This window comes from Lactuca virosa, chromosome 5 (assembly GCF_052849685.1).
Source record: "Lactuca virosa cultivar CGN04683 chromosome 5, Lactuca_virosa_CGN04683_v6, whole genome shotgun sequence".
NCBI classification, from domain to species: Eukaryota; Viridiplantae; Streptophyta; class Magnoliopsida; order Asterales; family Asteraceae; genus Lactuca; species Lactuca virosa.
Window position 1 is genome coordinate 400,735,527 of NC_136430.1, and position 72,089 is coordinate 400,807,615.

General features: G+C 35.6%; 2 protein-coding genes across 3 annotated transcripts; one reads left to right on the forward strand and one right to left on the reverse strand.

The window, feature by feature from the left end:
* Positions 1-22,793: 22,793 nt before the first annotated feature.
* On the forward strand, positions 22,794-24,813 carry LOC145111061 (ABSCISIC ACID-INSENSITIVE 5-like protein 2). 2 transcript variants are annotated; one of them, XM_079047363.1, is made up of 4 exons: positions 22,794-22,958; positions 23,118-24,032; positions 24,112-24,183; positions 24,553-24,813. In XM_079047363.1, exons 2-4 carry the CDS (start codon positions 23,235-23,237, stop codon positions 24,631-24,633), a joined length of 951 nt encoding a protein of 316 aa, XP_078903489.1. In that variant the 5' UTR covers positions 22,794-22,958; positions 23,118-23,234; the 3' UTR covers positions 24,634-24,813. The 2 variants fall into 2 exon arrangements, with proteins under 2 accessions (XP_078903489.1, XP_078903490.1); XM_079047364.1 differs by having other exon boundaries at positions 22,794-24,032.
* A 132-nt stretch (positions 24,814-24,945) lies between these two features.
* LOC145111060 (putative nucleobase-ascorbate transporter 10) lies at positions 24,946-27,688 on the reverse strand. The gene is made up of 14 exons (XM_079047362.1): positions 27,637-27,688; positions 27,432-27,529; positions 27,160-27,336; positions 26,965-27,065; positions 26,808-26,883; positions 26,639-26,698; positions 26,357-26,538; positions 26,181-26,277; positions 25,995-26,081; positions 25,846-25,904; positions 25,659-25,750; positions 25,506-25,583; positions 25,250-25,407; positions 24,946-25,152 (listed from the first exon to the last, which is right to left on the reverse strand). Exons 1-14 carry the CDS (start codon positions 27,686-27,688, stop codon positions 24,946-24,948), a joined length of 1,524 nt encoding a protein of 507 aa, XP_078903488.1.
* Between the last annotated feature and the right edge of the window lie 44,401 nt (positions 27,689-72,089).

Genomic DNA, 72,089 nt, shown 5'->3' on the forward strand with positions numbered 1-72,089 from the left:
AGCAGTGGTACTCTGTCAGTGAGAGCTATAGCAGTTGAGCATTTTTTGTGAGGTGAGTCTTCTCGCCACACTAGTGGGTCGAAGGCACCAATGCCGACCCACTGTTTCGTATGTGTAGGATGTATGTGACAGTGTGACTATTACTGATATTATTGTATGATATATGCATGGAGCCAATCTGGGCTCAGAGTCATTATGGACTCATGGTTGATATGAACCCGGGGGTTGATACGGACCCGACACAACTACTTGTTGTTATATAGGGTTGATACAGACCCGAGGGTTGATATGGACCCGACACAGCCACGTGCTGTTGTAACTTCCCAAAAATCACAACAAATTTAAACTTTTAAAAACAACCCATAGTCAAAAAAGGTTTACATAATCATTGTTTCCAAATTGTTTATCCATATTAGAGTATCCTAAAATCATAAGTCATAAACAAAGGATGTGTACGGTCACACCTTCACCTTCCCACGATCATCCGAAGTACCTGAAACAACAACTACAAAACATAAGTCAAAGCTTAGTGAGTTTCCCTCAAAGTACCAACACACAAACAGATAGCATATACAACAACATGTCGGGTCCAATCAACCATCAGGATGGAATTGTTGGATTAATGTCTAAGTCCATAACTATATTTGGTATGTACTTGACCCGACCCGGCATGGTCCATTTGGGTTGCACTTCACCGGCAGAATTTATATGTATAGTCTTTTGAGAATAGTATATTTATGATTTATATTAATATATTATAAGTTCTAATATATTAATATGGAATCATATTATTTAATTAGTATTGATCAAGAATTAATTTAGAATTAATTAAGTGATCAAAAAGAACTAATTAAATATGGACTCTTATATATATGGAATGGGCCAAGTTCATTTAGGTTGGGCTAAGCTTTCATGGATGGTCCATGGAGCTTTTAACCCATGGATCCTATGTAAATGAAAGGTCATGGGTATTAGGGTTTACATGGATGTAACCCTAATCCACCATAATATATAAAGGGGTCCTTGGCTCACAAAATTGGCACAAGTGTGTGAAAATAAGAGTGGGCCGATTTTAGTGTGCATACATATTCTCTCAAGTTCTTCCAAGGTGTTTTGGTGATTTGTGATTCCATTTGAGGCTTCCACACTATTGGGGCTAAGCTCTTAAAGCTTGAAGACATCAAGCTACATCAAAAGGTATGTCATCTAACTAGAACTTTGTAGTATAGGTGCTTCATAATATGCTAGTTAGGATGAAACCTTGGAATAGTTAATATTTACATGTAAAATAGAGAAAACATAGATCCAAAGTTTATAGGGTTGCATGTACACCATAGGAGTGTTAGAATGCTCAAAACCCAACAGTGATATCAGAGCCAGGTTGTTTTCTGTTATATTGATGCAAATATTTTATTTTCAAGTTGGAAAAAAAAGGAAAAAAAAACATGACGTTTGTCAAATTTTAAGATAATTACTTGCTTTGTCAAAAACGAATTATTTGTAAAATTTGAATCATTTGTTATATGAGTTGAATTAGGTCAAATTTAGTAAAAGATAAAATGATATGATTATTTTATTAGTTTTAAAAGTTTGATCTAAATGTTTTAAGGAGTTACATATTTTGTCATAAAATTTTGGAGCTCAAAAGTTTTTTTTAAAGTTGTAATCTTAAGGGTTTTTGAAACTTCCATAAGTTATGGATATGAAAGTTTTTTTTTTAAAAAAAAAATTGATTCAAAGTTTTTATGGAGTTACAAAATTTGGTGTTAATGTTTTAAAGAATTCCATAACTTGTTCTTAAGTTATGGAACATGGAAAGTTTCATCATAAAACACCATTAATTCCATAAGTTATGGAATCCAAAGGTTTTCAAGAATTACAAAACTTGCCCTCAAGTTTTGGAATTTGAGAAAAGTTTTTTATGAAAAAAAGAATTGAATTCTAAAACTCTTGGGTTCATAACTTAAACAATTAATTAAATGGTTTTAATTTTGAGTTTAATAATTGGAATTATGATGTTTTTTGAATAGTTCAAATTAACTCTTATGGACTTTATTAATAGTTAATTAAAGCGTTTAATTAAAAGAGTATTATTAAATCCATAAATATATGGTTTGAGTTTAATTAAATTAAAAGTCTAGTTTAATTAATAGATTAAACCATCAAGTATTTTAAATGTCTAAAATACACCCTTATACTATTAATATATTATATGTATAAGAGCAAGTCGTCTTACCATTAGTAGGCCTCATTCACAAAGCCGGTCTATAAGGGGGGTATAAGGTTGTTGCCTATAAAATGGCAGCTTAATGGGTGTCCACTCTCACCCACCGCTTCCTTGGACCGAAAATTGGAATCATGCAAGTTGAATAGTATGATGAATGAGAACTTTCAAGCATTGGAAAATCAAGACTAATTACTTGTTCACATGGATGTGTGAGTCAAGTGAAGGACTAAAGGGATCGAGTATACATTCTTGTGCACTAGTCATGTCCACCACAAAGCTCGTTAAGACTATTTGATTTACTAAAGTTTAGTAAATATGGTTATACTTACAAGTTTAAGTATAATTCTGAAACATTGGAAAAGTCTCAATGTATGGCAGAACGAATGGGAAGAATCAAATTAGGCAGAAAGATAAAAGTTTCTCAAATCTGAAAAGATGGGAAAGTACTTTAGTATCATGTTTGTGATCATCTTAATGATTTAGAAATCATATCACAATTAGTCCTCCAAAAGGTCTTCTTAGTGCATTCTTATGACTAAGAAGAGGAGTCATGAATTGTTGAAATGGTTAGATCAGGAAGATGAGTCATACTTCGTTCCAAAACAATTCTTAGAGTCATACTCCAAGATTGTAACTTGAGTGACATATCTTAAAGAATGGTTTAAAACACTTGTCAAATGTAAGAGTAAAAGTGTCCTACTCTTGTACATTTGAAATTGGTAAGTTGTGATGTTTTGGATAAAACAAAGACTAACTAAGGCCAATTGTGTGAAGTGTTTGTCTTGATAAAGAATCCACACTATCTCTTGAATATTTGGCAAGACAGTCTTATATGTCAAGAGGATAGTGGGAGTCTTAAAGATCCTAAAAAGAATTTCAAGAACTAATCAAGAATAAAACCTGAGGTTCTTCACTAGCACACGACTTGAGGTTTATAACCTATCGTGTTGACATATTCTGTGCCCATTCCAGTTAAAGTTGGCTTTGCATAGGAGTTCTGAAAGTTCTCAATTGGTTGCATAACAACTTGGAAGCAATGGCTGGCCCTGTACTGCCAGGTGGCAAGAAGTTAAGATTGCATAAGTTCAGTCCATATGAGTTTGGATTTGTCATTATCCTTGTTTTATAACTATGGTTTTGACGATTCACATGGATAAGAACACATACACCATAAAAGCTAAGGGTCATAAGGTTTCTCTCCGATTCATGAAAATGATGGTGAGGAAACACTTCCACCAAGTAGATTTGAAGCAGATGGCAAAAGGTCTAAACAATTGAGACTATGATTACGGCATCCCTTTTCATAGTTCTGAAATTGTTTAGACACACATGCATGTTATCTAAGGAAAGGTGTATGATTTTGATAAAGTTTTATCAAAGCATCTCGTATCAGAAATCTGAACTTTGGTAAGAAAGTCAATAAAGTATTGTTTTCTAGAAGTCCAGCTGATTTCGGAGTACATGTCAAAGCTAGTGGGAGCATAAGTGTTATGCTAATAATCATCATGTAAGTGGGAGCATGATAATTATTGTTAGTGTTGCAAGTTAGCAATGTTAATTATAGAAAACAAAAGTTTCAATTCGTGAGGCTACAGGGATTGAAAAAGTTGTTTTTGCTATAATTAAGGGAGAGGATATACTTCATTTCAGTTCTAAAGGCTTAGATTGAGACCTTAATCATCTTTAGTCAAGAATATATATATATATATATATATATATATATATATATATATATATATATATGAATTTCATGTTGGATTGGTTCAACTTAAGGAAATTCTATATATTGCGTTCTCAAAATTCGATTATGATTACGGCATCCCTCTTCATAGTCAAATTTTGAAAACTTGGCAAATAAAAATATTGTAGAAAAAGTCTGGTCTAGAATCATGTCTTTATGTGAGACATCATGAATCGTGTACCATTTGCTTTGGGTACAGGATCGATTGCATGTGCTATAATATTTGTCATTTCTAAATTTTTCCAAATGCCCAGAGGCATTAAGAAGGGAAAAGGTCTAGAATTAGACATGACTAAAATGATTAAGCAATTGTCGAGGACAATCTGAGGTTTACCAAAGATTGGTTGCTCAGGGACAGTTGGAAGTATAATGCTAATTTTGGAAGGACCATATTGACATATTCTGAAAAGAGGCATCTCTTATTCAGAAGTGATAGTCAAAATGAGAATATGGAGTTGTCTCCATAGGTGGAAGTTATCTGTGTAAGATTAGAAAACTTAATGCAAGAAGCATGTCCAAAGCAATGTACTTTGAATATGAGACTTAGTTTCCATGGAGTTGATCTCCATTGGAATACCTTATAATGACTGTTGACAAGTCTTTGTGACTTTGTACATATTCATTACAGGAGGGTCAGTGCATATAAGTTTAAAATCTAAACAGATTTCGATAAATGATAGGAATTTGAAATTCTCACATTTTTCGATAAGGATTTGGGAGTGTGAAATTAGAATCATTGAAATTATGTTCAATTGGTTTATTTCACAAAGTAAGGATCATAGACAAACATAGAGTGCATACTTGGTGTATGGCAAAGCTATTGTTTAAGAAAAACATAGTGTACATGCTTGGAGCATGGGACAACTAGTGTTTTTAATTCAAGTATAAATTTGATAAAACCGAAACAATGAATAATGAGTAATCAGTATGGTGATAAATAAAAGTGTTTATTTATATTCATAGGGTTTGATACCATATTTGATTCATTTATTCTTGTGTTTCATTTTGCATGTTTTGACTTCCAGAATAACTAAGTCGCTCTTCCTGAATGATTAAGTTATTCAAAACATCCACAGTCGGTCATATGTTGGAAGTAGATATGAATCAAGACTGTCATGGGTTGGTTTGTAGAGGTCCAAGTCGGTGGACAAAGTGGTGCTACAACACTCATGAGTGCTCATAAGTTCTGAGTATTGGATTCAACCCATGCTCATTTGAATCACTTCATGGATTTTATCACGAGTGATCATGAGACGATAATATCTTATATTCTTAAAACCTAGAGATATGAGTTGTTACTATGAGTTGGTTATACATTGATTGCACGAAAACGCATTGGTAACTCGATGTTATAAACCGTGCCTTTGTGTATGATTCAACAAGTAGTAGAACAAGCCATATGAGTCGAAGTTTATCCATTCCTTTTACCTTCGGGATAAAAGCGATATCTGTGGGCCCCTCGATGATTTAGCGATGACACACGTGAGTGCTTGGCCAAGCCAGGACTGATTTGATTTGTTCAATCAGTCAGTCATCATAAATCGAAAATCAGGAAACAACAAATGGACAGATAGAATGATTATAATCCATGTCTCAGTCCATATGATATCTAGAATGGAGGAATATATGATCCCTTATCTAATGGACAAGTCATTGACAAGGTCAGAGTTCGACAACGGCTTTAAGAGCTACTATTGCCAGTTAGGTTTTAAAGTCATACTCAATAATAGTTTTAGACTTATCCAAGTGGGAGACTGTTGGATTAATGTCTAAGTCCATAACTATATTTGGTATGTACTTGACCCGACCCGGCATGGTCCATTTGGGTTGCACTTCACCGGCACAATTTATATGGATAGTCTTTTGAGAATAGTATATTTATGATTTATATAAATATATTATAAGTTCTAATATATTAATATGGAATCATTTTTATTTAATTAGTATTGATCAAGAATTAATTTAGAATTAATTAAGTGATCAAAAAGAACTAATTAAATATGGACTCTTATATATATGGAATAGGCCAAGTTCATTTAGGTTGGTCTAAGCTTTCATGGATGGTCCATGGAGCTTTTAACCCATGGATCCTATGTAAATGAAAGGTCATGGGTATTAGGGTTTACATGGATGTAACCCTAATCCTCCATAATATATAAAGGGGTCCTTGGCTCACAAAATTGGCACAAGTGTGTGAAAATAAGAGTGGGCCGATTTTAGTGTGCATACATATTCTCTCAAGTTCTTCCAAGGTGTTTTGGTGATTTGTGATTCCATTTGAGGCTTCCACACTATTGGGGCTAAGCTCTTAAAGCTTGAAGACATCAAGCTACATCAAAAGGTATGTCATCTAACTAGAACTTTGTAGTATAGGTGCTTCATAATATGCTAGGTAGGATGAAACCTTGGAATAGTTAATATTTGCATGTATAATAGAGAAACCATAGATCCAAGGTTTATAGGGTTGCATGTACACCATAGGAGTGTTAGAATGCTCAAAACATAAGAAACATACAGATGATCATGCAGATATAATCATAAGTAGTCCTACAGATCTACCAGTCTAAGCATATCGACAACTTGCATATAATCATGTAGATCTATCCCATACTCAGCATATCAATGTATAGCAGGATATCAATCTAATGGGCCGGCCTTGGTACCTTCGACCCGTAAGTACAGTGAGGAAAACTCACCTCACAGTTTGAACAATCGCTGATAAGGTCCTAACTCCGAATCTCAGCTCTAACCATCACCTATTCATCTCAATGACAAATTCTCAAACACCATTCAAAATACCCCTTGGTCAAAGTCAAAGTCAAACTGGTCAAAATCAACAAGTCAACTAAGTCAACTCAACCGAGTCAACCCAGCTGAGTCAACTCAGCCGAGTCAACACAGAACACGTACGCAGGGAGTACTCCAAATGTACACGGGGCGTACTCAAGCATTGACCACTATCGGGGAGGTTGACCACGTACGCGCTGCATACTCATATTACGCAGGGTGTATGCCCAATCTTCCCAAACTCTCATTAAGAGCTTAATGCCTTAAGCTCTTGCGTCCAACTTTCAGATCCAAGGCTAAATCATCCTCAAGAGTCATAAAGTTTCCAACTTTATGACTTTGCATGTCCATTAAGTGTATAACTCAACATCTTAATACATTAAGACACTCTAAAGAATGCATGGAGGCAAACCAACCATTAAGACCCCACTTTTATGACTCAAGACCCTTCCTAAGGTCTGAAAGGACGAATTAATGGGTCAAGAATAAGCCATGCTCAAGAATCACCATTTTGGGACCAAAAAGTGACTTAAAATAGCAAAAACCTAGATCTACAAGATGAAGTGGAAACGTTGCAAGCTTTATACCCTATGGAGGTTGCAAGCAAGGTAGAAATCACAAATCCAAGGTGCTTCCCAACTCCAAGCTCTTCACACTTCACTCTTCACCTTTAAGAACTCCTTTAAAACACTCCAATGGCTCCAAAAAGGCACTCTTTCACTTAGGGTTGCTTGGGGGTCATTCTCACAGAGAGTGGCTAAAGAAGGAAGGGGACATGAGGTTATATGGATGATTATATGGCGCCAAAACCCTAAAAATTAGGGTTTGCATGATCTTCACGTACGTCCTGCGTACGAGGTGTACGTCCAACGTACTAAGGTGAGCCCTAGTACGCTTAGCGTACACACGTACGCTCAGCGTACTCAAAAATCCCGAAATTACCAAAATGCCACTATGGGCCCTTTTTTGATTTGAAATTATCTTGGTATATGAGTTGAATTACATCAAATTGGTAAATGATAAAAATATGTGATTATTTTACTTGTTTAAAATTTGATCTAAATGGCTTTGAAGAGTTACAAAACTTGCCATCAAGTTTTGGAACTCAAAAGTTTTTTAAGGAGTTACAAAACTTGCCATCAAGTTTGGAATCCAAAAGTCTTGAAGAGTTTCATAACATGCCCTCAAGTTATGGAATTTGAAAAGTCTCATTCATGAAACATTAACTCCTTAAGTTATGGAATTCAAAAGGTTTTGAATAGTTACAAAACTTGTCCTCAAGTTTTGGAACTTGAAAAGTCTCACTTATGAAACTTTAATTCTACACTTTAGAATTTTAAAAGTCTAAAATTCAACTCTTATGGCTTTATTAAATTAAGTAAGTGTTTAATTAAAAGAGAGAATTAATAAATCCATAATGACATGGTTTAAGTTTAATTAAGTTAAAAGTCTAATTTATTAATAGATTAAACCACTTAGTATTTTTAAATGTGTAAAATACACCCTTATACTATATAAAATTAAAAGTTTAATATATTATATATGTATAAGTTAAAAGTTAGTCTTACTGTTAGTAGGACTCATTCACGAAGCTGGTCTATAAGGGGTGTTTAAGGAAGCGGCCTGTAAAATGACCGCCATTGGGTATACACTCTTACCCATCGCACCCTTGACCAGTGGAGGGTCGTTAACCAAACGGGTTTGACAAGACATTTAAATCCTCATTAAAAGAATAATGAAATATAAAGTAACTAAACATTTTATAAATTCCCAATCTTAGTTACTTTAGGAAAAATGTGAATTTGGTGCTAATCCATGAAATTACACATTGCACCTTATTAGTCGTTAGTGGAGCGTGTGTGGTTAACCGGCACACTAATATGGGACTAATGTAGGATGGCAATGGGTAGCTCGGAGATTATCATAGATCAATGGAGCATGTGTGGTTAACCGGCACATTGATTAGGTGATAGATGTCTTCGAGGGTACCAAGCTAATTTGCATGGTTATTCGCACCTTGTTTGTGATCCTCGGTATCCCAGTCACAAACTTGAAGGGCATAATCGAGATTAAACATGCCATTGAAAAGTTCAATGAATCTCAAAGAATCTAGGAATGTCAATTCATTTAAAACCTAATGTTCATTTTCGTTTTTCATGGTGGAAATTGGTAAATCATCATTTACCTACCGACAAATAGTTTACAATTGGATTACGACATCCCTCTTCCGAATTGTAAATTATTGTGTCGGGTCCTAGCCTTAATATTTCATTTGGGTGTTATATTAAGGACTTAAATCAACTAAATTGAATTTCTCCCTTGTAGATGTCTAGTTCTGACAACTATGATCTTCCTGAATCTTTTGGAAATAGCTTTCCTCATGAAGATGATGTTCCACGCTTCGATCATGAAAATGGAAATCATTCTTCACTTCCTCCACCTCCTTCAATTATTCTCCCTGACCCACATGTTCGTCGACTTGAAAAGTTCAAGATCACTCAAGCCCTATTGGCAAGCAGACATGAAGATTGAAAGTCTGGGAATGTTGGGTGTCGTGTTCCCAAGGAAGCTGGCTGTTGACTTGGTTCTTCATTCACTTCCTAAGTTATATAGTGAGTTTGTTAAATACTACTATGTGACAGACCACGACGTGACCCTTATCGATCTTACTTATTTGCTTATTGTTGTTGAATCAGCAATGATTTGGCGCACTGGTAAAACAAACTTGATTGGAAGATCTACTTCCCAAACTTCCATGGACATTGACAATGGCGACATTGGAACTCCAGAAAAGATTTCTCTTCCCAATGGAAAGGGATTGGCCAAGGTCAAACCGTTTGACCAAATGGTAAAGAGAAAGGCTAAGTATGTGATTGTCCCGTGTACCATTCCGAGAGAGTCTGTTTGTTTCTATTTCCAAGAGAAGGGGCATTGGTTGCGAAGCTGCCCTGACTACCTGAGAGATCTAAGAGATGGTAAATCAAATTGTATGGTTCTACTTCAGGTAAGTTCACTATCTAACTCTATTAAGTTCCTACTTATAGATTCTTAATACATGATGTGATAAGATTTCATTTTGATGTTTTGTAGGATCAAAGAAGATAAAGGAAGCTTGAAAGAAGAGTGAGCTGATTCTGATCGCGAAGAGATGGATTTCGATCGCATGGTTCGATGATCATATTTTTTTGAGCTGCTACTTTGGAGTTATGATAGATTGCTTAGGAATAGATAGCAACATAGTTTTTATTTGTATTTGCATTGTAAGGACAAGTTTTCCGCACCTTTTATAAATAAAGAAAAATTTTGTTTTTATTGACATTTGTGAAAATTGTTGTTTATATGTGTTTCCATTAATAGCAATGTTGAAAATGGTTTGATTCTTAGCTATATCAATTGTGGTATTGTCGTAATTTTCTAAGTAAGGAAAGATTCTCATCGCCCAAGTTTCAATTAGATAGAAACTTGGAATCATATGATGTATGAAAATCTTGGTATTTGGGAAATTAAGACTAATTCCTTATTTACATATGTATGCAAGTCAAGTGAAAGATGAAAGGATCTAGTACACATTGATGTGTACTGGTCAGGTCCACCACAAAGGACGATAAAGTATATTCGTCATGATTTACTGAAAGTTTAGTAAATATGGTTATGCTTACAAGTTTAAGTGTAATTCTAATACCTTGAAAAGTTTCAATGTATAGCAGAACGAATAAGAAGAATCAATTAGGCAGAAAGATAAAAGTTTCTCCAATCTGAAAGGAAATGAAAGAACTTTAGTATCGCGTTTTATGATCATCCTAATGATTATGGAACCATATCTCAATTGATGCTCTAAGGACACCTTAGTGCACTTGCATGACTAAGAAGAGGAATCAAGAATTGTTGAAATGGTTAAATAAAAAAAAGTGAGTCATACTTTGTTCCAAAATCGAGTCTTAGAGTCATACTCCAAGATTGTGCCTTGAGTGACATAATCTTAAGTAGGTTTATAACACATCATGATATGTGGAGTAGAAATGTTTTACTCTTGCACATTTGAGATTGGTAAGTTGTGATGTCTTGGATAAGACAAAGACCAACTAAGACCAATTACATGAAGTGTTTATCTTGATAAGAACGCGCACTAACTGTTGAATATTTGATTGTCGAGAAATGTTCCTTGACGGAGAATCTTATATGTCAAGAGGTCAGTAGGAGTCTTAATGGTCCTGAATAGGTTCAGGAACTAATCAAGAATAAACCTATTGTTTATCACTAGCACACGACTTAAGGTTTATAACCTATCGTGTTGACATATTCTTGTTTCTGTGCCTATTCCAGTTAGTTTGACTATGCATGTGAGTTCTATGAGTTCTTATTTGAATGCATAAGGCAAATCACCTTGATCAATGGAAAGTACATTGATTTGTATAGGTGAGCTGCTCAACAACATGGAAGCAATGGTAGGACCCTTGTGTTGGCAGTTGGCAACAAATAAGATTAAACAAGTTCAGTCCATATGAGTTTGGATTTGTCATAAACATTGTCTTATGATAGTGGTTGGTAATGACAGATTTATATGGATAGGAACACATACACCATTAATCTAAGTGACAAAGGTTTCTCTCCGCTTCATGAAAATGATTGTGAGGAAACGCTTCACTAAGTAGATTTTAAAGAGATTACAGTTGTGTTAATTGCATTCTCAGATTCGATTATGATTACGACATCCCTCTTCATAGTTCGAATTGTGAGATATGGCAATATAGTTTGAACGTTCGGGACTTACTGCTGTAAGTTCTGAAATTGTTTAGACACACATATGAGCTATCTAATGAAGGGTGTATGAGCTCGTGAAGTCTAGATAAAGATTTTTCAAAGCACCACGTATCAGGAATCTGAACTTTGGTAGGAAAATCAATAAGTATTGATTTCTAGAAGACCACCTGATTTCTGAGTATATGTCAAAGCTAGTGGGAGCATAAGTGTTATGCTTGTAAGAATGTAATTATTATGCTAGTGGGAGCACAATTATTACATTAAGTATTGCGAGTTAGCATGCTAATCATAGAAAACAAAAGTTTGCAAAGTTGCACAGTTTGAAAAAAATTGTTTTGCTATAATTAAGGGAGAGGAACTCATACTTCATTTCAAATCTAAAAGCTTAGATTGAGATTTTAATAGAATTTAGTCATGAACATATATGAATGTTACGATGAAATGATTCAACATAAGGAAATTCTATATGTGGAAATATTATAGCGAGAGACTGGTAAAGTATCATGTCTTTATGTGAGACATTATGAATCGTATCCCATATGCTTCAGATATAGGATCGATTACATATGCTATAATATTAATCTGTTTGAATTTTCCAAATGCCTAGGGCATTAAGAAGGAAAATGGACCAGAACCGTATATGACCAAAGTTGTTAAACAACTGTTAAGGACAATCCAAGGTTCGCCAAAGATTGGTTGCTTATGGACAGTTAGAAGTATAGTAATGGATGGACCTTATTGACATGATTATGAATAGATAGGATTGTCACATGGCAAATATGGAAATGTTTCCATAATGGGAGTTAGATATTAAGAATCTATGTGTAAGTTAGAAACTTTCATGCATGAAGGATGTTTAAAGGAATGTACTTTGAATATGAGACTTCGTATATGTGGAATTGTCCTGTAACAATCTCCATTGGAATACTTTGTAATATCTTTTGCCAAAGTCTCTGTGAATTTTGTGCATAGTCATTACAAAAGGATCATTGAATTTAAGTTTAGAATCTAACAAAATACAGTAAATGGAAAGAATTTGGTATTCTTACACTTATGATAAGGATTTGGAATTGTGAAATGAATATCATTGGAAATGTTTACAATTGATCTATTTCACAAAGTAAGGACCATAGGTAAACATAGTGTACATGCTTGGAGCATGGGATGACTATTGTTTTAATTCAAGTGTTAAGTTGATTAGTCGAAACATTATACAGTGAATAATGTGTAATCAATATGGTGATTAAATAATAAGTGTTTTATTTATATTCAAAAGTTTTGAAACCATATTGGATTCGATTATTCTTGTGTTTCACTTTGCATGTTTTACTTCCCAAATAACTAGGTTATTTAAACATCCACAGTCAATCATAATTTGGAAGTAAGTAATGAGGTAAGACTGTCATGGATCTTACTGTAGATTGTCTAAGTGTTTAGACATAGCACAAGTTTGCTGCAGTGTTCATGAGAACTCCAGTAATATGATTTGAGTATTGGATTAAACCCAAACTCATGTGAATCACTTCATGGATTTATCACGAGTGATTGTGAGACGATAATATCTTATATTTTTGAAACCAAGACATGTGAGTTGTAGTTTACAAATCGGTTGCACATTGATGATACGTAAACGCATCAGTAACGTGATGTTATAAAACGTATTGTTGTGTGTGATTTGATGAGTAAATAGTACAAGCATATGAGTCGAAGTTTATCCGTTCCTTTTACCCTAAGAGGGATAAAAGCGATATATGTGGGCCCCTCGATGATTTAGTGATGACACCCTAAGCGCTTGGCCAAGCCTGTACTGGTTTGATTTGTTCAATTAGTCAGTCGTCATAAATAGGAAATCGGGAAACAACACATGAACATAGAGAATGATTATAATCCATGTCTCAGTTCATACGATATCTTGTAGAATGGAGGAATATATGATCCCTTATCAATGGACGCGTCAGAGTTCGACAGCGGCTTTTGAGAGCTACGATTGCTAGTCGGTTTTTGGAGTCGTACTTGCAGTTATAGTTATTAGACTTATCCAAGTGGGAGACTGTTGGATTAGGTGTCTAATCCCATAACCATAATTGGTATGTACTTGACCCGATAGTAGCATGGTCCTTTTGGGTTGTCTTCACCGGAGCAATTTGATAGGATGGATATTTGAGAAAGAGGTTATTTGTGATTTATTAATATATTATAAGAATAATATATTAATTGAGAAATCATATTATTTAATTGGTATTGGTCAAAAATTAATTTAGTGATGAAAGGAGACTGATTAAATTAACGGGGACTGATTAAGTAAATCAGTAATACATATAGTTTGGGCTAATGATCCATGTTGATTAGGATGGACTAATTTTATGTGGGAGTCCATGAAGAGCTAGTCCAAAGGGCTTATCATATGGATTATTGCACTAAAGGCCCAAGGAAGTGAATTAGGATTTACTAGTGAAACCCTAGGAATTCCAAACTATAAATGTAACCCCTAGCATCACCAAAAAGGCCCCTAAGAGTTCCAAGAAGAACCCTAGCCGTTTTTGTGTGCCTCCTAGCCTCTCTCTCATTATCCTCCATTTGCTTATGGTGTTTGTGACTTATTAGAGGCATCACATTTAAGGTGCTAAGCTCTTGAAAGGTCAAGTTTTACAAGCTACAACAAAGAGGTAATTTTCTAACTTGTTTTTATCTTTCAATTATCAATGTTGTATGCTAGTTAGGCTTCATGCTTTGGAAAAATGAAAATTGCATGTATAACTAGAGAAAACTTAGATCCAAAGCATTAGGGTTGTATGTGCACCATAGGGATGTTATAGTGCTCAAAACCCATCAGGTATACCTTTAGATCTATGACCTTGAGGGGCTCACATGGCATAAAGGTGCAAACTTTATGGCTATGGCAGCCCCATGCAAGCTATAAGTTGCCTTTTTAGCCTTTTAAGCTTCAAAAGGCCATGCATGGGAAGAAATTTATGAACTTTACGTGTTCAAATGATGTCTAAGGCCTAGATCTATGTTAGTATGCTTTAGTTTGGAGTATGGATGACTTGTGGACCAAGATCTAAGTCCTAAAGATTTAGGGTTTGAGCTAAACTCGTCAAATGAGGGTATTAGTGGGTAAAGTTGGAAACTTTACCCTTAAAAAGACATTTCCAGTGTATATGAGAAGCATGAAGCTTAGATCTGAAGAGTAGGGGATTAATCCTTTAAGATGGCCCAAACAGACTGAGGAACTCGGTGAGTCCAGAGAGGGACTCGACGAGTCGAGTCGTTTTGTCCCGATTTTGTACAAGGTAGAACTCGGCGAGTCTGTGAAGGGACTCGACGAGTTGATTTGCCAAATCGCAACTATGAGTAGCCAGGGGGATGACTCGACGAGTTGGATCGCGATTTCAGGGTTTTTGATTTATAGAACTCGGCGAGTTGAGTCAATCCAGAACGTTGACTTTGACCAGAATGTTGACTTTAACCAGGGATAAAATGGTCATTTTACCCTAAGAAGGATTATCAGATTTTGACTAAGTGTTATTGTGATAATGATAGTCGGGGAGTCGTTGGAGCAGTCGTCAGAGATTCCTCACGCGAGATTTCACAGTTAGCTTACGAGGTGAGTTTTTCCTCCAGTAGGAACGGGTCGAAGGTACCAAGGCTGGCCCGTTTATGTATGTTAGTATGTTCCGGATTAAGGTCCGATGCCGGGAGGGGCCCAATGTAGGTTTATATGTTTTTCCGGATTTCGATCCGATGCTAGGACGGTACCCGAAAAATGTTAGTATGCTTGATGTCTTTGTGATTCTTGCATGTGTATGTAGTTGTATGTTTCCGAACTACGGTCTGATGCCGGGTCGGTTCCCGAGGAATGTTTGTATGCTTCTAGATTTCGGTCTGATGTCGGGCGGGGCTCGAGGAATGCTTATATGTCGATAGTTAAGTGGTTATGCTTATGTTATGTGTATTAGTAGTTATGCTCATATGTATGCCGAGCTTTGCTCGATGCCGGGCGGGGCCCTATGCCATATGCGGTCTGATGCCGGGCGGGGCCCAATGCCGGACAGTGCCCGATGTAGCAAGGCGGGGCCCAATGTATGTTATATGTGATTATGTGATTATGTGTATGGTATGTGGTAGTTTGGGGAGACTCACTAAGCTTCGTGCTTACAATTTTTAGTTTTGGTTTCAGGTACTTCCGCTAGTAAGGGGAAGAGCACACACCACAACTTTTAGCCTGGGAGGATTCACTCTAATGTTTTGACATATGATTTTGATATATTGACAGATGTTATGGTATTTTTAGAGATACACAATTTATGACTTTTATATGATGGATGATACTTATGGTTTTTATTAATGAATTAAAATGAAAATTTTGGACTCCATTTTTGGGATGTTTCAAAAATGTCCAAAAGGACAACTCATTTGGTCTAGAGTATCTGATACTCAAATGGACCAAGATTATGGGGCTGAAAAGCACAAAACTCCACAACTAGCAAGTTCTAATGAACTAACCAACAAGTTCAGAGCTTTATACCTATAAATGAAGCTTGAGGGCAAGATGCTACTATATCCAAAGATGTCTTGAGTTTCTAAGGTGAATCAACTTCATTCTTCCTCCTTAAAGATCACCCAAAACACACTCTAAGGCTCAAAATGCTCACAAAGGTGTATTAGGAAATGTCGATTTTGGTGGGAGGTGGGACTCTTACCTCCCCCTCGCTGAGTTTTCAAACAACAAAAACTATCACTCCAGTATCGGTGCACCACCGTTTGAGCTTCTCTATGGGATGAAATATTGTACCCCGGTCTGTTGGGGAGAGGTCGGTCACATGGTCATGGGGGAAAAAAAGGTGGTTCTTCAGACGACGGATCTTAATCAACTGATCAGACAGAGACTACATACAACACAGAGTCGACATAAGAGTTATGACGACTGGCGTCAATCCGAGTTGGAATTTCAGGTTGGCGACATGGTTCTACTGAAAGTATCACCTTGGAAAGGTATAATACGCTTCAGGAAGAGGGGAAAGTTGGGGCCCAGATATGTTGAGCTGTTTCGAGTGATTGCCAGGGTTGACAGGGTAGCTTATCGGTTGGATTTTCTTGAGGAGCTCAGTCAGATTCACAACACCTTCCATGTTTCTCACCTTCGAAAGTGTGTGGCTGATGATTCAGCGGTTGTTCCTTTGGATGATATTCAGGTTGATGATCGCCTGAATTATGTTGAGAGACCAGTAGCGGTCTTGGATAAGAAGACGAAGGCCTTGCGCAACAAGGTGGTATCTTCGGTCAAGGTCCAATGGCAGCATCAGAAGGGTTCCGCATGGACTTGGGAACCCGAGACGGATATGCGAGAGCACTACCCTGAGTTATTCGTGACAACGGACTTCGAGGACGAAGTCTGATTCAAGTGGGGGAGAATTGTAACATTCATAATCCTGGAAAATTACATTTTTGACCCTTATGCATGAAAGTTATTGCAAAATTAGTCCCATGGTGGATTAATGAGGAAGGCGCCTTTTAGCTTTGTACATTGGGCGTATGTGGCCGAAGGCCAAACCCTAATTTTTAGGTTTTGGACCCTATTTAAGCATCATTAACTCCCCAGACTCCTTCCGTCATCAACCTCCAGCACCATTTCGTATATTGCAAACCCTAATCCACCTTTGTGAGCATTTTGAGCATTAGAGTGTGTTTTTGGTGTTCTTGAAAGTGGAAGAAGGAAGTGGATTCACCTTAGAAGCTCAAGACCTCTTTGGATCCAGAAGCATCTTGCCCTCAGGCTTTGTGTAAAGGTATAAAGCTTTGAACTTGTTGGTTATTTCATTAGATCGTACTAGTTATGGAGTTTTGTGCTTTTTAGCCACATAATCTTGGTGTATTTGAGTATGAGCTACTCTAGACCAAATGTGTTGTCCTTTTGGACGTTTTAGAGTGTCTAGAGTGATAGAAATGTGATCTTGGCCCTTCTAGTCCTTCCATGCAAAGGTTATAATGTCTTATTGGGTTAAGAAGATAGGATTTTAAGGTTTGGGCACTTAATAGCCATGCAAGATCATAAAGTTGGAAATTTATGGTTTAGAACACTATTTGGGACTAGATATGGGTTTTGGACCGAAAAGACTTATTAGATTAAGCTCTTATTAGAAGGAAAGGCTGGTAGAAGAGTATGTTGGGCGTACTTCTGAGTACGATGCACGCCTGCATGTACTCCCTTAAGCCTCCATATCTAGATTGTGTGTACACTAAGCGTACATGCTGAGTACGCTGGGCGTACTCAGCCCTAGTCAACTCGGTTGACTTTTTGACCTTTGACTTTGACCTAGGGATATTTTGGGTATTTTGAGTTGTAGTCTGAGGTTTGGTCATTGTTTGTTGTAAAGGTGATTGGTAGAGTTGTATTCAGAGCGATGTGTTGTTCAACTATTTCGTTAGACTGTGAGGTGAGTTTTCCTCACTGTACTTGTGGGTCGATGACACCAATACCGACCCACTGGATTATGTATCATGGTGTACTAGATTGATGTTATGTTGAGTATGTGTTATACTGGTAGATCTATATGATTATCTATTTGCTAGTTATATGTTTATCTGTTGCATATGTCGACATAGTGTGGTTGGGTTGATGATGTATTGCTTTGTGCTGTAAGGCAACAAACCTGGACATTCTAACCGGAAGGTTGTGGGCCAGGGGTAATCCAACGAGGAGGTTGTGGACCTAGTATGTGTTTTGTATATGTTCTGTTGTGTGGTATTGTGGGGGAAGTCAGTAAGTTTTGACTTATATTTTAAGTTTTATGTTTCAAGTACTTCAGATGATCGGGGGAAAGCAAAGACGTGATCGTGCACATCCTCATGATTTATGATATTTGATTTTGGGACACTCTGATATGTGATTATTATCTTTGGAAACAATGTTTTGTAAACAATTGTGGCTTTTGGTTGGATTTTAAAATTGAAAATTTTATCTTGGTTTTTGGGATGTTACATGATCGTTACTATAGCTTGCATTGATGATTAAATAGACAATTAGAGAGAACAAGTCCTATGATTAAAATCAAAATCCTAAGCGTGTTTAAAAATCTAAACTTGTTCGACATTACTTCATCGTTTTTGTTGCACTTTGCAACATATGTTTCTTCTAAGTTACGTTGTAGACGAACTATGATCTTGTCATTAAAATACACATCATCATTAAACTGATGGAAACAAAAAAAAGACAAAAGGGAGGGCATGAACATATTCTTTTAATGTGAAATAGGCAGGCCCAACTCTAAGAAGGGGCAAGGAGTGCAGCCGCACAGGGCCCCAAAAAAATAGGGCCCGAGTTTTGCAAAATTATATAATTAAGGTATTAATATATTTAATGTTTTCAGATTTTTAACACAAATATGCATCAGTTTAGCCGGTTAAAGTGGCGTGTGTTTAAATACACAAAGGACGCGGGTTCGAATCCTTCTAAATTTAGGCTTTTTTTTTTATTTTTAACGTTGGCTTATTCTAACTTTATTACGTTTAGCTCTATATAAGAAGGATGTTGCTCCATATAAGACTGGAGGGTATGAGAGGGGTGTTTCCCTCACTTTTTGTGAGCCACACCACCATTTCCCTCACCTAAAACCCAATGAATGAGTGGGAAAGACTTCCCTCACTATTTTTTTTTTTTAAAAAAATTAATTGATTTTTATGATTTATAATTTTTAAATTAAAAATAACCAAAAAAATTAATTAAAAAGAAAATGCATTTCATTAATTAAAATAAAAATTACAATAAACCTAAAATTTAAAAAACTAGAAAATTAAAAAAAAAACACAAACAAAAAATCAAACAAACCAACAACGACCTACAAAAAATATTTTTTTTAGAATTTTTTCCCTCTTTTTTATCACGAGCTCGAGAGCCGATCCTGAAAGATGATCGATGTTTTTCATCAAAAACTTCATATCCTCCATTTCTTGTCTCTCCGCCCGCTCCTTCTTCCTTGCTTCTTCTTTTTCTTTTTCTTTGTCAAACGCCAAACGTTCGGAGAAATTAAGATTATATCGATCAAACGACGCTGTTATTTTCCGCATTTCGTTAACGTCCATGCTGAAATCCGATGCACCCGAAGAAGTCCTTTTTCCCTTCCTCTTTGCTTTGTCCCTACCCATTGGGCGGACAATTTCTTCTAGCTTGAGTTCGTCGTCCTGATTCAAATCTAGACCGACCCGAACATCGGAGGAGGTTGTGTAACCACTAGAGCCCGTTTTCGTTCGCTTTGATTGTTGGACTCCAAAAATAAAATCTTGCTCGTATTTTTTCCACCTAGGACTTCGGACCAATATTTTCCAACAATCGTGCCACTTGAATGATTTTCCGACTTCCTCAAGGTAAAATTGCAAAGCTTCTTGAAGTATTTGTTCGTCGCCTTGGCCGCTTTTTCGTTGGATTTTTAGGTTGTTGTACAAACCGTTTATTTTTGAAACCCCATTTGCTATTTCTCGAAACTTCGAATTCAGTTGATGTTTCGTACGGTAGTCGTCACCTTTTTCTAGCTCCTCTCGAAACCGTTCTAAAATGCAAAACCAAAAATGGTCTCCCGGTTGTGCGTTTCCATGAATCGAATCTTCAGAAATGTCAGCCCAAGCTTTTACCAAAACTAACTCTTCGTGTGGAAGCCATGTTGTGGGCTTTTGTCTTCCCGGTTGTGCGACACCCTTGCGCGCTTGTTGTTTTCCTTTGCGTCGTTGTGGGGATGGTGTTGGTTGAGTTTCGGGAACCATCTTTTCTTCTTCCGAGTCATCCAACTCATCGACAAGTTGGAATTGTTGTTGGGTTTGGGTTTGAGTTTCGGTTTGGGTTTGGGGTTGGGTTTGGTTTTGAGGTTGATTTGACGATTGTTGATCCGGAAAAACAACAAAGTTTGAAAACATTTGCGGCGTAACATTTGGAACTTGGATCGGGTAATATTGTCTAACATTTTGGTATTGAAATTGTAGTGGAGATTAAATTGGAGCATCGAGTTGGGGACGATAAACTGATTGTGATGATGAATCGATAGCAAAAATGTTTCGAGTAGGGATGTTTAAACTCGAACCATGACTTTTTTTTCCTTCGATCGGAAGTTGGGGTTTGATTATCGGGATTCATTTTTTTTGAGAAGAAAATAAAGAGGATATAGGGTTTGTTTGAATGTTGATTGGAGGTAAATAATTGGTATTTATAGTTGTTTAAAAAGTTAAAAAAAAAACAAAAACAAAAAAAAAGACTTTTAATGCATATATCCGTTAGTAAGAAATTTTTTTTTTACCGTTAATCAACGACTAATTCGAAAAAAAAAAGAAAAAAAAATTCCGGCCAATGATCGACGGAGAGAGAACGCGGCAAGTCCTCTCATCTCCGGTTTCCGCACCACCACTTCCCACACCGACGGTTCGGTGTTCCGTCGTGCGGGAAGCCTCCCGCTCCCTCTTCCCGCGATGATTTCGTCCAGCCAAAGAAGGATGCATATATACGTTAAATATTCTAAGTTACAATTTCTACCATTAATTTATGATCCATACTTAACAATTTATCCAATTCTCTTTACTAAGGCCCTGTTTGATATGTGTCTGACCGAGTCAGGTAGACATTTTTGGCTGACTCGGTCAGTTGAAGTTGTTTGATAAATAAAATTTAGGTGGCTGACTCGGTCAGCAAGATCTGAGTGAAAAAGAAGTTAGGACTTAGCTGACTGAGAAATGGAGAAAAGTTTTCCAAAGTTACCCATGAGCTTTTAAAATCCGACAGTGAAAAAGAGAATGCTGGGAATAGAACCCATCACCTCACACTCACAAACCACCATATTTACCTCTAAACTAGAAGTTTTCTTTTGTTATAGTTGGTCAAACATTTTATATATTGTATAACACTGATTATTATTATAATTATTATCATAATAATAATAATAATAATAATAATAATAATAATAATAATTATTATTATTATTATTATTGTTTCATAGAAATGTATAGAACATCAGGGTAAAATAGTCATTTTGCATCAGTCAGCACATTCAATCAGATGTACAATCAAACAACATGGTTTCTTACCCAGTAAGAATTTCTTACTCAGACAGACATTTCCCAATCAGCACTTTCTCAGTCAGCAACTATCAAACGGGACCTAAATCAATTTCAAAAAACTCTACATTTAGCCCCTAAACTTTTATAAATTTATATTTGTCATTTTGTTTATTAATTTAATTTATTTTTTTAGTTTTTCCAATTCAGCCTTTAATTTAAATTTATTATATATATATATATATATATATATATATATATATATATATATATATATATATTACTTAGGCCCCATTTTCATTTTTGGTTGTCGTTTAGATGTTACGATATGTTATTACTCGTTAAAATACTATGATTTTTCTATGTTTATTGCTATAAAGTTTATCGTCGTTTTAAAAAAACTTCAGTTTATATAATTAATTCATTACATGTTAGGGTATAAGGACATTTTTTTCCGGCTCGTCCTGGGCATTTGAATCCTCATGACCGGCCCTGGAAATAGGTATAGAGACATTTTACAACTATGAATAGAAGCATGAGAGAAACAGAATACAAATTGTTGCACTACCGGTTTCTGTTATTTGGAATCGCTTGGTAATATCGAACCTTGTTTTCCCGGTAACCGAATAAGAGCCAAATGCATAACTGATAACCAGACCGACATACCTTATGCGGTACCAACCGTACCGGTTCCGGTCAGTTTTTTGGGTCCAAACACACGTTATTAACACCAACAACATTATGAAAGAACAAAAAATTATATCTTACATGACAAAATATTATACATGTCCAGGTATTTCTTCAACCAACACCTTCAATTACCCAACTTTTTGTCTCAATCTTGAAACTATACCACCCTATAAGCCTTCATTTCCTCTTAAACCCCATTTTATGTTAATAATTACTTGCAAAAACCCAAGGTTTCCAGCTCCATTGAGGTACGCAAAGTTGGTTTTTTGGCTTCTCAAGACATAACGTTGCTAAACGGGGGTAAAAATGTTTTTAACATGACACGTTTGATGTCACATCAGCTTGGTAACTCGCTCAGAATGGTGAATTCTGCTAAATGACGGATGCATGCAACAAATCTTGAAAACTTCCAGGTTAGGTATAAAAATGATTTAGTGTAAAAGTGTAATTTTTAAAAAAACTTAAGGGTTTTTATGTAATTTTCTATTTATTTATTTATTTAACGGGAGTATGATTGAATTTGGGTTATTTTATTACATCCGAGTATATAATTGATCACTTGTGTTCTAAGATTGCTGATTTCTCTGGAATAAATGTTTTGTTATGGAAGAAAATGGTGAACATATGTTGCTGCTGCTTCTGCTGCATGGAAGAAGAGCCTAAATCCATCTTACCAGCCCCATGATTCTTCCCCCTTTTCAAAATTTTGCATCTCTGGTTAGTTTTTCCTCCAATCCGGTTTGTATCATCAATTCCTCATTCAACGCCGATTATCTTGAATTAGGAAGGTCGAATAGAATTCATGAACTTTAGTTCGAATTCTGCTAACAAATCATACAGATTTGAGTTGTTTCTCTTTCGAAATTTAAATCGCAGGTAAGGAGTCGCGGATTTCGATTGTTTAGAGGAAAAGGGATCGATTTTTCCATTTCGGAATTTGAAATTTATCTCTTCGAAGAAATTGATTAGTGTATATAGGTTAGGGTTTTATCTATGGGGACTCGAACCATGGGATCGCATGGTGGTGGTGGTGGAAATGGTGGAACCCAACATCCTAAATCCAACGGATTGTCAAAACAAGGCCCTTTGTATAACCTAACATTGGATGAGGTTCAACAACAATTAGGGGATTTAGGGAAACCTTTGAGTAGTATGAATCTCGATGAGCTTCTCAAGAATGTTTGGAGTGCTGAAGCTGAATCTAATCAAGGGCCTGTACATCAACACACATCATCCATGCCAGATCTTAGCAAGAAAACAGTTGATGAGCTATGGCAAGATATCCAAAAGAAGAAGAATACTACTCATAGTAGCGTTAGTAATGATAACAATCTTGAAAGGAAAAGTACCCGAGAGAAACAACCAACTCTTGGTGAGATGACATTGGAGGATTTCTTGGCCAAAGCAGGGATTGTTGCAGAATCTTCTCATGAGAAGAAGAAGAATCCAGTTTCTGTTGCAGGAGTTGAATCAATTGCATTGCCCCAACAAAATATCAATCCACAACAAGCACAATGGATGCAGCAGTATCAGATCCAGCCAATTCAACAGCAGCCACAACATGTGTTTATGCCAGGTCATCATCAAGTTCAACAGCCACTTCCTATGGAGACTGCTTATTCTGAGACTCAGATGACAATGTCTCCATTGATGGGGACTCTTTCTGATACACAAATTCCTGGCAAGAAAAGAGCTGCATCTGGAGATGTGATGGAGAAGACTGTGGAAAGAAGGCAAAAAAGAATGATCAAGAACAGGGAATCTGCTGCACGTTCACGAGCAAGAAAACAGGTATGCTTTCCAAATTTATATTTATTTTTAATCCTAGAAATACTATCATGTTATAAGAAAGTTCTATAAACTTGGATAGGCTTATACCCATGAACTGGAGAACAAAGTTTCACGTTTGGAAGAGGAAAATGAAAGACTCAGAAGAGAGCAGGTATGTCTTTTTTTTTTTATACTGCTTTATGATCACAAATGTTCTTTTGTTGGTCTTATTATGTCCTTATATTTTGGTACTATAATTTATGTTATTCTCTCTCTCTCTTTCTTATTATGATGTGATGTAGTACACCTATCATGAATGTGTCCCAAGTACAAGATAGTAGTACATCTTAACTTGAAACAGATATATATCTTAACTTATTATACATATATATGATGAAACAGATATTACTGTATGTTGGGAATATATGCATCTTGCCATATGTTTCTTTGAAGTCGCTGATGCATATATAATTATACCTATTTACTTGTTTTTAGAAAAGAAAACTAGAATATAATCAAAATCATGAATATCTGTTTGCAGGAGGCAGAGAACGTTTTGCCATGTGTACCTCCTCCTGAACCAAAGTATCAACTCAGAAGAACAACCTCAGCTTCTTTCTAACACTCTTCATGTCAAACATTATATGTACAAACAAATCTTCATGTCTTTCTCCTACTGGGACTACTTCAGATTTCATGTTTCATGTTTGCTAGTCTTAGTTTTTAGTTTTTTCTTTTCTTTCATCAAGGTATCATATTTATATGTCATGGATATGTAACTTCAACAAGACTTTTGGGCGTATCTAGTAGTGTTGAGTTATATAATTTTTTTGAAAGAAAATTGGACAATGAAGAAATTGAATTCGATTCATATTGTGGGAAAGGAAAAAAAAGTCATATTGTCAAAATTCATCAAACATTAGAAAGATATAAATTATAAGGCTGGGAATAACTTGTTAAGTTTCCATGGAAGTTTATAAAACTCATCACTTCGAACATCATTTCCATACACTGCAAACTTCTCCCACCATTCTTTCCCATTCTCGTTTTTCCCATGATTAATCGTGCAGTCCAATATCATTGCAATCATCACTGCAACACTTGCATGTGACATCAACACCACAGATACCATGTTATCAAACTGCAAACCAAATTATATGCACTGTTAACTGATACTGATATCAATAGAACAAACATAGCCCTAAAATATGGTAAAAGACATGAATGCCCTAACATACCCATCTTGCATGGGTGTGCATGGGGCCATGATTGGAGACCCAATGTTCTCGAAAGAACTGTGGAAGTGAAAGTCCAAGGGAGAAAGAAAGGCCTAATATGATTTTGGTCCTGAAGCTGTTGAGATTACAGAACTGCAAGTGCCCTAGACCTACAGAAGCTGCATTCAAATTTAACATTAACGTGTATTAATTAATTGATGATAAATAATTAGATATGAAAATGTATAGTAGTGATGAATTAGGAAGGGGGACATACATACACAACCAAACAAGATGCAGTATAAAGCTGCAAAGATTGGTAAAGGTATTGAAGCAAAAAAAGCTCCAAACTTTCCTGTTGAATGGAAAACAATTATTAGTTAATTAGCCTGAGAGCAAATTTTGATGAAAGGAAAGAAGGTGGGGATACCAAAGACTGAGAAGAAGATCATGAAAGCAGCTGATATTTGAATCACACGTCGACTCCCAACTCTTGTTAATGCCAATGCACCAGAATTTTCACTACAAATCATGGGATTTTGTGCTTCATAAAAGGAAAAAATGGCTAAATATTGTTAATATGAAAGTTCACAAGATCATTAAGTTGTTGTCATTACATGGATGCAGCAAATCCAGTAACATTTCCACACATGCCACCGATGAAAGTCCCTACTCCCTAACAACAACAAAAAAATGTGTTATTTATCTATTTTTTTTATTTTAGTTTTATTTTAATCTCAATTAAATTTGTAATGCGTATATATACCAGCCAGCCAATACCACGGCTCAAAACAGAAGGTGGGACAGGAGTGGCGCTTCCATATCTTGCTGATGCACTAAACGAGCCTGTTGACTACACATGAAGAAAAAGATTAATTTGTCAATGCATGCATTTAGGAAATTAAAGAAGAAATAAATTAAAGACATAGGTAGAGGAGATCTAGAATTAAACCTCAATGGAAGAGACGAAAGAAGCAACTATCATGGTGATAACTTCACCCACATCAAATGTAGGAGTACCCCATTGAAATGGATAAGGAACATAGATCCTGTGTAGTTACTAGTTAGTCATTTATAACAATTAATAAGATTACTTTTTTATTTTTGAATAAAAGTTCGAAAGTTCACCAAGGAGCTCCATGTATAAGTCCAGAATGATCTGTTCGACAAGTGTTTAAAGTGTCTGTAGATTTGTTGTATGCACCACTCCATGTCAAAATTCCAGCACATGTCCATGCAATCGACATAGAAAACAACACTGCAAACCGATCACATATTGGCCTCTTGGAAGTCATATATGGAGGAAGATACTACAAAAAGTCAATCAATATCATGCATACAAAGTTAGTTTGACTTTCTTTATATTATATAACTAATATTATCAGTGATTTCTCAAGAACTAGAACTTGCCTGTGAGATGAGGACTATCAACACCAACTCCCCAAGCCCGATTTCTATGCATTTTCCCAACTAAAACAACAAGAAAAGGTAAAATAATAATAATGAAAAAGTTATTTTCTTTCTTTTTCTTTCTTTCATCCCAATTATTATCTTTTTGACAACTAGAAATGGATCTTACCATGGGAAAAGCAAGGTGGTATAGGCCAAGTCCAGTGAAAGTAACAAGAGGAACAACCGAAAGAGGGCTAAGATACCTATACATACATAACACATATATAGTTAATATAAACAAACATACAATAAGTAAATTGAGTAATTAACATCAAACACTTTACTTTACAATGTTTCTCCACAAGCCAAGGAATCCAAGAATCATCTGGAAAGCTGAGGCGATGACAAGAGCACCTTGTATTCCTCTCATGGTCTGTGCAAATCTCTTTTTCCAACACACCAAATAAATTAAACCATTAGAATTGAAGAAGAAGAAGAAAAAAAAACAGTCAATATGTTTGATAAGATGATGTACGTACCTGATGAGGTTCTTGATACATACGATATCTTTTAGCATGAATTATGGAGATTACAGGGACTAAAAATGCATGTGATCCACCAACAATAGATGGCAATCGAGTTCCAAATATGGTTTGCGTTAATGTGTTGAATCCTGAAAGAAAAAGCAGCGTTTGAATCACCCTGGCTTTCTCAGCCTGGATTGATTCATTCAACAAGATTCATATTCTTTATAGAATGTAATATTCTATAATTGATGATAAAAAATGGATACTTTTAACTAATTACTTACATTGTCACCACCCATTTGAGAAACTGTCATGGTTGATATCAACACAGTGGTACCCAAAGACAAAACGTAATGTTGGAACCCCAATAACACTGCTTCCTCTACATTTGCAAAAAGATATATACAAGAATTATCAGCTATCTTTTTTGAATTTGAGTCTTAAATGTGTAGAATTATACAGATTTAGAAGAAGAGAACGAGTACTCACTCCATGGAGGTGGACTATTAACACAATATTGAACACCAGAAAGTTGCTCCATTACTGGGTGTGGCTGCAACTCTTGCTTAGGTGCATTTTGATTTTGTCTGGATTCTCCCTGGCCTTGATTTTGTCTGGATTCTCCCTGGCCTTGATTATTAGACATTGTTGTGGCTTAAACAAAGAGACGATGTTTTTGTGTATATAATTGGCTCAAAATGAAGAAGAAATACTCTTGAATTGTTGCGTGTAATTAACTTGAAATTGATGATGAACCAAATTTGTATGAATTTGACCGTTACTGATTCATTAGTAATAAAGTCTGAGATATGGAATTGATTGAAATCATAAGAAATTCAGTTACTTTACTGTATATTCAAATTTGAACTTCAACACTTTATAATCCGGCAACATTCCATCAACCAAAACTAATATCAAGTTTATAACTTGCGTTTAACATTCTTTATGACATGACAAATAAAATTGAGCAGTTATTGACATGAAGAAAAGATAATGACTATATGTCTTATAGGGTTAATGATCAATGAGTGACGCAATTGTGCTGCCTATTGATATTTGTGCTCCATAATTTGTACAAGAACCTATCAATGCAGAACAAGGATTTTACATGTTGGATGTATTTTATATCTGAAAAATATAATAAAGCTTTTAAGGCTGTGATTTTTTTCTTTTTTATTAAGTACAAAATAGATTAATTATCTTATGGATCAATGACGCAAATAGTTGTATGATAAAAGACTCTTTTAAAACTGAATGTATCGAGTGAAAAATAGTAAATGATAATAATACCTTAATAAAAGTTATAGATGACAAATTTTAAATACTTGAAATAATTAAATATTTTTTATTCAAATAATAAACAAAAATAATCATTTAAACCAGTTAAATATAGATATATTAAAAAGTTATTATATACACAAATGGTAAATATGGTGAGATGGAACTAATAAAGGTCTCCAAAGTTTTTATTGGGGAAATTAAGTAATCTAATTATTTTTTTTGGGTTTTTTGTTTTTAATATATATATATATACTAGTCGTTACCCGCGCAAAGCGGCGGCGTCGAATAGTTTGTTTAAATATAATTTGCCTAGGTGTTTGGTTTAGACAGTTGTACGGAATTTCCACCCACACACCCACGTTATTGGTAAGTTTGTATTTGGTGGACACGTGTCTATAAATATAAAGCTATTAGAATTTTAGAAAGTAACAATTTGTGGTTTTGATGGAGAAGTTAGATCACCTTGTAAAGTTGTGTCATTATTATACGAGTCTTTGAAGACAAATTATATCTAAAAATTATAAAAACTACACCCAAAAAACAAATTTATTGAAAATTTATTAGTTTTTAATTTGCAATAACATGACACAATGAAAATTGAAGTTTGTATACCAATTATCTATTTGCAAAAAGTAAAAAAGATTATTTCCAACATAACAATGTAATCTAATCAAGTAATATAAACTCTTGAATATGAATTATTCCTATATATATTCAACATAATATAGTTTTGAATATGGATTATGTCAACATAACAAAATAATATAAAAATCTAGTGCTTGCAAAAATAGAAGTGATTGGCAGTAAATTTCCTTCATGAATACGGTTTTGGGTAATCGGGTTGGGAACATAGAATACCATCATTGAATCCGAACCGGTAAACGTTTTTTAAAAATAAATACCAAACCCTACCCAAACCCAAATAACGGTAGACTCGAAAAATGTTGGTTTTAGGTTTTCCTGTTGGGTCCCATTTTTTCACAATCCTAGTTGTGTTTGCTTTGTCTACAAAATAGAACAAAAGAAACGTTGTAGTGTTTTACAGTGACTAACCCACCGTTTCACTACATGTGATTATACTATACAAGTTACAATACATGTTGTTTATCTAATAAGAAAAACATATTAGTTTCCCATTCCATGTCAAATAGTAAATTATAATTATAAACCATGAATATTAAGACTTAGGGTTAATTTCTTTTTAAATAAGAGAGGACCCCACCAAAGCCATTAGTGATGACTTGGAAGGAAAACCTCCGGGCCCTTGTCCAAACAGGAACCAAAGCTAGTTGTGACCGGTTAGTGTTATTCGTTCGGGTTTTCTGGTTTCGGCTGCACCAGTCGATGATATTTGGTTTGATTCTTGATTCTAAGTCTGGTTCTCGGTTTATGGCTTATCTAGTTTCTGTAGGTGCGAACATAATGCAATTTAAGGCCAAAACCATGGTGTTATTCGGTCGGGTTTTCCGGTTTCGGTTGGAATCGGTCAGTGATATTCAGATTCTCGGTTTATCGCTTATTTGGTTTCTGCGGGGGACAACATAGTGAAGTTTAAAATAATTTTGGCCATCGATATCTTCTGAAAGTTTTGAAATCCTAATTAAATGGCTAATCTTTACTGTCAAAGTCAAAATATAATATCATTACAAACTCTACTTCCCACTTTTATCTCGTTCAATCACCATTGCAATTAAGCTCATCAAAACCTTGGTTAGTGAGATCCTATTTCATCAAATCCTAGTGTCCTTGTTGCATAGGTACCAAAATCCATGGTTTGTGAGATATTGTTAACAAAGAAACAGTATTAAATGACATTCTTACTAAAACTAAACAAAAAAAATGTAATAATAAAGTCCATAATTGCACCGAACAAACATATAGGCAATGGTTTTCACTAAAACTCTCTTTCAACATACACATTTGCACCAAAATATTACCTAATACTCAAATATTTTTGGGGCCTCTTCTTTGTTGTTGCTGCTACTTAACTGTTGCTACTAATTAACTCCTGCAGCGATTTAAGAATCCAACAATCATTTTATATTTGGTATCAATAAAAAGAATAATAAGGTAAAAAAGCAATGGTACCAAAATATGATCACCTTGCTTCCAATTGATACCAAATTTTAATAATTGCTAAAGAAAAAATCCATGCTCAAAGCTTTTCACATTCTAAATGCAAGGATTATATAGGAGAAAAGACATCCCGATTATCCAAGTTTCCAGTTAAAGTAACCTGATCTTGCAGTTCTTTTTCTCTCCAAACAAAAACCCCTTTTTCATTTTGAATCTACATCAACCTCCTATTGCTGTTCTTTTTATGTCCATCCCACCAGAAACAACAAAAGCAACAGAAAGTAAATTCATCATTTCCAACCTAGGCCAACTTCTTTATTTCTTGCTAGAGCCTTGATTTCAGACAAATAAACACCTGTTACAAGCAAAAGGAAAATAAATAGTTATAAGTAAAGATATCAGTAAGTAGTATTACCCTCAAGTTCTTCAGTCACGTGTTATTCAAGATCAAATCTTTCACCCATATTCCTTTTCCATAATTTCCAAAAAAAAAAAAATTTAAAAGCAACCATCATGACATTTCATCCAGTGATTACAGAATGAGTATTTGAATGAGAGAAGATTAACATTTTACACTTTAGTCTATGTGTATTATTATGAACCGAAGGAATTGAATTAATGTGAGTAAATTACCATTTTACCCTTTTATTGTGAGGCTCCACCTTACGTAAATCAATCTCTTGCAGAGAAGTTTCCACATCCCATGGTTTAACAATATTCATATAAATACAAAACATAATGTTATATAAATTAATGCAAAAATATGATATTTTATTATGAAAATTAAAAAACAACAAAGAATTGAAAATGCTTATCACAATGTAAATAAAGGAGATTGATCCCGATTGAGATTCAAGACTGAATTGGCTAGAACACCATAAGGATGGTGGGTAATAGAGGAGATTGGTGTAGGAGGGCGTTGATTTATCAAGCTTTAAAAGTGAAAGAGAGGATCAACTGGGAATAACCATAAGATGGTAATGCAGATAGCTTCATTTTACTTTTTTTGTATCATCTACAAATACCTATTTTCTCACCATCTGTAGATAGTTCAACAACTGAAGCTAAAAAAACCTAAAAATCATAAGGAAAAAAAACAAAATTAAGAGTTCCAAGGAGAAAACATACAACAAATACCTTGAAATTGTTAATAGTGATAGTTAGCACTTGTTTTTTACAAGATATAGGTTCATCTACGATCCTATCATGAGAAAAGGGCGTAAAGAGGAGCTAAGATGTCATTGAAGATCGCCAGATCGTGAAGCTGGTGTTGATTCAGGAGAGAGCCAAACACCAAAGAACAGAGGAAGAGAGACTCCTTGAAAAGGGGGCAGAGTGGCAGACTGTGGAGTTTAGGGCAACCCAAAACCTTTCATTGGCCATGTTCCGAATGAATCAAACGATCTGCAAAATTTTGGAACACTCAACGATTTTCAAAAAAAATCAAACAAAAATACAACAAAATTAAACCATATTGATACCTTGAATTGATCCGGAACAAATGAAGGCAACATGGAACAAATGATGCATGTGACAGGTGGTGGTGGAGGCTAAGATGGTGCATTTATGAAAGGGAAAAAACCAATATATAATCCTCTATAAATAAGAAGCTTACCTAAATTTATCCTCTTTCCATTGCATTCATTGAATACTCGTCCACTCTTTGATCAATCTGGAGATGCAAACAAAAAGAAACAGATTTATAATGAAAGCATGTCTCTACTTACAACCAAGCCCCTAGTGTTTTTTTTACTAAATGTAAAAGCTTTGAAAACCATTGAAGATAAAATTTTGCAATGCTTTTCGATTTCTAGATCTTCAACGACCTAAACATCCATCACCCAAAAACAATGATTTGTTAAATCATGAGGAAAATCGAATCAAACTCTGAATTTAAAAAACAACAAGCTGGAAAAATAGTAAAAACATACATATCCCATTTAAAGTTTGTATAACCCAAAATGTTATACCTGAAGAGCTTTCAGATCTAGTTTAAACCTTTTTTCTACCAACAAAAAAACCCTCATTTGCAGAACTACATGTGCAATGAAATAAAAACATTCAAAGCACCTGTAACCAAAAAAAATATCAAGATTAACATATGTAAGGATTCAGATACAGAGGCATAGGAGAAGCTGACAGGCGGAATTAGGCATATGAGAAGCTGACAGGCGGAATTAGACGATTACCTGCAATGTACGCACATGAGATGACATTCGGGCGATGCCACGCGAAGGTGAAGGTATGAACAATGAAAAAGCATAGATTAGAAACCCTATAAAATAAAAACCATCGTTCCTAAGCTTTATGATATATCCCTTAGAGGCGTTCTCACCTTGCGAATAGTGGCCATCCGAGAAAGTTCTTCGCCATCATCCACGCTACGGTTCGCATTGAGTGAGAGAAAGTCAATCGAAAAGGAATCTCAATGAAATCTTCAAATATGTATTTTTAGGTTATTAGCGGGCGGGATTAAAGAAACCCGTCTACAGACTCCAAACGTCTTTAACCGAGTTTTAAGGGAATTCGAATGAAAAATAAAGGCCAAGTCAAATAAGATAAGAACAGATGGGGAAATAATACGCGAGAATTAAGGAGGTCTTATACGGATAAGAAATTTAATGCATCAGATATTGTACATTGTATTTAATATTTTGTACGTCTTAAATCTATTTTTAGAAATAGTAAGGTTTGTATAATATATATATATATATATATATATATATATATATATATATATATATATATATATATATATATATATATATATATATATATAACCACATATTCCAGAATGGGTCGTTCCGGAACGAATTTCGGATTATTTTTCGGATGGCCCGACCCATTTCATTGGGTCCGGAATGCCTATTCCGTAGGATCCATATATGTTCCGGATCGGGATTTTGAATTTCAAAATCCGGAATATAATTTGAGGCGACAACTTCATTCCGGAAAATGCGCATTCCGATTCCGACGTTCTGACTCGATTCCGACGTTCCGACTAGATTACTGCGTTCCGACTCGACACCCATCTCCGACATGGAAGACGAGCACTACGACCCCGCTATTTTACGGGCATGTTCTTTGTTTCTACTGTTAATTACTTTTCCAGATGTAGTAGACCACCTCCGGAATGAACTAAAAACGTTCCAGAGTTTATATTATAGATGTCATTGTTGTAGGACCAACTGCAAAGTAGTTTAGATGTGTAGTTATTGTTGATTTACATTGAAATGTCGTGTTCTGGATCTTAAAATGTCATTCCGAAAGGCTCCGGAACGCGAAGAACCATTCTGGAACACGATGAACGCCGGAACATCAAGAACAGGTCCGAAATATTAGTCATTTCCATTTTAGAATGAAGTGCTAACACCTTTTTTATTTGTGCAGCAGGACATGATTGTTGATGCATCAATTACACTCTCATGTAAACCCAAATTCGGCAGGGAAATCCTTGCGCATTCAGAAGCAGACCCGAATGCGAGACTATGTTCTGGAATACATGTTTCGTGTGGTGGTTAGACATTCCTAATGTAGATGGGGATCCTTTGCTTCTACATTACGTCTTTTCCCACGAAGTTGTCGCCGACCCCCGAAGCCAAGTAGAGGAAATGGTTTTTGAGATTGGGGGTTACGAGCTGTCTTTCGGGAAGAAAGAACTTTGTCTCATCACCGGCTTCCGATTTGGTGACTATTTTCCTGCTTTTGCATCTGGCGCCGCCTTTCGTTCCCGTGCCTTTCCTATGGTCCCGACGAATGTCTCGGTCAAATTACATCATGTTACGGATGTGTTTAAACAATCACTTAATGAGTGGATGAGGATGCAGCTCGTGTATGTTATACCTCTTAGACTAGGGTTTCAATGGACGGTTGGTTAAACAACATGTTACAGAAGAGTATTTCGCTTTGCTATGCAACCTTGATGATTTGAATAGGTATAATGTCGTCTATTTTATAATCATTCGTTATAATTACTTATCATTACTAATATTTTTTAGAAATTTAATTGTTAACTAATTTTTTATTTTATGTGGCAGATATCCATGGGGTAGGATAATTTGGGATCAATTGTACAAACAATTTTTTACTGTATTTAATAAGGTTGAGAATGTATACATCCAGACGAACCAAAAGAGAACGAACCTCAAAAATTAACCTACACCATACATGAGTTTTTATATGTTTTTAAGGTAAGTATATAATGAAAATTTTATTATTTATTTTTGTTTGGTAACATTCTAACTATTTTTAATATATTTGTTTGCTAATATTAAGATATGGATTCTTGAGACTTTTCCGATGAGCAGTTTATTTGGTACCCGACAACAAAATGTGATCCCTCGGGCTGTTGCATGGTCAAAACTGAGGGGGTTATAGAAGTCTCACTGCAACCAGTTTTTACAAATAGACGACGTACGGTTACTTTATTATTTAAATATTTATTTATTTTATAATTTGTGTTTATTTATAATTTTATAATTTTGTTAGCAGGATAATAGACTCGTATCGAAGTTGGAGCTGACGGAAGATGAGATGCGTGTTGAATGGTGGATTGTTAGCCCGACGTGGATTGATCGCCCTGATTTTCCCGACACTGAAGTTCACAGGGCACCTTCCTTAACACCATCACCCAAAAACTCCCCTACCCATGAGCATCGAGAAAAGAAGGCACAGATAGATGATCCATCTCACCCGCAACCACCACCACCGCCGGCCGCTGACCCATCGATTGACAAGGACCAAATTATTAGCGACTTGCAGAACGAAGTCGTTCAATTGAAAAATGAAGTCCGTCAATGTCGCGAGTAGTTGCAGTCTCAGGAGGAGCGTTTAGCAGAGCATGAGGTTACTTTAACCATGGTTCTAAAACTTATCAATAAGACTCCCAGAGACGATGTTGGTACCTCGAAGGGGATGGAGGTATATTTTTAATTATTTCATTGTTTATGGTCGTTATGTTTTTACATCGTTTACAAGTATACATTATTTAACCGTACAGGAGATGCTATAATGAAAATGAGTTATGGGAGCATGATTATATCTTAAGCACCTCCGAAAAGCCGTTGAATGTCGGCCCTGAGCAGCCGTCTCCAGTTATTCACCCGTCGGATGTAATAGAGATTCTGGGGGATGAATACAAAACATTGTCGCCAGCACCTCTTAGGCGTCCTAAACGCCAAAAGGTTATGTCCATATGGTATAAGTCGCCATTGATAAAAATAAAGATGAAAGGTGTTACATGACAACAACCAGCACTGTTGGACAATCTCTTAGATCCTACCGTACACATTGTTTTATAAAGAACGGGATGGATCGTTTTTGTTTGGTCACAATTATTTGACCGGTAATGTAAGCTTAAGTTTTGTACATGGTTATATGCGGATAGTCATGGAGGATGGTTGTCATGTGATGTAAGTAATATAATTATTTTCTTATTACATAATACGCTTCTAATAACAATAATTACTTTACTGCAAAAAAAAAAAATTAATTGGCAGCACATCATGATGTAGATCTCATTGCTGCTAGAGCGTAAATCGGATGATGCTCGGTAGACGGTTGTGTCGTCAACTATCAACACAGATACATATGACTGGAGTGACATAGCTGACAGATCCGTTTACCCAGCTTGGGCAGAGTATGACACAATATAATTTTGTTTGGATTACATTACTTGAGTATTTATATACTAATTTATTATTTCTAACATTTTTGTAGCTTTACATCCCAATCAACATACCACAAGCTCATTGGTTTTTGGGTGTTTTGGATTTGAAAACATTCCAAATGACTATATACGATAGCTATTAGAAAGGCGGCTACTGTTTGGAAAATGAGGATTGGTTTATAGGTCTGAGAACCCGCATCCACAAACTGCTAGTGGGAGTCAACTACTGGGGTACCGAACCAGCTGATTCAATCCCACTTGAGAGCTTCAAGGTGACCCTCGAAAAGGCCCCAGGTGTACCACAACAGCTTGATAACAGATGGGATTGTGGGGTGTTTTTTGTGTTGGTTCCTGGAGGCGTTGATCACCGGAGAAATCGATTTCTATAGAGGGTAAAACCACCGGTCCATGGGCTATGCGTTATAGAAAACGACTAGAGGAAATATTTTGAGGTACAAGGACAAAGATAATTTGAACATCGTATTTGTAATATGACCTACAAACACATCATTTATTTAGTTTATGTATTTATTAGTTGTTTGTTCATTTTAATTGCATTTTATATTTTATAAAATCAAAAATTATACATTTTATGAAAACAAAACTTATACGTTTTATGAAAGCAACACTTACATGCAAAAAAAATCAAATCTATTCTGGAACCATGGTCCATCGTACTCCGGTATTCCGGAGACCTCTCCGGAACAATGTGTTCTTGAGAATATGGTTACTTTAGCAAAAAAAAATTGTGGTTATATTTGTCAAAAATATTGTTTATAAATGTTAGATTATTCAATTTCCCTTTTTATTACTACCTTAATCGATATGAATAAAAATCCACCTAACAAACCATTTTCCAAAAAGCCTAATATCATTAAGAGAAAATGGTAAAAACAATCCTCATCGCTTGTAATATTTTTTTTGTTATGGTCCAAAAATAGTTTTTATTAATATGTTCTATTATGGTTTTGTTCTCCATTAAATGCATATAAAGTTACCAATTTACCATTGAATTATTATTTTTTTAATAATTTTAAACTTTTAATATTATTTATTTGATTTTTCTAATATATATAAGCCCCATTCATCGTAAAATTTGGCTTCGCCCCTGAAACCCACCCCATCCTCCACCGTACCATGACCTCACTTCCTCCCAACCATATTTTCCAATGGTCTTCTCTCCATCCCAGGGCGACACACTTTCTCCGATAAACATAGGTGTACGAAATATAAATTTTACCAAATGGAACTTTAGCTATGGTCTTTAAAAAACATAAACCAAGAAAAAATCATTTGCACCCAATTGCCCTTGGCGCTCTCACCACTAGTTGTTTTCGGTGGCTCTGTCATCTTCTTTATCACTCCTCAGTTTTTTGAGGATCTAAAACATCATGCTCCAAAATTTAAAGTTGACAATCAGTAATTAACAATATAGACGAGAGGAAAGAACTAGATTACTTCCACTTGAAGCTTCTGAGACGAAGACACGATCTCTACATAGAAAAATACGAGGAAAAAAGTGTAAAAGATCAAGATAAGAAGTTGACCAACACATAGAACCAATGAATCAAAACAATATCGAATCGAAGTGGAAATGAAGCAAACAAACCTACAATGAACCCCATATAAGAGAAACAACTTAAGATGCAAAAGGGTACAAGAAGAACGAGATTTTATTGGGTTTATCTTAACATATAAGGAAACATAAATTTCACTAGAACTGGTTGAGGAGGACGAGGTAGAAAATTGACTAGTTGGAATTGATTTTGGGTTCATTTATATTGAAACCGATTTTGATGAAACACGAATTGATTTTCATTTAGGATTCATAAAATGAAATCAATTCTATGTTCTTATTTCCTACTCTTATCATAACTATAAACTATTAGCCATATATGACATATTTCTCTACCAAACTGCTCCTACAATATAAATAATAATAAAACTAGGAAATAAATGTAAATTAATAATGTCACTAGGAATTAACTGATTCTGGTTAATGGTGTTAAGTGCAGGGTCCAACATCACAACTAAACCTTGCCAAATAGATTTTTTTTTGCAAATTGAAACTTTTTTGGACCATAGCCAAAGGAAATTATAAAAACATATGGACCATTTTGTTGTGTTCTCTACAATTAATTTATTTCCGTTTAATATCAAAGCCTCAATTAAAAGATATAATATGGTGGAGGGTGAGCTTTAGTGGAATCAACAAGTTAGATGGGGCGCATCACCGACCTGCCCCTCCACCGCCTTCAACATTGTAGCCATCACTCCCCTTTATTTATCTCTCATATGACTCTAACTCTCTTCTCTCCTTCGAAGAACTCATGGTTGACTCTGATCAAAACAAAACAGTTTTCCACCCTACTCTTGACATTACAAACATCAGGAATGTTTTCCCAGTCATCCTTGATGTTGAAAATGTTTAGTACTCCTATGAACTTTTCATAATCACTGTTCAATCCTATCAAGTCCTCAATCACCTTCTTTCCAACACAAAACCTCTTGAAGTCGCCGACGTACAAGATCTTTGGAAAAACTCAATATCGTTGCCCTTCAATGGATCTATGGAATTAGCTCACGCGATCTTCTCCGCATCATTCTCGAAGTTGAAGTCATGACCTCTCAAACACAGAAAAATGATGTTGCATCATCCAAGACAATAACAAATCTTCTGTTGTTTTTCTCGATATTCGGTTCTCTTATACCCGTTTGAGAACTTCATGTAACACCCGCAATTTGAGGTTATATGTTTTGACATTAAAGGGAACTGTACCATCCCAAAAACACGATAATTTTATTTTTCATTTTCAAATTAAAAGAAACCATTGTTTTCAATCCCAAAACCATATCAAGTCAAGAGTCAAATATATTCCCCAAGATCAAGGCATCATAAAATCTTCGAAAAATATCTTCGACGGATGTGTACTATCACGCCTTCGCCTTTTCACGGCCATCCAAAGTACCTAAAACAATAAACTGAAACTGTAAGCCAAATCTTAGTGAGTTCCCCTAAAGTACCACATAACACAACCAAACAGATATACATAATGCATGATGGGTCCACAACCTCCCGACTGGCTTACCCTAGCCCACAAGCTTCGGGTTGGATTGCCCTGCATATAACGTACTAGGTCTACAACCTCCCGATTGGATTACCCTAACCCACAAGCTCCCGATTGGATTGCCCTGGCGCACAACCTCCTGGTTGGATTGCCTCGGGTTTGTTAACTGACTGGAAAAAGCAGTACAGTCTCAACCCAACCTTACTATGTCGAGATATAACATATAACATATATTCAGCAAACAAATAATCATATAGCCAGTCAATAGACTCACAGGCAGATCTACAGATCACTACTGCATAATAATATCCTATATACCAGGACTCAGTTCTAACAGATCAATACAATATAACAACATCCTCTAAACCAGGATATTAACTCAGTGGGTCAGTGTTGGTGCCTTCAACGCATAAGTATAGTGAGGAAAACTCACCTCTTAGTCTGAAAAAGATCGTTAAATAGGACACAACTCTGAATATCAGCCCAACCGATCGCTTATTCATCAAATAAGGACCAATATAAAATACCACTCAAAATACCCAAAATGCCCTTAGATCAAACTTGGTCAAAGTCAAAAAGTCAAACTTGGTCACCACAACTGAGTACGCTAGACGAACTCAACCTGTACGCGGGGCGTACTCACTTATTTACCAAAACCACGATGCTGACCAGGTACGCTCAACGTACCATTCCGTACGCCCAACGTACGCTGCCTCCACTTAATGGTATTGCATGGCTAGCAAGTTCCTAAAAGCTAAAACCCTAACTTCGTATCCCATTAAGACATCTCAACACTTGAATGGAGGGTAAATAAGGTCCAAGATCATATTTTTATCACTCAAACCACCCTAAAATGTCTAAAAGGACAACTCATTTGGCTTAGGGTAGCTCATACCCAAATGGATTAAGACTATGGGGATAATAAGCATAACCTTCTAAAATTATCAAGATCTAGATATATGATCATCAAGTTCAGGACTTTATACCTCAAAATGAAGCTTGGAGGTGAGGTGTTTCTGGATCTAATTGGTCTTGATCTTCCAAGATGTTCTTCAATCTTCTTTTGGCTTCAAAGACCTAAAACACACACTTTCAAGCTCTAAATGAACGCACAAGGGATTAGGGTTTGCTATGGACGAAATGAGAGCTAGAGGTTGATGAGTTAATGAGCCTTGGTGGGTTAATGATGTTTATATAGGGTCCAAACCCTAAATATTAGGGTTTGAGGTTTTAGAATGTACGCCCTGCGTACGGTATGTATGCCCAACGTATGCGTACTCCGCCTAATTATTACAAAAATGCAAGTATGGGACATTTTGCAACAATTTCTCACACAATGGCTAAAATGCAATTAATTATCATAATTAGGGTTAAAAATGGAAATACCTCGACATCAAGATGTTACAAATAACTTGTTCTACTAAATGTTAAAATTTATTAAATTCATTAAATGTGATAATAATATGTTTTTTGGTTTAATTAATATCTAAATTAATTAAAAGGGTTAAGTAAATCAAGTATGGGAAAAATGATAAATTTTAAAAGTTGAGGGGCTTTTATGAAAAATCTAGTGGATTGGATTAGTGAAGGAAGTTAAGAGTTGGGTTAGATTATGACAAAAGGGAAATTTTATAGAGACAAAAGTTGTAATTTACATTATAAAGCCCATGAAACGACCTTAGGGGGTGTTTGGATAAATAGTTTTTAGTTTATTAGCTTATTGCTTATTTGCTTATTGCGGTGGGAATAAACACTTTTTTAAAATGTGTTTGGATTAGCTTATTGCAGTGGGAATAAGCAATAAGCAATAAGCATTTTAAGTGTTTGGCAAACAAAACAGGTTATATGAGTAAAATGATTAATAAGCAATAAACAATAAGCATTCCCCCTGCTTATTAAAATCATCTTATTTGGCTTATTTCTACCGCAATAAGCTGATTTTTAAAAACTCCTATCCAAACACTTAAATTTGCTTATTGCGGTAGGATTAAGCAATAAGCAATAAACAGCGTATTTTTTCCCTATCCAAACACCCCCTTACACTGCTTTTACTTCCATCACTTTTGTTCTTTATATCCCATCGATACATTGTCCTATATCCTATATAAATAAACAAAACATATGTATTTAGGGTTTCTGGTTATTCTTTTCATACTGCAAGAAAATCGAAACACAAGAGACAGAAGAGGAAGAGAGATGGTAGTGTGTGATGTCATCGTAAAGCAGAAATTGAGTGAAGTTCTTTTCCGTCGAGGGCAATAGGGAGAGTGATTCCCAAAGGTGAACATTGAAACCACATAATTTTGATACAATGGGATCAAAGGGTGCTTCATGTTGGTTTAATCCATAGGATATAATGGGAAACTTATGTTCTATTTTAGTGTTTGACTCTTTCAAAAGGCCATGTAGGTCGGTTGTCGGATATCTACAGACCAGAAGACGAACTACTACTCACACTGGATCATGAAGAACCAACCTTGTTTGAATCAGAAAGGGGTAATGTCGAGTAGGTAAAAGCCATGAAAAGTGAATTGAGTGCCATTGAGAAGAACAAGACATGGGAATTGGTGAAGCTACCACATGGTTGAAAGCCCATTGGCCTCAAGTGGGTGTTCAAAATGAAGTGAGACCCAAAAGGAAACATCTTGAAGCATAAATCCCGGTTAGTAGCGAAGGGGTATGTTTAGAAACAAGGTGTTGTACAAACTGTCCAAGGCGTTGTATAACCTTCGACAAGCCCCTCGGGCTTGGAACACACGCCTTGACAAGTACCTGAAGCAGATTGGTTTCAAAAGATGTGTTCATGAGTATGCATTGTATATAAGAAAGTCAAAAGACAATGTTTTTATAGTAGGTGTGTACGTTGATGATCTCATTGTCACCGGAGGAAATGAGGATGAAGTAAACACATTCAAGAAACAAATGAATCGTGAATTTGATATGAGTGACTTAGGGATGTTATCATAATACTTGGATACCTAGGTGACTCAAGAAGAGAAAGGAATCAGTTTAAAACAAACAGGATATGCTAATAGTTTGTTGGGAAAAATAAGCATGGAAGAATGCAATGGGGCGGAGGTACCCATGGAGCACAAGCTGGAATTGACAAAAGGTGAAGATGGTGAACTCATAACTGCTACAAAATACAGATGTATGTTGGTGGTCTGAGATATTTATGCCATACTAAACCTGACATAGCATACGTAGTGGTAATTGTAAGTCGATTTCTTAAAAGACCCATTAAACTCCATCATCAAGTTGTGAAGAGAACTCTAATATATGTACAAGGAACTCTTAATCTTGGACTGTTTTACCCTCAAAGATCCATAAAGAATGAAGCGATTGCATTCTCGGATAGCAATCATGCCCGAGACTGGGCTAATAGAAGTACAAGTGGAATTGTGTTCTATTTAAACGAAAGTCTAGTGACATGGAGTTCCCATAAGCAGCAGTGTGTTTCATTATCATCATGCGAAGCAGAATTTATGGCAGCAACTATGGCAACATGCCAAGGTATTTGGATTCCTCGGTTGATCCATGAGATAATAGGTGAAAAACAGGACCCAGTAACAATATACATTGATAATAAGTCAGCTATTGAACTAGAAAAGCATTCCGTTTTCCATGGGAGAAGCAATCATATAGACACCCGACTCCACTTTATCAGAGAATGTATCGAAAGAGGATATGTTGTTGTAAGGAATGTCATAAGTCATGAACCGAGGGATGATATCCTCACCAAACCATTGGCAATAATCATGTTCAAGGAAATGAGAGAAAAGCTTGGAATGAAGACTCTAGATTAAGGGGGAATATGTTGGTTTAATCTAGAGGGTATAATGGGAAACTTATGTTCTATTTTAGTTTTTGACTCTTTCAAAAGGCCATGTACGCCATAATTACTTTTCTTTAGGCATAATCAAGAATTGGGTTAGTTTCCCCACCAGTTTAGGTAGCATTTCTTTTTTATAGATGTAGTCAATTTCCCTTTTTGTAAGCGTATGAAATATATAAAGTTGTTTGTTGTGTTCTCCCAATTGAAAGTGAAGTGTGCAGATTTTGTCCCACCTGTAAGTGTTTTCCTATTTAATTTCTGTCATTACCCATTGAATAAAGTTAATACCCTTTGTGTAAAATCCATCACTTCTGAAATTTGATTTTAGTCTTCCGATGTAATTTTTCTAGATTAACGATGACACATGATGATGGAAAGGGTTACACATGGAGCATAGAACTATGGCGTTCCCTAGATGGTATCTCCGGCGAAGTCCGGTTTTTCCGACGGAATAAGGTTGGTTCATCACCTGGGTTGGATGATCGACAATGTTGTTTCATTTGTCATCATTTCTGGCGACCCTCACAAGCTGGAAAGCAGCCTCTGGTTCACTCATGGTGTCCCGGTGGTGCATTCTGACCACGTTCCTGTCCTTGAGCATTTTCGTAGGCATGATGTGGTATATATGATGCCTGGTGAGACATGAGAGACCACGATATATGTGTTTGTTTGTGTGTGTGATCATGGAAGTCTGACTTGACACATTGAAGGTATAAGTATATTCTTTATTCATAGAATTATCCATGCATGAGATCCATGTATAAGGTTATAAATTAGTTTGTGAACCCACACTATTTAATTTATCATATGAATGATATCCTAAGATAGGATAAACCGTGCCCATCATATAGCCATATAAATTTGTGAACTTTAAAGAAGCATAATATTTTTACTAAACATAGTTTTAATTATCTACTTATAATATAAGGTATTATTAAGAAAACATGAAACTTGGACATAACTATGAGCATGGTCGGCTATCATGATTGATATAATTCAAATACGTTTGTACATTTTGATAAGATAATGATGTTTAGATCGTTAATTTATAATCTAATTTATAGACTATAAACTAAATGTAAATATGTTTATGCTTGGGTCATATTGGTATTGAAAAATACAAAGCTTACAAGTGGAAGTAAATGAATAATGCAATGGCCAAATACTAAGGTGAGTACATAGGACTTTCTGAGAACACATATCTAAAAGATTTTATTTTCGTGTCTACATGCTATGTGCTATGATTTTATATTTGATTATATGTTATGATGTCATGATAAGATTTCTATGATTTTATGTGGATATTTTATGATCTTTACGTTGATTATGCGATATGATGTCAATACAAGATTTTTATGAATTATGTGAATATGTATGATGCATATTATATGATGCTTCAAAGATGTATTTGTTGGATTAGTGTCTAAGCCTGTAACCATATTTGGTAAGTACTTGACCCGGTTGTGCATAGTCCTTTTGGGTTGCCTTCACCAAAGCAACTTGACTGGAGAAATAATAGAGAAAGAGGTTATTATGGTTTATTAATATATTATAAGAATAATATATTAATAGAGAAATCATATTTTGTTTAATTAACATTGGTCAAGAATTAATTAAGAAATTAATTTTGTGATTAAAAGAAGTTAACTAAACTAGGGGGATTGAACTGCAATTGTGTGATAGTTGCAAAGTTGGGCAAGGAAACCCTATGGGATAGGGTGGACGAATTCAAGGGGTTAAAGGCCTTAGAATTCGTCCAAGGATAGAGCTTCTAGAATTATCCTTGGGATGCTTGGTGGTTAAGCAACCAGATAAGGATAAAGACTGAAACCCTAATCCCTACACCTATATAAGGACCCTTTGGCTTAGGAAAATCGACGACTTGTTCCTAGAAGTTCCCAGAGCCGATTTTCTGCCTCTCCTCTGTCTCTCTCTCTCTTGCCTCTCCATTTGCTCTTGGTGTTTGTAAGCCATTAGAGGTACTACGCTTGTGGTACTTGCTTTCAAAGACAAGAAAATTGAAGATACAAGTTGTTATTACAACATAACAACAAGAGGTATGTAATCCTTTCTCCTTTCTAAATTTCGAAATTACTAGGAGCATGCTAGGGTTCTTCATGTGTTCATAATGTTGTGTAACTAATAGTAAAACATAGATCCATATCTAGGGTTGCATGCACACATATGATTGTTTGTATAAAACCCATCAGTGGTATCAGAGCCATTTGGTTTTGTTTTTCAATTAGTTTTATACAAAAGTATGAATTGGACACTTTAGGGTTTATGGCCAATAAACCCTAGGAGGCATGGTTTTCGAAATTAGGGTTCTTGAAGCCTAAATTTCTAAATTTGATAAAGGTTTCCCAAACCCTTTCCTTAGGCCCCAAGATTTCGAATTCTAGGGTTTGCCAACCCTAGGGTTTCGAATTTGGCCTCCTCCCCAAGATAAGATCCTAAATTTTAGGGATTAGGATAATGCCTTATCTTATAATTATCTTTTAATTGTTTAAAATATGGTAATTAAAGATTTTGAATTATCCCATCCCATATTTTCGATTTTTAGGGGATTTAAGGGATTAGGTTAAATTAATTGTTTAATTTAAAAGATAATCCTTCAAGATTTGATAATTAAAATAAATTGTTTATTTTTGGATAATTATTAAATCAAGAGTTTTAATATTTAAAATTTTAAATTAAAAGGTTTTAAATTTCAAAAAAAAATTAAATTGAATTAAAACTCTAGTGTTTTAAAATGTTTAAAATACACCCTATACTATTATGATATTACAAGATTAATATATATATATATATATATATATATATATATATATATATATATATATATATTGTATAACTTAAAATGCTAGTCTTACCGTTAGTAGGCCTCATTCACGAAGCCAATCTATAAGGGGGGTATAAGGTTATGGCCTATAAAATGGCCGTTTAATGGGTGTCCACTCTCACCCACCGCTTCCTTGATTGGTGGAGGGTCGTTAGCCGAACGGGTAGGATAGGGCAAACCCTTCCTCATTAAAAGTATAATGAACTATAAAAGTAACTAAATGTTTTTACAACAATTCACAATCTTAGTTACTTTAGGAAAAGTGAATTGATGCAATTCCATGAAATTACACTTTGCACCCTTGCTAAGACGTTAATGGAGCGTGTGTGGTTAACCGGCACATTAATTGGATTCTAAGCAAAGGTGGCAAAGGGTGACTCATTGCTTGTCATAGTTCGATGGAGCGTGTGTGGTTAACCGGCACATCGAATAGGTGACTGTAACAATGAGGGCACCATGTACATTTGCATGGTTATTCACACCCGCTTTGTGATCCTCGGCATCCCAGTCACAAACTAGAGGGGCATATCGAGATTTAAACATGCCATTGAAAAGTCCAATGAATATCAAAAGATCTAGGGTTTTTCAATACATTTAAAACTTAATATCTTTTTCGTTTTTCATGGTGGAGAATTAGTGAATCGTCATTCACTTACCTTCAAATTATTTACCTATTAGATTACGGCATCCCTCTTCTAATTTGTAAATAATGTTGTTGGATCCTAGCCCTAATTTCTCATTTGGGTGTTTAATTGGGGATTCATTTCTAATCAAAGTTTGTTATTTTCCTTTTCAGATGTCGAACAACAACAACAACAACGCTTCTGGTTCAAACTCCTCTGGCTCATTCTCACTCATGAACTTGTGTGGGAGAGTGATCTTTGACGGGACCAATTCAACAATTGGATCCGCAACATTCGCATGGTCACTCGCTACGAGGACAAAGAGTATGTCCTCGATGAGAAGCTGAAGGAGATTGACATCAACACTGCCTCTGCTGAAGAGATCACGACCTTTGAGGCCCACGAGCGTGATGCCACGAAAGTCCATTGCATCATGCTAGCGAGTATGACTGCAGAACTCCAGAAGTCCTATGAGGACATGTACCCCTATGAAATGCATCAGGACCTGCTGGACCGGTACCACCAAAGCGCTAGGCAAGAAAGGTACGAGATCATCACTTCGATGATCACTACCAAAATGAGTGATGGAGAGTCCCTTACTGCTCATCTGTAAAAGATGCAAAGATATGTCGATCGCCTGCTAAAGCTAAATGTTAACTTTGATGAAGAGCTGGCAATTGATATCATCCTTCACTCCTTGCCTCCCTACTATAGCAAGTTCCTCATGACCTACCACATGAACAAGGAGGGGGTCTCTTTGAGCAAGCTTCAGGGCTTGTTGAGGACTGCTGAGAGCAACCTCAAGGACAAATATGTTGCATCAACTCCAACTCCCGTTGTTGCCCCTGTCTTGGTAATAGGACAAGGGAAGGGTAAGAAGAGGAAGGCTCCCTCAAAGAGCCACCACAAGGGAAAGTCCCAAGATGGTACCTCTTCTAGTGGAACCAAAGTTGGTTCTGCTAAACCCAACTCTAACCCTAAGGAGGCAGAGTGTCACCACTGCCACAAGATAGGGCATTGGAAGAGAAGCTGCCCAGAATATCTGTAGGCCATCAAGGATGGGAAGATCAAGCCATCCTTCGCAGGTATTTACAGCATTAAATCTAATGATTCATCACATGCTATTTCTTAGGTTCTTGATACAGGATGTGGTTTTCACATATGTTCTGATTTGCAGGGACTAAGAGGAAATAGGGATGTGGAGCATGCTCCAGGCTAAACCTAATCATGGGAAACAGAAGAACGTCGCCTGTCACCAAGATTGGAGTATATTCCTTAGTGCTTAGTAATGGATTAGGTTTAGATTTAAATAATTGTTGCTATTCACCAGATATGGCAAGAAACATCATTTCATTTCATGGTTTATATAGACAAGGTTTTAGATATTCATTTGATAATGAAAAGGGTTCTATTTATTCTTATCTTAATAATGTTTTATATTTTGAAGCATTTCCTTGTAATGGAATATATGAGACTATGATGGTTGTAGATAACTTAGGAAATGATGTGTTGTGTGTGGATTCTTCCAATAGTATGGATAAAGCATGCTTGTGGCATTGTCGTCTTGGACATGTCAACAAGAAACGCATAGACCAACTCCAAAAGGATTGAGTATTGGAGTCATTCGACCTTAGGGACGATGACGTGTGCGAGTCTTGTTTACTTGGAAAGATGACCAAGTCACCCTTCACTGGCACTTGTGCGAGGGGTGAGGGTGTTGGATTAGTGTCTAAGTCCATAACTATAATTGGTATATACTTGACCCGACCCGGCATGGTCCATTTGGGTTGCATGGCATCAGAACAATTGGATAGAACTTTTAATGAGAGGAAGATATTTGTGACATATTAATATATTATAAGTTCTAATATATTAATATGAAATCATATTATTTAATTAGTATTGATCTAGAATTAATTTGGAATTAATTTAGTGATCAAAAGAGACTAATTAAATATATGGGGATTGATTGTGTAAATCATAGATTCTTATATATGTGGCCTCATGATCCATGATTCCTTATGTTGGGTTTAACCCATGTGGTGGCCCTTGGATACTCAATGGAGGTTAAAACCCATGGAGCATAAGGAATGGGTTGAGTCATGGGTTACATGGTGTAACCCTAATGTGCCACTATATAAAGACCCCATTAGTTGGTGAAATGGGCACTAGTGTATTACATAGAGGGCAAGCCGATTTCATAGAGATATAAGACTAATATCTTCTCTCATGGTTATTCCAAATGTTCATGGTGTTGTGTGAACCATTTGAGGTGTCACACTTGGGGCACTAGGCTCTTGAGCTCCATGGAATCAAGCACCAAACAAGAGGTATGTAATTCTACTAGAATTTATATTATGTGTACTTTATATTATGCTAGTTAGAACAATACCTTGGAAAATTGATATTTGCATGTATAATAGAGAAACACATAGATCCAAGGTATTTAGGGTTGCATGTACACCATAGGAGTGTTAGAATGCTCAAAACCCAACAGTGGTATCAGAGCCTAGGCTTGTTTTCACTTATACTTGATGCAAACTGCTTAAAATCGAAGTTTTTTTCCTGCTAGGACAGTGGACTCGCTGAGTTCACTGATGGACTCAACGAGTCCAAGGCAAAATGCATCCAACTCGCCGAGTTGGTTCATGCACTCGACGAGTTGGACCCCCAAACAACATATCTTCGAGTTTTGGTGCTGGAATTGGTCTAGAACCATTACCTTTGACTGTTTTGGACTTATAAAACCTATTTTTTAAGTGGTAATGGTTATGCTAAACCAATTTCAATGCTATAATCAAAGTTTCAAGTTTTATATGTGTTTATGTAATTCTTGAAAAATGTTGATTATGAATGTTCATGCTTATGCGTTTTGGTAGATCATAGGAATTATGTGCAAATTGTTTTGTTAGTATAATTCTTGATCTTAATGAAATTGTATGGACTCCATAACTTGTCCTCAAGTTATGGATTACCAAAAGTTTTTTTGTGTTACCTTGTTTATGAGTTGATTTAGATTAATAAAAAAAATTATGTGTTAGTTGTTTTCAATCCATATTGATCTAAAAGAAGTTCATGAAATCTGTTTTTGTAACTTGTCCTCAAGTTATATGAAAAGTCATATTTACGAAAAAGGTTGCCAAAACACCTCATGAAATGTGGACAGGGAAGGCTCCCTCGTTGGCACATATCAAGGTTTGGGGTTGCGAGGCTTTCGTAAGACGAGAGACTCACGACAAGCTCGAACCTCGTAGTGAGCGATGTATTTTCATCGGCTACCCGCATAAATCCTTTGGATATCTCTTCTATAGACCGAGTGACAATGTTGTCTTCGTTGCGAGGAGAGGGGTTTTCCGAGAGCGAGAACTCATAAGCCAAGGAGACAGTGGGAGGCAAATCGATCTTGAAGAGCTTCAAGAGTCGAGTGATGAAGGAACCTCTAACACTGGCGCTCAACCAGAGGAGGAAACTCCGGTTAAACCGATTGACGAGTCCTTACCTCTTAGACGTTCCGAAAGCGTTAGTGTTCCACCCCAGTTTTATGGTTTTCATATTACTATAGAAGGGGATACGTTCATTAGTGATAGTACACTAGTGAATCTAGACGAACCTAACAACTATAAGGAAGCCATGGCAGGCCCGAAGTCTGCGAAATGGAAAGAGGCTATGGACAGCGAGATTCATTCCATGTATGACAACCAAGTTTGGAATTTGGTTGACAATGTACCAGGTCGTAAGACGGTCGGGTGCAAATGGATCTTCAAGAAGAAAACTGACATGGATGGAAATGTGCACACTTATAAGGCGTGATTGGTTGCGAAGGTATTCACTCAAACTCCTGGAGCTGACTATGATGAAACCTTCTCACCAGTTGCGAAGATAAAGTCTATCAGGGTGATGCTGGCCATTGCTACATTTCATGACTATGAAATATGGCAAATGGATGTCAAAACCGCTTTCCTTAATGGGAAGTTGGCTGAGGATGTTTACATGGCTCAGCCAGAGGGTTTTGTCAATGCGAAGCATCCCAATAGAGTGTGTAAGCTTGAGAAGTCCATTTATGGACTTAAGCAAGCGTCTCGCAGATGGAATCTTTGTTTTGATGAGAAGGTCAAAGAGTTTGGTTTTCTGCAAAGCGATGATGAATCATGTGTATATGTCAAAGCCAGTGGGAGTATAGTTAGCTTCCTCGTATTGTATGTCGATGACATACTACTCATAGGAAACGACATCCCGACACTGCAGGAAGTTAAGTCCTGGCTCGGGAAGTGCTTCGCTATGAAGGACTTCGAAGAAGCTGCCTATATTTTGTGAATAAGGATAGTGAGAAACAGAAGTAAGAGACTAATAGGACTTAGTCAGAATAATTACTTGGACAAGGTACTAAAACGTTTTAGTATGGAGAATTCAAAGAAAGGGGAGTTACCAATCCAAAGTAATGCCAAGTTGAGTAATACTCAAAGTCCGAGTACTGAAGTCGAGATAGCAGAGATGAGCCGAGTACCTTACGCTTCTGCAGTTGGCTCGATCATGTATGCTATGACTTGTACTCGCCCTGATGTGGCCTTCGCTTTGAGCATGGTCAGCAGATATCAAGGGAACCCTGGCAAAGCACATTGGACCGCAGTCAAGAATATTCTTAAGTACCTTCGGAGGACCAAGGAATGGTTTCTAGTCCTCGGTGGGAGTGATGACTTAAAAGTGTGAGGGTATAGTGACGCCAGTTTTCAGACTGACAGGGACAACTACCGTTCGCAGTCGGGCTGGGTCTTTACCCTTAATGGAGGAGCAGTGACTTGGAAAAGTTCCAAATAGGAAACCGTAGCTGATTCAACGTGCGAATCAGAGTATATAGCGGCGAGCGAAGCGTCAAAGGAGGCGATATTGTTGAAGAACTTCATCGGAGACCTTGGAGTTGTGCCAGCCATACAAGAGCCCATGGAAATTTTCTGTGATAATGAAGGAGCGGTTGCCTTGACCAAGGAACCGAGGGATCATGGTAGATCTTGACATATCGACATAAAATATCACTTTATTCGACATCGAGTAGAAGAAGGACTCCTCGTAGTAAAGAGGGTATTGTTGGGTTTTGAGCATTCTAACACTCCTAAGTGTACATGCAACCCTAAATACCTTGGATATATGTTTTCTCTATTATACATGCAAATATGAATATTCCAAGGTATTACCCTATCTAGCATACAATCCTTGATACTTGGGTAATATAACAAGTTAGAATACATACCTTTTAATGAAGCTTGAAGTCTTGAACTTTAAGAGCTTAGCCCCAATAGTGTGGAAGCCTCAAGTGGAATCACAAATCACCAAAACACCTTGGAAGACTTTAGAGAATATGGATACTTGGCTCACACTTATGAAATTGGTTATTGCCCTCTTTAGTGTATCCACACTAGCCACTAGCCTAATTTCATGAACCATAAGACCCTTTATATAGTGTGGAGGATTAGGGTTAAACCCTAATACCCATGACCTTTCATTTCCTAGGATCCATGGGTTAAAGCTCCATGGACTATCCATGAAGACTTAGCCCAACCTAAATGAACTTGGCCCACTACACATATATATCTAAGAGTCCATATTTAATTAGTTCCTTTTGATCACTTAATTAATTATAAATTAATTCTTGATCAATACTAATTAAATAATATGATTATATATTAATATATTAGAACTTATAATATATTAATATAAATCATAAATATACTATTGTCAAAAGACTATCCATATAAATTGTGTCGGTGAAGTGCAACCCAAATGCACCATGCCGGGTCGGGTCAAGTACATACCAAATATAGTTATGGACTTAGACATTAATCCAACAGTCTCCCACTTGGATAAGTCTAAAACTATTATTGAGTATGACTTCAAAAACCAACTCGCAATCGTAGCTCTTAAAGCCGTTGTCGAACTCTGATCTTGTCAACGAACTCTGACCTTTGTCAATGACTTGTCCATTAGATAAGGGATCATATATTCCTCCATTCTAGATATCATATGGACTGAGACATGGATTATAATCATTCTCTCTGTCCATTTTTTGTTTCCCGATTTCCGATTTATGATGACTGACTGATTGAACAAATCAAATCAGTCCTGGCTTGGCCAAGCACTCACATGTGTCATCATTAAATCATCGAGGGGCCCACAGATATCGATTTTATCCCCAAGGTAAAAGGAATGGATAAACTTCGACTCATATGGCTTGTTCTACTATTTGTTGAATCATACACAAAGGCACGTTTTATAACATCGAGTTACCAATGCGGTTTCGTGCAATCAATGTACAACCAACTCATAGTAACAACTCATATCTCTAGGTTTGAAGAATATAAGATATTATCGTCTCATGATCACTCGTGATAAAATCCATGAAGTGATTCAAATGAGCGCGGGTTGAATCCAATACTCAGAACTTATGAGCACTCATGAGTGTTGTAGCACCACTTTGTCCACCAACTTGGACCTCTACAAACCAACCCATGACAGTCTTGATTCATATCTACTTCCAATATATGACCGACTGTGGATGGTTTGAATAACTTAATCATTCAGGAAGAGCGACTTAGTTATTCTGGAAGTCAAAACATGCAAAGTGAAACACAAGAATAAATGAATCAAATATGGTATCAAACCCTATGAATATAAATAAACACTTTTATTTATCACCATACTGATTACTCATTATTCATTGTTTCGGTTTTATCAACTTTATACTTGAATTAAAAACACTAGTTGTCCCATGCTCCAAGCATGTACACTATGTTTTTCTTAAACAATAGCTTTGCCATACACCAAGTATGCACTCTATGTTTGTCTATGATCCTTACTTTGTGAAATAAACCAATTGAACATAATTTCAATGATTCTAATTTCACACTCCCAAATCCTTATCTAAAAATGTGAGAATTTCAAATTCATATCATTTATCGAAATCTGTTTAGATTTTTAAACTTATATGCACTGACCCTACTGTAATGAATATGTACAAAGTCACAAAGACTTGTCAACAGTCATTATAAGGTATTCCAATGGAGATCAACTCCATGGAAACTAAGTCTCATATTCAAAGTACATTGCTTTGGACATGCTTCTTGCATTAAGTTTTCTAATCTTACACAGATAACTTCCACCTATGGAGACAACTCCATATTCTCATTTTGACTATCACTTCTGAACAAGAGTTGCCTCTTTTCAGACTATGTCAATATGGTCCTTCCAATATTAACAGTATACTTCCAACTGTCCCTGAGCAACCAATCTTTGGTAAACCTCAGATTGTCCTCGACAATTGCTTAATAATTTTAGTCATATCCAATTCTAGACCTTTTCCTTTCTTAATGCCTTTGGGCATTTGGAAAAATTTAGAAATGACAAATATTATAGCACATGCAATCGATCTTGTACCCAAAGCAAATGGTACACGATTCATGATGTCTCACATAAAGACATGATTCTAGACCAGTCTTTTGCTACAATATTTTTATTTGCCATGTTTTCAAAATTTGACTATGAAGAGGGATGCCGTAATCATAATCGAATTCTGAGAACGCAATATATAGAATTTCCTTAAGTTGAACCAATCCAACATGAAATTCATATATATATTCTTGACTAAAGGTGATAAAAATCTCAATATAAGCTCTTTAGAATGATTATAAACTCAATCTAAGCTTTTTAGAATTGAAATGAAGTATAATTTCCTCTCCCTTAATTATAGCAAAATAACTTTTTCAACCCCTGCAACCTCACGAATTGACACTTTTGTTTTCTATAATTAACATTGCTAACTTGCAACACTAACAATAATTATCATGCTCCCACTAACATGAAGATTATTAGCATAACACTTATGCTCCCACTAGCTTTGACATGTACTCAGAAATCAGCTGGACTTCTAGAAATCAATACTTTATTGACTTTCTTACCAAAGTTCAGATTTCTGATACGAGATGCTTTGATAAAACTTTATCAAAATCATACACCTTTCCTTAGATAGCATGCATGTGTGTCTAAACAATTTCAGAACTATGAAAAGGGATGCCGTAATCATAGTCTCAATTGTTTAGACCTTTTGCCATCTGCTTCAAATCTACTTGGTGGAAGTGTTTCCTCACCATCATTTTCATGAATCGGAGAGAAACCTTATGACCCTTAGATTTTATGGTGTATGTGTTCTTATCCATGTGAATCGTCAAAACCATAGTCACAAGACAAGGATAATGACAAATCCAAACTCATATGGACTGAACTTATGCAATCTTAACTTCTTGCCACCTGGCAGTACAGGGCCTGCCATTGCTTCCAAGTTGTTATGCAACCAATTGAGAACTTTCATAACTCCTATGCAAAGCCAACTTTAACTGGAATGGGCACAGAATATGTCAACACGATAGGTTATAAACCTCAAGTCGTGTGCTAGTGAAGAACCTCAGGTTTTATTCTTGATTAGTTCTTGAAATTCTTTTTAGGATCTTTAAGACTCCCACTATCCTCTTGACATATAAGACTATCTTGCCAAATATTCAAGAGATAGTGCGGATTCTTTATCAAGACAAACACTTCACACAATTGGCCTTAGTTGGTCTTTGTTTTATCCAAAACATCACAACTTACCAATTTCAAATGTACAAGAGTAGGACACTTTTACTCTTACATTTGACAAGTGTTTTAAACCTTTCTTTAAGATATGTCACTCAAGCTACAATCTTGGAGTATGACTCTAAGAATTGTTTTGGAACGAAGTATGACTCATCTTCCTGATCTAACCATTTCAACAATTCATGACTCCTCTTCTTAGTCATAAGAATGCACTAAGGTGACCTTTAGAGGACTAATTGTGATATGATTTCTAAATCATTAAGATGATCACAAACATGATACTAAAGTACTCTCCCATCTTTTCAGATTTGAGAAACTTTTATCTTTCTGCCTAATTTGATTCTTCCCATTCGTTCTGCCATACATTGAGACTTTTCCAATGTTTCAGAATTATACTTAAACTTGTAAGTATAACCATATTTACTAAACTTTAGTAAATCAAATAGTCTTAACGAGCTTTGTGGTGGACATGACCAGTGCACAAGAATGTGTACTCGATCCCTTTAGTCCTTCACTTGACTCACACATCCATGTGAACAAGTAATTAGTCTTGATTTTCCAATGCTTGAAAGTTCTCATTCATCATACTATTCAACTTGCATGATTCCAAGTTTCGGTCCAATTGAAACTTGGGTGATGAGGAACTTTCGTGATTTGGTAAATTTAGACACTACCACAAATGAAAGAATCAAATCCATTTTCCAATATTGCTGTCAGTGGAATCATATAAGCAACAATTTTCCACAAATGCCATTGTAAGGATACTTCAAATAAATAAAATTAAACAATTTTCTTTTATTTTTAAAACTTTGCGGAAAAACTTATCCTTACAATCCACATGGAAAATTGTTGTTATCTATTCCTTAGCAATATATCATAACTTCTTAAGCAACTGCTCAAAATTCTGATGCGATCGAAATCCATCTTCGCAATCAGAATCAGCATATACTTCCTTTAAGATTTCTCTCTATTCTTTGATTCTTAAAACATCAACATGTGACCCAGTCACATCATGTAATGAGGATCTCAGAATAGAACTTAACAGAGTTAGATAATGGGCTCTACCTGATGTAGAGTCAAACTTATTGACTTTAACATCCTTAGGTAAATTTGGCAGCTTTGCAATCAACGCCCCTTCCTTTGGCAAAATAAACATATGGACCCTTTGGTAATGGGACTATCTCAGACTTAGCCTTTCTCTTTACCATTTGGTCAACCGGGTTGACTATGGCCAATCCCTTTCCATTGGGAAGAGAATGCTTTTTCTGGATTTCCAGTGTCACCATTGTCACTGTCCATAAAGTTTTTGGGAAGTTGATATTCTAATCAAATTTGCTTTACTATCGTTCCAAATCATTGCTGATTCAGCAGCACCAAGCAAATAGATATGATCATTAAGGTTCATGTCATAGTCTGTTTCATAGTAGTCCCAAAGGAACTCACTATGTGACTTAGAAAGTGATTGAACATCCAACTTTCTCAAGACTTTGACACCCAACTCTCCCGGCTTGTCAATATGTGACTTCATCTCTAAGATGTGATCACACATAGACCTTGCTTGCCATTAGGGCTTGAGTGACCTTGAACTTGTGGGTTAGGGAGAATAATTGGAGGAGGTGGAGGAAGAGAAGTATGACTTCCATGAGCCAAACTCGGGAAGTCATATTCATTAGGAAAGCTTGGTTTGGGAAGATCATTGTTGTCTAAACCAGACATCAACAATGGGAGAAATTCACGTAAAGTTGATTTAAGTCCTTAATATAACACCCAATATGATATATTAAGGCTAGGACCCAACAAACTATTTTATAACTTGGAAGAGGGATGCCGTAATCTCAGCTATAAAATATTTGAAGGTAGGTGAATGACGATTCACCAATTTCCACCAAGATAAACGAAATGTATTATTAGGTTTTAATTGGTTTTGAAACTCCTAGATTCTTTTGAGATTCATTGAACTTTTCAATGGCATGTTTCAATCTCGAGTGTGGCCTTCAGGTTTTGTGATTGGGATGCCGATGATCACAAAACAAGGTGTGAAGTAACCATGCAAATATACTTGGTACCCTTAATATTTATCCCTCAATCGATGTGCCGGTTAACCACACACGCTCCAACGATACTATGATAAACATTAAGTTACCCTTTGCCTACCTTGTTAAGTCCAGGTTAGTGTGCCGGTTAACCACACACGCTCCACTAACAGCTTAAACAAAGTGCAAAGTGTAATTTCATGGATTAGCACCTTATTCACATTTTCCTAAGTAACTAAGATTGGGAATTTATAAGTGTTTAGTTACTTAGTATTTATCATTATACTTATAATGAAGGGAGAATTATAGTCCTTGTCCTACCTGTTCGGCTAACGACCCTCCACCGGTCAAGGAAGCGGTGAGTGAGAGTGGACACCCATTAAACTGCCATTTTATAGGCAGTAACATTATACCCCCCTTATAGACCGGCTTCGTGAATGAGGCCTACTAATGGTAAGACGACTTGCTCTTATACATATAATATATTAAACTTTTAATATTATAATAGTATAAGGGTGTATTTTAGACATTTAAAATACTTGGTGGTTTAATCTATTAATTAAACTACACTTTTAATTTAATTAAACTCAAACCATATATTTATGGATTAATAATACTCTTTTAATTAAACGCTTTAATTAACTATTAATAAAGTCCATAAGAGTTAATTTGAACTATTCAACAAAACATCATAATTCCATTTATTAAACTCAAAATTAAAACCATTTAATTAATTGTTTAAGTTATGAACCCAAGAGTTTTAGAATTCAATTCTTTTTTTTTTTTCATAAAAAACTTTTCTCAAATTCCAAAACTTGAGGGCAAGTTTTGTAATTCTTGAAAACCTTTGGATTCCATAACTTATGGAATTAATGGTGTTTTATGATGAAACTTTCCATGTTCCATAACTTAAGAACAAGTTATGGAATTCTTTAAGACATTAACACCAAATTTTGTAACTCCATAAAAACTTTGAATCAAATTTTTTTTTTTAAAAAAAAAACTTTCATATCCATAACTTATAGAAGTTTCAAAAACTCTTAAGATCACAACTTTAAAAAAAACTTTTGAGCTTCAAAATTTTATGACAAAATATGTAACTCCTTAAAACATTTAGATGAAACTTTTAAAACTAATAAAATAATCATATCATTTTATCTTTTACTAAATTTGACCTAATTCAACTCATATAACAAATGATTCAAATTTTACAAATAATTCGTTTTTCACAAAACAAGTAATTATCTTAAAATTTGACAAACGTCATGTTTTTTTTTCCTTTTTTTTCAACTTGAAAATAAAACATTTGCATCAATATAACAGAAAACAATCTGGCTTTGATACCACTGTTGGGTTTTGAGCATTCTAACACTCCTAAGTGTACATGCAACCCTAAATACCTTGGATCTATGTTTTCTCTATTATACATGCAAATATGAATATTCCAAGGTATTACCCTATCTAGCATACAATCCTTGATACTTGGGTAATATAACAAGTTAGAATACATACCTTTTAATGAAGCTTGAAGTCTTGAACTTTAAGAGCTTAGCCCCAATAGTGTGGAAGCCTCAAGTGGAATCACAAATCACCAAAACACCTTGGAAGACTTTAGAGAATATGGATACTTGGCTCACACTTATGAAATTGGTTATTGCCCTCTTTAGTGTATCCACACTAGCCACTAGCCTAATTTCATGAACCATAAGACCCTTTATATAGTGTGGAGGATTAGGGTTAAACCCTAATACCCATGACCTTTCATTTCCTAGGATCCATGGGTTAAAGTTCCATGGACTATCCATGAAGACTTAGCCCAACCTAAATGAACTTGGCCCACTACACATATATATCTAAGAGTCCATATTTAATTAGTTCCTTTTGATCACTTAATTAATTATAAATTAATTCTTGATCAATACTAATTAAATAATATGATTATATATTAATATATTAGAACTTATAATATATTAATATAAATCATAAATATACTATTGTCAAAAGACTATCCATATAAATTGTGTCGGTGAAGTGCAACCCAAATGAACCATGCCGGGTCGGGTCAAGTACATACCAAATATAGTTATGGACTTAGACATTAATCCAACAGGTATCGTCGGAGGATAACCCAGCAGATCCCCTTATGAAGGGACTGAGTAGGGTTAAGCACTTGCAGCACTCTAGGAGCATAGGGCTGAAGGACGATATTAGTTTAGATTAGATAGTTTAGAAACGTGTAATAGATAAATGTAATTGACATTTGATGATTAAATAAAAGGGTATTATTTATTAGTAATGTTACTGTCTTATGTTAATTGTTTACCTATTGTTTCATTTTGCATGTTTTGACTTCCTGAATAAAAGGATTATTCAAACGATCCACAGTCGTTCATATGTTGGAAGTAGGTGTGAATGAAAACTGTCATGAATTGGTGTGTAGATTGTCTAAAGTGTGTTAGACATAGCAAAAGTTTGCTACAACGTTCATGAGTGCTTATGAACAAGTTTTGAGCATTGGAATAAACCCACACTTGCTGAAATCACTTCATGGAATTCATCACAAGTGATCGCAAGACGATAATATCATATGGTCTTAAAACCTAGATATATGGTTTATTGTTTGCTAATTGGTTGTGCATTGATAAGGTGTAAACGCACCAGTAACTTGATGTTATAAAACGCATTGGTGTGTATGATTTGATTAGTGAATAGTAAATGTATATAAGTCGAAGTTTATCTGTTCCTTTTATCCTAAGAGGGTAAAAGCGATATCAGGGCCCCTCGATGATTTCATTTGACTTATGTACCGGGCCCGGTCAGGACTAAATTGATGTGTTCAATTAAGTTCTATGTCAAACGAATCTGAGATCGAGAAACAAACTGCTGGACAATAAGTATGACTATGTTCCATGTGATTGTCCACATGATATCTAGAACAAAGGATCATACGATCCCTTATCTAAAGGACATGGTACTGATAAGATCAGGGTTCGACAGCGTCTTTGAGATCTACGATTGCTAATCGGATTCTGCTTGCATTTATGGTTACTAAACTTATCCAAGTGGGAGACTGTTGGATTAGTGTCTAAGCCCGTAACCATATTTGGTAAGTACTTGACCCGGTTGTGCATGGTCCTTTTGGGTTGCCTTCACCAAAGCAACTTGACTGGAGAAATAATAGAGAAAGAGGTTATTATGGTTTATTAATATATTATAAGAATAATATATTAAGAGAGAAATCATATTTGTTTAATTAACATTGGTCAAGAATTAATTAAGAAATTAATTTTGTGATTAAAAGAAGTTAACTAAACTAGGGGGACTAAACTGCAATTGTGTTATAGTTGCAAAGTTAGGCAAGGAAACCCTATGGGATAGGGTGGACGAATTCAAGGGGTTAAAGGCCTTAGAATTCGTCTAAGGATAGGGCTTCTAGAATTATCCTTGGGCTGCTTGGTGGCTAAGCAATCAGATAAGGATAAGGACTGAAACCCTAATCCCTACACCTATATAAGGACCCCTTGGCTTAGGAAAATTGGCGACTTGTTCCTAGAAGTTCCCAAAGCCGATTTTCTGCCTCTCCTCTCTCTCTCTTGCCTCTCCATTTGCTCTTGGTGTTTGTGAGCCATTAGAGGTACTACGGTTGTGGTACTTGCTTTCAAAGACAAGAAGATTGAAGATACAAGTTGTTATTACAACATAACAACAAGAGGTATGTAATCCTTTCTCCTTTCTAAATTTCGAAATTACTAGGAGCATGCTAGGGTTCTTCATGTGTTCATAATGTTGTGTAACTAATAGTAAAACATAGATCCATATCTAGGGTTGCATGCACACATAGGATTGTTTGTATAAAATCCATTAGTATTTATGATGAAATGTATATGCATGTTATACGGGAAGGGGAAGGAGTGACTATGATATGTCCCATCAAACAACTTAAGATGCTAAAGGTGCTAACCACACCTTGGGTCACCAACGAAATAGTTACCCGTTAATGACTGGGGAAAGTAGCGCATTCTATGATGTAAGTCGCTCTTGTCCACCACGATGGACATTGGCATACAGATTTGTTCATCCCCCATCATGCCATCAAGAGGGCCATGCGGAATGATTCATTTATCCCCTGCTAGGTCATAGATACAGGTGACTATCCATGTACCGCCAAGACGAAAGGATTAAAACTTAAGAAGGTAAGAGGACTTGGGAGTATAAAACATGTAAGACTTTTTAAGATGCACTAAAGATGAACCCATATTGACTAATGTTGTTATGAACTTATTTTCTTTAATTTACTTCCATAAAGAGTCTTAAAACTTATGTATCTCATGAGGCGTCCAAGCTTTACACACTACTTTGATGCGTGCCTCAGGTTGTTGGTGATAGTAGGTGATGCTTGAGAGTGTTGGTTATACCGGGTAAGTTTTACTGATGGTTTGATATAGGAGTTAACATCCCATAAAGTTTGGAATAACAATTTTATTTTGATAAAAAAAAATTAATCTAGGAATTTCTGTTGTTAATTTAAAGAGTTTATTTTGGAAATTGAGTTTAAAATGATTTTAATAATAAGCAAAAATTAAGGGATGTCACACTTCACCAACATATAGTCCTACTGCCAAGCCCTCAATAATTTGTTTATCATAAACCAACTTTCAAACGTTGGTTCTCTCATCACTAATCAACGTCTAGTCTACCAACTCATCATCGAACTCACTATAGCCTACAATAGAGCCTCCATTGTTATCTAACAAAATGATCCCTCTCTCTATCCTTCAAGGCGTAGTCCATGATTAATATCAAAGAAACCATACAATCACAACAAGCTCTCGCCAATGTCTCTACATTGGTCTCATCTAATCACTCTTCCACATAGCCACAACATAGTCATCGTCCGCCCTCCTCTACCCCTCACATAGTGTCAGAGAACAATAACAACACCCAAGATCAAAGTTAAGGGCATGGAAATAGGGATGACGTCACTTAGTTATTGTCGAACTCGACAATAACCATCCCCACATACCACACTGCTTTTTACCATTAGTGGTGGATGTCTTCAACAATCCAAGCAACATTCTTGAGGCAATGCGTACTTTCACTCTTAACCCACCTAACAACAACCAATGAGAGTGAATTCAACTAAACAAATCGATTATGTAAAAAATTGCTTTCATTTTGTCGCACCCCCGAACCAGACGGCGGAAACATTCGGGGGCTTGTGCGTGACTTCATCCTTGTAGTATCATCACATAGTATATAATTGAAACATAACATCATCATCGTCACACATGTAATATAACAACGTACATTGTTTACATCGAGTATTGTGTTTGAATATTACATGCCAAAATGATTAAAGTATGATGAAACAAAATATAACAAAACATCCATTAGTTGTTCAGCCCAATCTGCTTCAACGGTTTCCTGAGAATACAAGTTAATTTAAAAAGGTCAACATAAAAATGTTGGTGAGTTCATAAGCATGTTTGAGAAAATGATTTGTATAACTTTGTAATCACAAGAAAATCCTATATTTTATTAAAATAGTTTAGTATGTTTGTGTCCAATCTTGTATTAATGTATGTGTGTTATTGTTTAATAGAATGCCAAAAGTGAATGAAGAGAATGTAAAGAGAATGCCCCCAGACAACCCTATGTTGCCTGTAACAGAGAATGCTGGTATATCAACCCCCTAGGTTGAGTACCGACACGAGTATGTTCCCGAGTAATCCAAAGAGAAAAGAGAATGGTCTCCCGTAAATTTCATAATGTTAATTCCTCTAAGTGAGTCGTTATAACCATACTAGATAATGGCAATTTCACCTGTCTTGGCGTTTATGGACGCCGACGGAAAATAGAATAAGGTTTTCGTCACCCTAGAGTGGTTTAGTCTAACTGTACCGAACAGCTCAGGTGTGGGGTGTCATCCCCGTATAGATCTATACACAAACCCCCGCTCTCCCTCTAAGAGACTATGGTTATAACTACAGGCTACGATCGTACACTCAATAGGTGTCAACCGACACGTCTCACTAGATCCTTAATCGAATTTACGCGAAGAGAAACATATAAAACACATTCCAGGACCAATGAACCATGTAAGTGAACAACTAAGGCTCACGAAACATGTAAGTCATTTCCAGACCCGAAAGGAATGAGATTATATAACTTGGGCCCAAAATATATGTAAAAGGACAACTAAGGCCCATTTCACATGTAAGGTATTTACAGGCCCAAATAGCACGCAAAGAGTATCCAAGGTCCGTCGAGCATGCTAATGAGTCAATGAGGCCCAATAAACATATACAGAGTATTCAGGACCTATTAAGCATATAAATGGGCCACTAAGGCCCAACAACATGAGAATGGAAAAATTAGCCCGTTTGTTATTATATTGCTAGTATTAGCTCAATTATTTACCAAAATGGCATAAAAGGCCCACTTTTTGTAAAAATGACATTCTTGGCCCATTAAGCCAAAAATTTAAAATTAAGGCCCAATTTGAGTAAAAATAACATTTTAGGCCCCCTTTTTGGACAAAAATTTCATTTAGGGCTAGTTTTTGTAAAAAATAACATTTTTAACTCACTTTTGTCAGAAATATCATTTTTGGCTTGATTTTTATAAAAATATATATATTCAGCCCATTATAGATAATTTCATCTTTTTGGCCCAAATTTTTATATTTTCACAACTTTAACCCTTCTTATAAAAAAATTACATTTTTGGCACAACTTTCTTGAAAATGACATTTAAGCCCACAAAAGATCAAAAATTACAATTTTTGGGCCCAAAACCGTGAGAAGCCCACATAAGGCCCATTTATGAAAATGTTTACATTTTTAGTCCTTGTAAGGTCTCAAATGTCGAGATTATCCATGTTTAGCAAAAATTTCCTTTTGAACCCCTTATTAGCCGTGAGTTACATAAATAACCCATACTTTTGTCATTTTGTCGATTTTAGTCCCTTTTATGAAGTTTTTCTTAGCTTCAAGTAACCTAAATGTATTTTAAATCTTTTTCTTATAAAATAAATTGAAATGAGTGTTATATCATACCAATATCATCATCTTTTAGTAGATCTTTAAGTTCATGAAGTTTCTAACACATAAACACATATATAACTAGAAAAAACACACAAAATCATGCATACACACATAGATCTACACAAAACAACTTGTATTCTCCCTCAAAACAAAGCAAAAATCGAAAATAGGGGGTATGAACTCACTTTGCTTTGAAGTTTTCGGTTTTTGGTGAGGAAGTGAGAAGATCTCGACCCTTGAAGTGTTCTTGAGAGGAGATCTTTAATTTCTAAGGAGTTTTAAGAGTATGATCATGAATTGAGAGTGGTTTAAGGAGAGATTTTTTTAGTGTAATCTTGAAATTAAACCATAAAGTTAAACAAGAACTTACCAAGTTGGGATCTTTGGTGTGGAACTCTTGAACACCCACACACACACTCACGATTTTTGGAAGGGAAGTATGCGAGGATTTCCTTGAGTTTGAGAGGAAAAGATGAGAAAATGATGTGTTTGAAATGAAAAATGGATGCGGTATAATGAGGGGGGTTTCGGCCAATGGGAGGGGAGAGAGAGACAAGAGAGAGGCTAGTTTCTTGAAGCATGTTGGATAATAATGCAAGTCTTGGATATATGAGAGGTAAATGCATGGATATCCTCCATGCAATATGGAGGTGGAAAACATTTATCATTTGCAATTCCTTTTTTTATCATGGCCAAAAATTTAGGAGAGGAGGGAAGAAATTAGATGTTGGGCTTGAACTTAATTTCCAATCGAGTTTGTATAGTCCAACTAGAAGTTTTTCGGCCCATTGGGCCCTTCTTGAGGGTTCACGACCCAAAGATGGTAAATGGGTGGGGTTTACGGCCTAATTACCATGAGAAGATGTGTTTACGGCCCATCATAGTTCAATAGGGTGGTTCACGGCCCATAAAGGCCCATGAGAATAAGGGAGTTATTTTGGGCCCAACATGGCCCAATTGTTATGGTTTGACGAATGTGGGCCCAACTAGAGCCCAAATGGGTTTCATTGGCCCAAAATCATCAAATAGAAGGTTTACTAGTCCATTAGGCCCAATAAGAGGATCCTAGTCCTTAATAAATTCGAACCGGGATTTTTAGGGTTTTCAGCCCATAGTTGAATATATGAGATGTATTGTATTAGGTTTTGAACTTTACTCAGGAGTTTGGATTCAAATGGATGATTTATTTTAGCATATAGCATGATATTCACTTAGAGTATAAGCCTTACAATATCTTATGTTTAGATGAAAATAGAATTTCCTAGCTAAAAATGCTAGTTGTGACACATTCATTCACAAAGCTGGTATATATATAGAACCAGGAAACATAATCCTTATTCAAAACAAATTCTAAACAAAAGCCTATAAAACATGAATGGATAAAAGGAAACAAATCATAGTAATCTTATATGATAATAAAGAGATTTCTTTACTCCCCCTCAAGTTGGAGCGTGTAAGTCTCGAACACTCAACTTGCTTAGTAAGGACTGCAGCCGAGGAGCTCTAAAAGCTTTGGTGAACAAATCAACAACTTAATGAGTCGTATGAATATATAAAGGCGGAATTTCTTTGGATATAACTCGTTTACGAACAAAATAACAGCCCATTTCTACATGTTTTGTGCATTCATGGACGACAAGATTGTTGGCAATATGCCGAGCAACTTAGTTATCACAGAACAAAGACATATGATGATTTAAACAAACACTAAGATCTTTGAGTAGCCAACGTAGCCACAAACTTCACTCACAGTTGTTTCCATAGCTCGATATTCCACTTCAGCAGAAGATCGAGAAACAACAGACTGCTTCTTTGTCTTACAAAAAATGGGAGCACCTCCTAAAAGCACCAAGTACCCAATTCTTGAACGTCTCGTAACAAGGCAGCCAAGCCAGTCGACATCACAATAAGCAACAAGATTTATTTCTCCTTCTTTAGGAAGAAAGATACATTGACACGGGGAAGACTTCAAATAACGCAAGACACGAAAAGTTGCATCCAAGTGTTTTTTGCAAGGATCAGATACAAACTAACGTAATATGTTCACTGAATAAGCTATACCCGAACTTGTTGCTTGAAGATAAAGAAGCCTTCCCACCAAGCGTCTATATTGATGAGGATCAACACTAGGATTGTCTTCACCTTAATCAAGCTTCAAACTTTGTTCCATGGGAAACACTGGGTCGACATCCAATCATACCACAATCTTCGAGAATGTCCAATGCATATTTTCGTTGGCTGAAAACTAGACCATCAGCTGTTCTTGCAACTTCTGTGCCAATGAAGTATTTTAAAGGACCAAGGTCCTTGATACTAAACTCCTTGTTTAGATGGTATTTTGTCTATTGAATCTTCTTCAGGTCATTTCCAACAATCACTACACCATCAACATAAATAAGAGCTGCAACCAAGTTCCCTTATTGTTTGTAGAAGAAAAGGGAATGGTCAACATAATATTGTTTAAAACTAATACTCAATAATGACGTAGTGAACTTTTGATACCAATTCCTCGAAGCTTGTCGTTGACCATAAAGAGACTTCCGAAGCTTGCACATTCTTGTTTCTCCTTCCTTGTCAAAGCCTTGTAGGGTTCTCATGTAGATGTATTCATCCAAATCTCCATGCAGAAACGCGTTATTGACATCCATTTGATGGATGATCCAATCCTTCTTGACTGCGACAATGGTCAAGGTGCGAACCGTGACTATTTTAGCCACTGGAGAAAAGGTATCATGATATTCCACTCCCTCCTGTTGAGTAAAGCCTCTGGCTACAAGATGCGCCTTATACCTTTTCAACTTCTCCAGTGGGTTTTTACTTGAGTTTATAGATCCACTTAGAGTCGATTACACACTTTCCTTTAGGTAGATCTTCAATAGTCTGAGTTTCGTTTGTTCAAGAGCTTGTATTTATCTTTGCATGGCTTCCCTCCACTTGACGCTCTACATGGCATGTTTGAAGTTCTTGGGTTCAACGTGAGAACCAATGGCTGCTAGGAAAGCCTTGTGCGAATCTATAAATTTATCATAAGAAACAAAGTTAGCAAGATAATGTACCGTCGAGGAATGTTGTACGAGTGTTGGTGAGGCATGGTCTACCAAAGGGGGCAATTTCACTCCAAAGTCATTTAGATTATTGGGTCGAGTCTTATTTCTCTTTTCTCTCTGATTTTCACTCAGTTGTGTATCGATGAAGGCAGGAGGTACCGAATTTCCGACAGACTGCTCATTTTCAGGCACTATGTTTTCGTCTAATGTCGTCCCATTAGTCGTCTGATCTAAATTGGAATTGACTTCATGTGTTGTGTTAACACCATCAATTGGTTCATGGTTAATAAATTCTTCATCATCATGTACATTTTTGCTAAGGAAATCAGCTTCATCATGTCCAATATTCTCTTCTTTTAGATCTTGAGCTTTGAACGAGAACTCATTTTCCACAAATATAACGTCTCTTGATACAAAATAATTATTGTCTTTGATGTCATAAACATGATACCCTTTCTACCCTTATGGGTATCCAATAAAAATTCATGGTCTCCCCCTCTCTTCGAACTTGTCCCCTTTTGTATCTGTGTTTCTCTTGTAAACCAAACAACCAAACACTTTCATGTGATTATAGTTTGGTTTTTGGATAAATACAATTTCATAGGGGGTTTTATGCTCTATTGCCTTTGAAGGCAATCGGTTTATGATGTATGTGGTTGCCAGGATGCAATTCGCCCAGAATCTAACAGTAAGGTTTTCTTCAAATTTTAGAGTGGGTGCTATCTCAAGAATATGTTTATGCTTATGTTCCATAACACCGTTTTGTTGTGGAGTGTGGGGACAAGTGGTCTCTAGCATGATTCCTTCCATAGCATAATAATCTTTCATTGTTAGTGATACAAACTCACCACCGTTGTCAGTCCTTATTCTTTTAATTTTCTAGTCAAATTATGTTCTAACCATATTGTGAAAGTTCATTAAACAAGTTCCTGCCTCACTCTTGTATTTCATTAAATATACTCATAGAGCTCTATTATAATCATCAACAATGGTGTGAAAATAACTAGCACCCGTATGTGTAGGTGTACGGTATTTACCCCAAACATCACAATGTATTAACTCAAAACAACCATTAGTTTTTATTAAACTCTTTGGAAAGGGAAATCTAGTGTGCTTTACCTTTACACATGAATCACAAACTCTACCCTTAAAATTGCTAGAAAAACTACCTAAGACACTAACATGTTTAAGCTTGGACTCAGAAGTGTGACCCAACCTTTTGTGCCATAGATCTACATTTCTTGTCGTCGTCAACACTCTCATTTGCCCCTCTTCCATGCCCATTCGGTATAGACCCTGTTTTCACTTACCCACGCCAATCAGGTTCCTCGAGAGTAAGTCCTGCATATAATAAAAATCAGGAAGAAACGTTATGGCACATTGCAAGTCTTTGGTGACTCTTAAAATCAGGTATGTGCAAAACTTTATCAATATTCATATTGTTTTGCTACTTGCAATCTCCTATCCCTTTAACATTTATACGATCACCATTAGGAATGATGAAAAGAGGTTCGAAGGTGATTATAGTAACTTTTTCAAGTAACCTTTGATTGCAAGTTATGTGTTAAGTTGTGCCTGACTCAACAACATAAGCCTCGTCATGATCAGTCTTATCAGCCATGTTAACAATAAGAGAAGTGTTAGTTTCTTCAGCTTTTGAAAAGTGTTTGAGGAGCCTTTGGTATTGTTCAGTCGACAACCCAGGTAAGGGGCTAGGTTCATCGTTTTCATAGGATACCCTCGCCTTTCCTTTTTCTTATTTTCCTTTGCCCGACCACCAATCCGAATACCCGATACGTTTGAAATAACCTTCCTTGTTGTGACCCTTTTTCCCAGAGAAGGTACATTCTGATTTCATCATTATTGCCTTGTTTGGGATCCTTCTGCACCACCTTTTTGTTTTGCTGCCTATGATCACCACCGATCTCCTTTTTCCCTTGAACGAAAGCTTGAAAAGTTGCAGCCTCGTTTGTGGGTTTCTTCGCAGCAGTGATGGCTCGTTAGTGCTCTTCTTCTACTATCAGGTGATAAGCTGCACCTAGGCTTTGTTTCATCGCTAAGATTTGAGTTTTGATGGTAGAATACTCATTGTCAAGTCCCATGAGGAACTCGTAGATCCTCTCTTTATCCTTGGATTGATTCAACCTTTTACCTATATCACACGTACAACCAGCACACTCACAGCGAGGGGTGGGTTTCATCAACTGTATCTCATCCCATATGGATCGCAATTTCGTGTAGTAACTAAAAACAAAGGTTCCTTATTTCCTTGTTGTTGTAAGCGATTGTTTCAGCTCGTATGCTCGTGGAGCACTTTCCTTATCGAATCTTTCTTCAAGATCACTCCAAATCTCGCTACATGTATTGGTGTACTTCACACTTGACCTAATCTCTCCCAGGCCTCCTTACATTGTTATAATCTCTTATAAAGACAACCATGGTACCCAAAAAATGATTAAAATGGCTCAATAACTTATTGAATAATTAATGTTTAATCTAAGGATCTTGCGGTGCATAAACATTGACAACCATGCATGACACCTTAGGATTTAATCAAATTTTTCCCGCTGCTACAAAATTATAATCACAATAAATTTCTTAGTATCATACTATTTTTGTAAAAACAAAACAATTTTGATATGTCATTGGTAATTTCTTACTTTCTAAATATTTATGTTAGGAAAATTTGCTAAAATAATGATAGATTTTAAATGTATGTTAATAATTTTATATATCATATCATATTTAATATTGTACTCATTTTAAAGCTCCTGTTTAGATTTTTGTAACAATAATATATTTTGATAAATTAATCTTAAATTATTATATTAAGTATTTAACGATTTATCTAAAAAAATTAAGTTTGATATTTTTGATGTAAAATGAATTATATAACATCAAATTGGTGTCTTACCGGTGACTAACACCATATTGATGATGAAATGAAGTGAGTTTGGAGTAGTTTTCGTTAATTGGTGACTAATAATTAATGAGTTCGTTGGTGACCAATATTAATAGTTCACCAAAAAACATAGACTTCCTAAAAAGAGAAAAAAATAGATATTGTCAAAATGAATTGGTTGTACATATCTCCCACAAATAACTGATTATATTGGTTGTTTTTCTATTATTTTAATTATTTATAAACTATAAATTAGATTTTATCTTTTAAAAAATAACAAATAAAATACACTATATATTTGTTATATTTTTAAATAAAATAAATTTAATTATATATATTATTCATTTAAATAAAAAAGTTGAATTGTTAGGTTGCTAACGAATTATAGAAAAAATGGGTCGAGTAAACTCCCTTGAGAGTTACTTATTGAATTGTTTTTAAGGATCTTCTAACATTTGTTTGGATTTTTTTTAATATGTGCATATAATAATAATATTAATTATGGGAATATCAATATAATTAAATATGGAATACGAATATTCTTTAATGAAAAATATGAAATGCATTAAGTATGAAAAATATTTTCTATAATTAATCTTATGTGTCTTAATATTAGATAAAATACAATAGTTTCCTCAACTATCATTCATCAAATTCCTCTTCATCTCTTGTTCTCAAAAGAACACCCATCGACAATGGCCAAGTTCAACAAATTACATGTGATCATCGTATGTATAAGTTTTCTTTCATTGCTGGTGTATCATGAGTGTAAGTTCAGATCCTCTATTTATTTAATTTTCATAATGAACATCATAAAGAATATAATTGGTTTATGAATTTATATATAGCGAAAATGAAATTAAGGGAATTAGAACATGTAGAGCTCCAACAACCACCCTATCGAATTTGAACAATGTAAATAAAATGTAGCAAACATAAAAAATTGTCAATCGGGCAACAGAAAGTGAATTTGTTTAATCTTTACACATTAATAATATCATTAAGTAGTATTAGAAACCAAAGATATATGATTAGATATATCGCTCTGTATATGAGTTTTATTTTCTCATATACTTTATTAAAACTATTAAAGAGTTTTTGCTATGTTAAAATGGATAAGTAATCATGTCACTATTTGAAATTTTCATAGAAATATAAGGTTTGTGTCGATTATCATTCATTGAATCCTTTACAATCTAGTCTATTAATTGAACGATGAGTAAAACTAATCTCAAAGCACAAATGATAAAACAATATTTCTAGTCATCTATTTATTGTACAGATTGTATTTTTTTTTTCTTTTACTGAACTTCATAATCAATACTCTGACTTTTTGATTTGTAGGTAGCGGAAATAAAATCAAAAACATCAAAACTTTTGAGGTTTCACAACTGCAATCTTGCTCTCCAAAATGCATATTAACTGAGGATGGGGAATCATGGTGTTGTTGTCGCGACTATGGTATTTGTGACTATTTTTATCATAAATGTGTAGAAAAATGTAAGAACAGTACGAAATGTTGTTGAATGTAATTGATATTATTTAGGGATAATTATATTATGAAATAAATTATAACTTGATTCACAGATTATAATTATGTTTAATAGTTTCTTGGTTTCATTAAAACTATACTGCTCGTATGATTTAAGGTATGGTAAATCTATGAGGAATGGTAGGCTAATAACATTTTACCATATTGTCACGTCATATTTCTAGATTTTTACATGCCGCATAAGCTTTTGTCATAAAACACCTTGGATTTTAGAGAAAAAAAAAACAAATGAAAGAGGATAATCATAATATTTTGATTTTGAAAATAAAAATTAATAAAAAAAGAAAAAAAAAGGAGGACCATCACAACCCACCACCCTCCATTTTTCCCTCTCTCTTCTTGTTGATGAA

Coding starts and splice junctions, on each gene's coding strand:
- LOC145111061 (XM_079047364.1), top strand. CDS start 23,235: ATGGGGACTCGAACCATGGGATCGCATGGTGGTGGTGGTGGAAATGGT. Junction 24,033..24,111: donor GTTCACGAGCAAGAAAACAG/GTATGCTTTCCA, acceptor AAACTTGGATAG/GCTTATACCCATGAACTGGA. Junction 24,184..24,552: donor AAAGACTCAGAAGAGAGCAG/GTATGTCTTTTT, acceptor ATCTGTTTGCAG/GAGGCAGAGAACGTTTTGCC.
- LOC145111060 (XM_079047362.1), bottom strand. CDS start 27,688: ATGGAGCAACTTTCTGGTGTTCAATATTGTGTTAATAGTCCACCTCCA. Junction 26,539..26,638: donor TGATAGTCCTCATCTCACAG/GCAAGTTCTAGT, acceptor GACTTTTTGTAG/TATCTTCCTCCATATATGAC. Junction 25,751..25,845: donor ACTGGATTTGCTGCATCCAT/GTAATGACAACA, acceptor CATGATTTGTAG/TGAAAATTCTGGTGCATTGG.